The sequence below is a fragment of the Ammospiza caudacuta genome, chromosome 6, assembly GCF_027887145.1.
Source record: "Ammospiza caudacuta isolate bAmmCau1 chromosome 6, bAmmCau1.pri, whole genome shotgun sequence".
Classification (NCBI taxonomy): domain Eukaryota; kingdom Metazoa; phylum Chordata; class Aves; order Passeriformes; family Passerellidae; genus Ammospiza; species Ammospiza caudacuta.
The window spans coordinates 22,535,566-22,596,513 of NC_080598.1; the positions used below are offsets into that span (position 1 = coordinate 22,535,566).

Consider the following 60,948-nt stretch of genomic DNA (forward strand, 5'->3'; position numbering starts at 1 on the left):
CCAGTAGCTTCTTGTTGCCCAGGAAGTAAGCAAATTCCAGATCTCAGGTATTTAACTGTACTGACAAGCTCAAAAGGGATGCTCTGCTGCATTTCTTCAGCTGAAGATTTGCTTCAGGATTTCTCTGTTCCTATGTAATAAGGTTTTCCCAAAAGAAAGGAGAAGTTACATATTTCTCACAAAGAAATCCCCCAAACAAAACCATAACAAACCCAAAAAACAAACCCCCAAACCCAACAGTTTTTCCAGAGTTGTACATCTGCTTGGACTAAATTTTCTGGGCAGCATTATGCCCTATAGCCAGGCTAAATTTGGACTGCTGGCTACCTGAGACTGGCACAAGCTGACCATGTTTGTTTGGGAAAGCAGGACATTTTTTTGTGTCATTTTTTTGCTGGAATGCACATGTGTGTTCTAGGCTGCCATGCAGGCAGGCTGATGGCACGAGGAATGGCCAAACTCACATGTCACATACAAACAGCTCATGAACTGGTTTTGGGATTTATCACATGAAATGATGTAATGTTATCAATTATTTTTCTTGTGTAGATCTGTCTTTTCCTTTTGAATTAGGTACTAGCACCTCCATGCACGTGCTCTATATGTGCCTAATCTTAGCCCAATTTTTCAGGGCAGCAACCAAGAGAGTCTTTCCAAAGCAGAATACCCCCCACCCTTGCTGAACACATGCAGAAGTATTGAAAAGACTGAGATGAATAACAAGTAATATTTTAGTATCTTGAAAACAACCTTTTCATATTTAGGTGTCAGAAGGGCTGGAATTAGAAACTTCAGACCATGGAGAGACTAGGAATTTAGGTAACTCCTAGTTACTCCTAGTTTAATCCATAGGACGTGAGTTTTACAAGTACCTTAGCAATTGGAGAACAAGATATACTTAGTAAGTTTAAAACATTCATTAACTGTGTGCCAGCATTTTGAAATCCCACTAAACTTTATTCATGGATTTTGATGCCAAAACATTTATAAATGTACAGGATTTTACAGAACTATTTCAATTTCCACTTTAGACAATAAGGTATATAGGAGATTGCTTTTTAATTGCTTTTAAAGTAATTTCTTTTAAAAAAAGTAGCAATTTACTAAAGAAAATGTGTTTTATCCATTATTTCAAAGCTGCTAGCTTCATAATAAAAAGATTCCCTATGTGTAAAGGAAAGATTTTTACTTTAACTTTGTCCCATCAGATAGTCTAGACCTGTAGGAAAAGCCTGTTGGAACCTGTTGCTAAAAATTTGGCTGGTTGAGGAAAGGATAGCCAGCCATCTCTAAGTCAAAAGGCAAAAAAAGGGCAAAGTCCTGAAAACCTCTTAGTGTGACCTTCTTGTGCCTGTGGCTGGAGAGACTTGTCTGTACTTTTCCATTGTTTGTGCTAACGGAGGTTAAATTAATGAGAAACTTCTTTCAAGTGGGAAGATCGACAAACTGGTAATCTGATATAGGACTATTCCTTCCAGATTTGGCAAGGGAAACTGGAATCAGGGCATTTCTGGCTGTTGTTAAAGGTGAGAAGCGCTGGCTTTGGTGATCCCTGACCAGCCCCTCATGCCATGGCACAGGAACCACTGTTCCAATTCTCCAGCTCCAAAGAGAAGCCAGTGCGTGGAGACACCACGGGAAATCTCCGAGGCACACAAGAGACAAACCTTTTGCTTATCTGCAGAGGCCTTGGGGTTTTCACCAGGGGTTTCATGAAGAGACAAACAAAACCACACACTGCAATGAACATCTGTCCCTCAGGAACTGAGACCTTGTCTGAACCTCAAAGATCTCATACCTTTTCATCCTGTTTCTCTGCTTTCTGCATTGGGAATAGGAGGAAAAATTCCTTCTGTACCTTATGCCATCAACAGAATAAAGAATCAGCCTTAGTCCTCAGTATCACTCACTTCTGGCACTGGAATTATTCACTACTTTTTGCTAATTTATTATTCTTCTTGGAGCAGCTTGTGCAGAGTAGAATGGGCTGTGGGAAACTGAACAGCCTCGAATTACCTTCTGCATGATGTTATCCTCCAGCAGTGAGCAAAAACATTGCAGAAAGCTTCACTGCAGAGCAGGCATTTTACTTGCTCTTAACTGAACCACACAAAGAGAAAATGGTGAGATAGGAACAAATAAGCAAAATATTTTTGGGAAATATCTAGGCTGTTACAGATGCTTTACCAGGGTTTAGAAACTCTAGTGCTTTTATGTTCACTTGGTTTGCAATAATGAAGATATTTTAAAATGCAGGATGAAAAGCTTATAACAAACAGTGCATTTCTGAGAGAACTCAGGAGAGATTACACAATTTTTCCTACAAGCACACTAAGTATAACTTTTGACTAGACTAGTGTAAGAAGAGAAGGTTTAGTGGCTCTTTAAAACTCAAGTGTGCCTGCTTAGTCAGTCCCAGCTCTCCTTCCACTCCCCCTTCTTCTGCTGCTGGGTAACTTTTGTTGCAATATGGGTGTGACTTTTGATGGAGCTTCCCCCTCCCAGTTATGTCATTACTTCAGTTCCTTTGAATCAGAATAAAAAGTGCAGCAAACTTCAGACTCATTGACTGCAGGCTTAACAAGCGTCAGGGCTGTTCTTCTTTCTGCAGCTTCCAAGGATCTCTGGATTTTGCAAAACAGTTCCAAGAAAACAATGGCCAACTTCTCCTTATGGACAGTTTTTGGATTATGTTTGCTGAAGCTCTGTCTAGCAGAAACAGGTAAGATTTTATGAATGAAAATGCTTATGATTGTTAAGTTAATGCTTCAGACAGCAAGTGTGCTTCTGCTAGACAGCGAACAGCTTTCTTGCAACTTTTATTTTTCAAGTGTTATCAGAGATGTTTCAGACGTGTAATCTCATTTGTGCTGCTTTGTACAATCACGGAAGGCTGTGTATTGCTTGTAAAGGGCAATTCCAAATCTGTAAAAAGTGAATTGCAGAACATTAAAGAATGAAGTTTAAACAGGAACAGAAGTACATTAGGGAATTCAGAATGGCTCTGGTGAAGCTCAGTTTGACAATGTGACTGCTGTTCCAAACGCAGTTTGCTCTCCCTGCTCCCCTCCGGACTGCAGCAAAAAGGGGGTGGAAGGAAGGGGGTGAGCCCCCCCAGCTTACAGCTGCACTCTGGAGTTTACATCAGCTGAACCAACAGCTGAAACAAACTGCATTTGGGCACAGCCTTGCTGAACAGGAGAAAAAACTGCAGGGATCTCTGCTGAAATTTGGAGAGTTTTTATGCCCAGCATGCTTCCTTCTGACTTTTCTAAGGTCTCTCTGGGGCTGACTGATGAGCTTTTGGAACAAAGGGGGTTAGAAGTGACAAAGTTCAGTTGTGTATCACTTACCTTCCTGCAGCTTGGTTATCTGCTTCAAATATTTGTATTTAAGAATCTAAGGTTAATACAGTGGAAAAAAAGTAATTTATGTCCGAAGTGAATAAAAAAAGCTTTTGAAACTTTACATGGTGGAGGCTCAACCATGTTTTAGGGGAATGATCATACTTTCAGCAGACTCACTGTGACTGCAACTGCCCCGAGGCATTTTGTGGTTAGGAATAACAGTTGTGCTTCTATATTGTTTTTGTACTCATCAGTCCCAGAGTCTAACAAAATGCATTTTTCATGGCCATTGTCACCCAAGGGCTGTGTGTATAGTAAATATGTGTCTCATTTGCTTGAGCAGCAGGGGATACTTCTGTTAATGGTTGCAGCTCTGCCAGGCTGGGAATGGGTGTGTCAGGGGGAACAAGTTCCCAGTGCTTCTGTGATAGCTGAAGCAGTCTCGTAGCTTTTCTGTCTAAAATCCTGTGCCCGTTGTACCAAAATGCTCTTGCTAAGATCAGGTACATAGACAAAGCCTTAAGAGAAAGGACAGGGCTACTGCAGGCAAGTAAGGTATGTCTAAGATGTGTTAAATCCTTGGCAGTCCACGTCTGTGCACTGTATAAATATTATAACTGCTCGACTGATTTTGACTCCTGTGAGCTGCCTGGGGTGTCCTAAAGGGCAGGGTCTGCCCTGCCTCTGGGAGTGATGTGTTTTCACAGTGAGACAGAAAGCCCCATTATTGAGCCCTCGGCATGGTTACCAAAAGTGTGTCAAACTTCACATATGCCCTCCAGGGAAGTTTCTTTACTGGCTTAGTAAGGTATTAGAATATAGCTACAGTATATTTGAGTTGGTGTACAGTACATTCCAGCATGACTTTGTAGTCAGTAATGATTTCAAAACAGCAGTTGATGCTGTTTTCTATTTTTAACGGGTGATTTTGCTATGTATCATAGACTGATGGCTATTGCTGTTGGGAAACTCCTGAACTGGAATTTTAATTCTTTTAGTACAGAATTTTATGGAATAAAAGAGGACCTGGAATTACTCTTAATCTGATTTCAGAAGGAAAAATGAGATACAGAGAAAGCTGAAAAACTTACTCATCCTGATTTCTGTGGTGTTGTGTCTATACTGTCACTGATACGTTTCTCACTCTTGGTGTTGACATCACTTGTCTAAGGAGTCTGGATCCTGGAGGATATAGATGCTGTCATCTTGGTTAATGATGTTTTCAGAGGAGATTTTCCCATGCAAGCATCATGTATTTGTAGAAATATTTTTCTCAAAGTTTTCCTTGATTAACACAAAGCAAGTCCTAGAATTTTGACCCCCAAATTTGGAAGAAACTGGAAGAGAAGTAGTAGTGGTAAGGATGAAATGGAAGGAGGCAGAATGAGTCTGTCTGTGGGAGGAAGGAGCTTGCGTGTTAGCTCTGGAGAGGTTGCCAGAGCCCATTCCCAAGGTAAGGCTCTGAGACAGGGCTCCTGCAGCTCCTGAGCAGTCACAAAGGAAGAGACCTGCCTGGCCCTTGGTTTGCATATCTATCCTGTAAATTTGTAAATAAAGCAGTTTGAAGAAGCTCTTTGTGCTAGATTATTTTCACTCAGTCCTTACGGTGTGTATCTTGGCAGTTTCCCAAAGCTGCAAAGTAACTAGACTTTATTAAGAGTTCACTTGAACTTTCCATCATTGTTTAGTGGAAGGGTTCTGGAGCTGTCCTGGAAACATTGGCACACACAGAGCTAAGAAAGCATGGCAGGGGATTGTTTTGCAGTCTTTGGAGAAATGCTTGAAGATTCTTTAGGTACTGGTGTTCTCCACAATGAAGAGCCATTACCTTGAAAATAGGAAGTCAGAGAAAGGCTTAATGAGGACAGATAGCATTGTACAATTGAGGAAGAACTTTTTAAAGTAAATGCTTTTAAAACCACTGGTAGCCTTAGCCAAGGTTAAACAAAATGTTCATCCATATGTGATGTATCTTTCATTCCTGAAGAGTTCCCATGACTTTTATAGGCTTGAATTGAAGATAGCGGGAATATTGCAGTTATTCATCTATCCCCTGAACAGGCATGAGGTTTGACTGTATCAAGAACGTGCCAGGAGTCGGAGACATCACGACATGCTGATAGACAGATAAACACCAGAGAGAATCATGAGCTCATTACTCCTAAAATACCTGTTGAAAAGATGTGATAATATTTGATAGTACTAGTTCTGAATTTAGTTGACTGGTAGTAAAACACATTGTACAGAAGCAGAGATAAACCAACGTAGAGTTCCTTTATAAGAAGAGGGTAAATCAGTTAAGGAATTTAAAAGTTTTTGATGTTCCAAATGCTGTCAAAAGGCTTCTCCATCTGCTTTCTGGTCTTCTTGCATCACATTTTTGTTCCAGAACTAAGGGGTGAGTGTTTGAAAATACAGTCAATATGGAAGACGATAATTCTCCCCTTCATATATCACTGTTTGGTCTTTTATTTTAAAGAGAATACTATGTGAGAGAGCAAGTGAAGGAGTTCTGCAAAACTCGCCTATAAAGTTGGGTTTTCCAGGACCAAGGCTAAATGTACACAGTTATTTGTGAAATATAAGTTCACAGAGAGGATAATTGTGAAACAAACATGACCCATCACAGTAATCTTGGAAAACAATGCAACATTGCATTGGAACAATTAATGGTGTCCCAAACACACCATATTTTAGAATCAGCTGGCATCTGGGAGCATGATGATTCAACTTGTCAGCATTAAGTTGAATTCTTAAAATAGAGAAATGGAAGCTTCCAACTTGCTAGAAAGCAGAACACATCCACAGTCTAGTTTGTCCTTTGCCTTTACCTGTCAGGGTTTCTGTGTGATAAACCTGGTGGTTTGGACCATTCTCTGTGTGTTATCCACGATATCTGTGGGCGGGAAGCCAGTTTGGTGTAGCTGCTGGTCATTTTCCAGGAGTCCATCATCTCTTAACAGACAGCCATCTCTCCCTCCCAGAGAGGCAATAATAATTTCAAAGCTATCAGACACTGTAATCATCAGTGGCCATGCTGTGTGCTGCTAATAGCAGTGGCAGAGAGGGCTGTGTCGGTGCTGTGTGTTTATCATTTCCTCCCCCAGGGCTCAGCAGCAATATCAGTAGCAGCTGGCTGTGATTTCCCTCCCCTGCCGCGGCTGCGGAGCTGCCCCCGCCCAAGGACGGCAGAGCAGCTCATGCTATGAATGAGTCTGCAGGCAGAAATGTGAAGTGGCAGCTGAGGAAAAGAGGGGTTTTCCTTGGAGAATCTTTCCAGTCAGAAAGTTCAGCTAATTGCAATTTGAAGTTCAAACCTCCGTGACTGTTTCCTGCCTAACGAAACCTGCAGTCATTTTTTGAGTCTGTGCTTTCAATTAGGAACATAATTGAACTTTCTTTTGTAAGCAATGGCTTTGGGACTTTCCAGTTCCTCTACGCTGGCAACTTTATATAATGCAGCTGTCTTATTTTGGTACAATAACCTTCAATTCTCATATTGTGAAACCCCAAACAAGAAAAAAAAACAAAAACCCTAAAAGGAGTTGGAGAATTATCTACAATTTTATCCGTTAAAAACATGAAAGCATAAGCAGGGCATGCTAATTCAAAGTAAAAATTGCAGAGAAGACCCGAATTCTATTTACATTTGGAGTTTGAAATATACTTTGCTTCACTTTTTTTTTTCTCTTTTCTATTGATGATTGATATAGTTTAGTAGCTGGAAACTCTTAAGAGACTGTGTTGTGTCTTAAAAAAAAAAAAGAAAAAATGCCAGACATGCAGCAGCTGTGTTAAAACTTCATCTCTCTGCTAATGATACTGTTCCAAAAGCAGTGTAAGAGGGTTGTAAAAGAGATTGCCAGGGTACATACTGTCAGCTGCCTAGGAAAAGGGCATTAGGCTGCAATCCTCAACTTCAGAATTAATGTTTTACCAAATACCTGCTTTCATAAATGAGATGCTGCCTCTGACAGAACGTGTAATAGTAAAAAAAAAACCTGCCATGGCATAGCTTTTGTTAATTATGTATGTCTCACAGTGACAGCATGTTAGCAAAACAGGTTCTCAGAAGTACATTTCCCTAGGGGGCTTTTTTATTGTTATTTTTGTTAATGGATAGGTGTCTGTAAAGAAGCAGGGTGTGGTGTGTGTGGGTAGCTGTAATGAATAGTTCCTTGCAGGTTTCCCATAGAGAAGTGAGAGGTTAGCTGGAGCTCAGTGGACGTTTTGTGGGCACCCAGACCCCCGTGAGCAGATGTGGGGCAGTGCCCAGGCAGCAAGCAGGCTGCTGGCCAAAAAGCTGGGGTGTAAAAGCTGAGCAGCACCTGGAGCTGGCAGCCTCTCCTTGGGAGCACGGCTTGGGAGGTGTATCAGCGAGGGATGGATGGTGCGTGCCAGGGCAGCGAGGCTGCGGCTGCGTGCAGGCCGAGCTCTGAGCCCACATGCCCACACACACCGGGCCGAACAGGCTGCCTGTGCTCCTCCTGCAGCGTGCAAATGCAGCAGCTCAGCCGAGCAGCAGGGCTGGCTCTCATGGCAGCTTTACCTGCTCTTTGTCATCGGCCAGCTCGCATCTCTGAGACAGTGTCCCTGTCTCGGACTGAGGAGGTGAGGGAGTGACACAGCATGTCACTGCTAAGGACAGCCAGGTCTTCCCAGCTCCGTCCTGGTGCTCTGGATAAAGCTTCTGCGCAAGGAAGATGGAGTAGTTAACCAGGCAGGTTCAAGGGAAAGTAGTGTTTGCCAATTATAAGGAAACATGATCCATTCATAATAGAGACACTGAGGGTGCGGCCTGAACGCATCTTTCACTCACTTCCTTATTTTTCCTCCTCCTGCTTGATTAGGTGTCCTTCATTATTTACACATCCTTTCCCTTTTCCCTCATTTACACAGGTGTGTAAATGTAGAAAAAAAAGCTTCTTTTGCTAATGAGTCTTCATATTTATGAATGTAGGGCTTTGTTCTCTGTTCCTGTATGTTGTTTATATATGAATTTGACATATAGGAACCCTTAGAATATGGAAGTGAAATAATACGTATTTTATTTTAATCAATTTCACCAGTAGCAGTGCTGTAAAAATCAGATAAAACTATATTGCTCTGACAGTTTTATCCTGTTTACTTGTGTGTTTGCTATCTATATATGCACTAAGGATTGGCAGCTTTTTAGAGTTCAATAGCAATTGTTTCCTGTTAGACAACAGCAAATGCAAAGTAGAGTTTCCTTAAAGAATTCTTATTCCGTGCTTATCTTTTTATGATTAGTGATGTTTGAAGCTGTTTGCCAAGTGAGAGCTGACTTACATCTTTTGCCCTGCTGTCAGAATGAACACTTCTTTAGGTTCGAGAACTTGAAAATTTATTTAATACTTAGCTGAAGTTTAATTTAAATTTAAAACTTAATTTAAAACTTGACTAAATTTAGTCAAGTTTTGCTCGTGTTTGAAGCAATACTTCCTAGTGATAAATATCAACTGTCCTATTGAGATTTTGGAGGTATTCCTACTTAAACTTGATGCTCTGGCAAGGCTGTAGGGCTGGAGTGTGCAGTGACTTTGGAAGCTTGGTATTAACAAAATACCACACTTCCATTGCACTAGTCAGAGTAAACTTTGTCTTGTGAGGAGCACAGTTTCTCCTAGCACAGAAAATAAAAATGTCCTCCTTGAGACTGGGTATTGAGCTCTAAACTTTTAAACTCCTCTTTTCCACAGTGTAACCAAATTATTTTATAGCCTACTGAGAAGAGATACTTGGTGGTTCCAGTTCACCACTGAGTGGGCACAGCTAAGGTTTTAGAGAAGCATTTATCCCCTTGACAATTCTTGTATTAAAACCAGTAACGGCCAGACATTTTGAGCATGTGAGACACATTCCCATGGTGACTGCCTAGAGAAAAGTTTCTTTCCTGCATTTATGGCTTGCCTCAGTAAAACCCTGGATCCATTTGCTCCCTGTTGTGGTATAAAATATTACAGAGCGCTTCTAAGAGTGTCTGTGATGAATTTTGTGTCTGGTGATATTTCTACAAGATCAGTTCTATTCACTATCTATCTTTTTTTTCTCCTTTTATTCTTATGGCTTAATTTCCTGGATGCTTTTTAGGTGGGAAGAGATTACAGTAGTTTTGTTTTATTTTCTCAACATACTCTTGACCTGCCAAGTCTCACACATAATCCAGTAGTGATATTGTTTGTGCTCACACTGGACAGAGAATAGCAATATCTGTTTTTTTTTTAAACAGCGAAGCTGGGGCAATCTTAGAGCATCATGGAAGAGTAAGATCAGCACAGTTTTTCAGGTGATTTTCAAGGGCATCTCTAGGCATATACACTAGACAGTGTTATTTGTCTCTGTGGGTTTATGTGGATTAGAAAAAGCCCAGTTGTCCAGTTTTCCAGGAGGAGACATATTCTGTGAGTAGGAGATTGTTAAGACCAATGACTAAATATGAATTTGCTTTCTGGTAATGCTTTGATGGGAGCTTATTTTAATTTAGGTAGTACATATAACAGGTATTTGCGTTTCTTTCTGGAGCTGGAGATAATTTTTCTTCTTCTTTTATATTTCGTAACAACTCCTATTACTTATATATATGCCAGTGGGGACCCTAACTATTGTACATTAGTGCAGTATAAATAATATATTGCTTAAAGAATAGTGCAAGACTGGTAAGATGTTTCTACAGTGCCCTTAAAGAACAGTAGAATTTCTATCCAAAATTTTTGCAAATGAATAAACTCTTTAATTAACTTCTCTTGCTGAGAAAAGGAGGAAAAACTTAAAAAAGCTCTCTATGCCTGACTAGGATACCCTTCAAAATAAAATATAAACAGTGTTATTTGCTTCAATTTCTTCTGTGTTATCACAAGCCCCTTAAAACATAGCCACAGCACTGAAAGTCTTGGGCGCAGCAAGGTTTTTATTCATTAATAACCTACAAAAGTATTTATTGATAACGTTTACTTAATACACATCCACATCTTCAAAGCTCAAGGTAGACATTAGTCACAAAAATAAGTGGTCTCTCCTCAGTATGTCCTACAGTACCTTAAACATTCAAACATTTCAACACCAGCACATGTCTGAGATGTATTCCATATCACTTCGGAAGTAGATGGTGTCTCTGTTGAAATTTAGTTCTTTTTTTTTCCTTCCATTGTGCAGAGTTTACGTAAATATTACAACATTTGGTCAAGAGGGAGTTACCTTATCTGGTGGATTCCATCAACACCTTCAGCAGAGCTGGAGTCAGGCTGGATGTATGTAAATTACCCTAGAACTTCGAATTTGAAGTCTAGGTATAGTGGTATTTAACAGAGAAATAATATTCCCAACTAATGAGAAAGAAGTGAACTGACAAACATGCTGCCTGCAGAAAATACTGATTTGTGATTTTTGTAGCCCATGGGAAGTCAGTGTTTTTATCCCTACCTCACAGGCAGGACAACAGAGAGACAGAAATATAGCTGTAAATAGAACATCTTCTCCAAAGCCCCAGCCCCTTGTCCCATCAACAAGATCAGTGCCTCTCTTGCCTCAGTTTCAGAAAGCAGCTATCATTTCACATACAGGGCGATTTCAGATGAAAGAAGCATTATGATTAATTGTAAGAAAAACGTTCTTGTGCAAATATTATTTTACTGGATAGGAAGTGAACAAGAACACAGAGGACCAGAGCATTCTCTGAAAACTGTTACTGTAAAAATAGGAAACTCTCTTCAGTTACTGTTTGGCAATCCATCACTGAGTCTGGTTGTGCAATCCTTCCTTCTGCCAAGCAGTATGTGTGAGAAAATACCCCTTATGAGTAAGAGTAAGTGTTTTCCTAATTTTTCAATCACCCATACTGATGCCTTAAGTTTTAGCTTTCATGTTTTGCAGATTCTGTACTGCATTACTGTATAACTCTGAACTTCATATGAAGTGTTAGCAAGTTCTTCTGACAGTTTTGTCAGACAAAATAATCTGTTTTCCAAGGAGAGCCAAGGACACCATTACAGCTTCAGGCCCCAAAAGCATAAATAGCAGTGAACTGAGGAGAGCAGTGAACTGAGAGTCTGGAAGGATGGAACTTCATAACCTGAAGCAGTAATTGAACAATTAACTCCAATATGTAAATGGACCAAAACCTATAGAAGTGCAAAAACTCATGACCCATTGTCTGTCTTGGGTGTAGCCACAGAAGGGCTCTTGTAGTGCCCAAGGTGTATCCTTTGAAGGCCTTTTAATAAATACCTACTTTATTCCTTTAAATACCTTATTCCTTTAACACTGTCTAGCCTCTACTCTAGGTAGCCTCTAAAGGCATCAATACAACCCCTTTTTTGTAGACCTACACTGAATTTCTTAATAGTATAAGTCTTCTGTCTGACTTTATTACTCATAGTGGTCAGGTCATGCCATTTTATCAACACAGTCACAATCACATCAGTGTTGACTCACAGGAATGGCAAGGCAATGTATTGACACCTTTTTTCCACCCCTGATGTGATACAAATATATCCACAGTGATAGTCATGGCAACATGACTAATTGAAATTTATCTTTTACTTTTTAACTTACTGGTTTTGGTATCTTGAATTGATTTCTATATTGGGAAATAACCCGATGTCTCCCACCCATCCAGAGAAAGTAGTTCTATGAGTCAGGTCATTCAGCAGTTTGTTATAGCAAGGTGTTTCTAAGACATGTTTTTGGGCTGTTCAGGGAAGACAAGAGGATCTATGCACAGTGATTGGTAGCAAATCACCTGGAAAAGTTGTTTCTCACTGCATCACCTACTTCTGCTGTTCCTAAGACATCACAGAACCACAGTATGGCTTGGGTTGGAAGGGACTTTAGGGATTACCTCGTTCCAGCCCCTGCCATGGACAGAGATGCCACCCTCTAAATGAGGTTGCTCAGGGCTCCATCTAAACTTGTCTTGAATGCTCCCAGGGGTGGAGCTTCTCTGGGCAACCTGTTCCAGTGCCTCCTACCCTCTCAATAAGGAACTTGTTCCTAACATCAAATCTGAATCTTTTCTCTTTTATTTTAAAACTGTTCCCCCTTGTTCTATTGCCATCTGCCTGTACAAAAATTCTCCCTCTTTTTAAAAAAACCCTTTTAAGTACTGCAAGGCCATAGTGAAGCCTCCTCAGTGCCTTCTCTTCTCTAGGTTGAAGAGTCCCAGCTCTCTCAGCCTCTCTTTGTAGCAGATGTGCTCCAGCCCTCCAGTCATTTTAATGACTCTATCTGGACTTGCTCTGAAAGGTCCATGTCCTTATGCTGGGGACTCCAGAGCTGGATGCAGCACTCCAGGTGGAGTTTTACAAGGGCAGAGTAGAGGGAAAGAATCACTTCTTTGCCCTGCTGGCCACGTTCCCTTGGATGCAGCTCAGGATGCTGTTGGCTTTTTGGGCTGGGAGCATACACAGATGGCTCGTGTCCAGCTTTTCATCCATGACAAATCCCAAGTTTTTCTCATCAGGACTGCTCTCAATGAGTTTTTCTCCTAGCCTGTACTCTTAGGGAAACAATGATGCTTCACTGTTTGAGGGTGATTCCATGCATGCAAAAGTGTATTGCCTTTATGTATCTCCACTGCCTAAATATATGTAGGATTTAATGTAGTATTTGAAGTCACAGAATATCAAGGCCCCACTGCCAGTGCTTCTTTCCCATTCTTCCCTCAAGCAAGAAAATCTTCACTGCCTGCCATGAATTGTTAAATTTAAATAAACTTTTTTTTTAATAGGAAAAAATATCACTATTCCCACCATATTTGTGATAGCAATAGCATTGTGTACATCTTAATGCTTATTGCAAACTCTGGTTATTAAATGTGCCTTTTTATGAAACCAGTTCAAAAAGATTCATAACTAAGACTATAAGAATTATTAAAGAAATTTAACTGCTCATGTAGCTTAGTGTATGAATAACCTGCATACATCTTAGTAAAGTTACTTGATAGTCAGAATTTTCAGTATAAATCTCAAGATTCTTGAATCCCTAGTAAATGCATGGGTAGACCCACAAAGACTCCATTAAATGGAAATATTTCGCCACCAAAAATTCCAGGAGAAGTTGCCTGCTGGCCTAGGCAATCTGGTTACAGACTACGGGATCCCTGTCATGCTTGTATTAGGGGAAAAACAAGGGGAGTAGTGGATGTGAAAATATTCTGTTCCATCATCAGAAGCTTGCATAAGAACTTTCCCTTTGACTTCTACGGATCATTCCTACACTGTGGGGCATATTCTGAGCAGCCTTCCTTTCTTTGGTATGTCTATCAGAGTAATGTTATCTTTGTTTTAACTGGCTGGCTTTCAGAGGTTTTGAAAAGATTCCCGAGGTTCCTTTCTTTGATTGGACAAGTGACAGAGCAGTGAATAGGAGTAAGGTCCTCTGGGCTCCAGACTGGGGATCTGCCCGCTGAGTCTCTGTGTGTGTGTCAACTGCTTTTATCCCAAATAACTAAATCGGTCTAACAGTGAAAATCAGACTCCGGCTATTATTCTCCAGCTTTGTTTCATGTGTTTCTTCACCTGGGTTGCATGGAACTGATCCCAACTGATTCTCCTCACAGCCCTTGTTACTCATCCTTTGGGGTTAGACTGCTCACTGTACAGCCTGGAGCTCTCCTGGTATCGGCAATGTTGATTATGTTTTCATCATTTCGAGGGGGCATATCAGATAACTAATTGCAGACTATGATATCACTGCCTGCAACTTTTCCCCCGAGGTGCTGTGCAGCTGTACCACATCCTGCTGGAGTCTGAAAACTTTTAGCTCCCTATTGGGTGAGACTATTACAAAAAGACTAATATTAATGTCAGCAGCAAGGAGGTTTATCATAAGTGATGACACCGTATCGGCTCACTCAGGATGTTTACCAGAGCAACAGTTGCCACGCAGATAAAGTATGATTGGAAGATGCATTAGCAGATTCTTTTCTTCCTACAGCAACTGCTGAGGACTGAGGCATATTTCTTGTACTTACTTGCATTTTGAGTAACTCTGGGAAGGCTTGATTTATTAATAGCACTACCCCCACACCCATTGTTTTAAAGCAGTAGCCAGGAGAGCTGTCAGTTAAGAGACTGGAGATTTTTGTCCATCATCAGACAGATACAGAGACAGTGACTGCATGATCCGTAGGCAGATTCATTAGGAGCAACAATTTAGAAGAAAGTCAGCAGCTTGAGCTTTGTCTCGCATCCCATTTCTGGTGTGCACTTCCAGAAGACAGAAATGCAAGGAATACTTGCTAATTTTTGTTGGAGAAAGGAGAACCTCCCACAGCACTGTATGCACTCTGGCCCCTGTGCATACGTCCAGCTGCATTTCTTTTTCACTGCAGAGATCTGCCTCAGCCCACTTGGACCTCAAGGTTAGCATGGCTGTCTCATGGCTTTTCATGCAGTTAGCCGCACACAGGAAAGTGAGAAAGCTACACTCTTATTTGCTTTTCTAGAGTGAATTACTAGGTATCCAAATATAACTGGGTAGTAGGAACAGCTTGGGCACAACTTCAAAGAAAGTTCTGACTTTGCGCCTTTGGATCTATGGAGAGTCATCTTCACTTTCTTGTCACCACACCCAGCTACTAAGAATACGTTGTCTCTATTTATAGCAGGAATGACTTGCAAACATGCAGGTAAATCCCTTTTAAACTGTTTTCCTGGACATTGCTGTCTTTAAAAAGCCAGGTGTGCAGAGAATTTTTCCCTCCCTGAATATCACATAACTATTATGGATATAATTATGTGGCGTTTTTCTGTCCCATTACAATTTTCAAGGCTTAGAACATTTTTCTATGCCAAACTGAAATGAAAATATGACATTTTAAAGGATCCCTGAGGAAAACTTTTGTCTGGGTTCCTTAAACCATCTACATGTATTGCAGCCATGTAAACATTTAAACCTAACTTTCTTAAGTGATTTTATTTTATTTTGTGCAAATGAATTATTTTAATTTCAGAATTAAGGGTAATTTCATACTGGAAAACAAATTCCTTATTTTGCTTTATTTAAGTATCCACAAGGGATAATTTGAAAACTAAAAATAAGGTTTATTGCCACTAAATCTAGAAATGTATTTCCTATAAATCATTGTAGGTTTCACAGCTTGGCAATACTCCAAGGAAAGTATTTCATCGAATAACTCCCAAGAATCTGTGAAGACTTTCACTGTCACTATTTGGAGAATCCTGGCTTATGGTGCAAGTGGTCTATTTCTAGATTTGTTTCTTTGCTTTCTTTGGAGAGTACTGGTTGGCAGAACCAGAATATCGTAACTGGAGGAACACAAAACCAGCCACACTTAATGATGATATGTATGGCTTGATCCTTGGCACTTTTGTGTTGGGATGGTAAAGGACTGCTGGCTTCATTCACATGGATCTTGCAAATTTGACTTCTGAATTTTGATCAGTGTGTAGTCATCCCAGTTTTGAGTCCTATTTTCCCAGCACAGTTTTCCTTTCCTCATCAAGCCCCGAGGGATTCAAGTATAGGTGTGTTTTAATGATGTCGACACGTGTCTATTAGTGAGTGTGGCTGGGATTAATGAATCATTTCACATAACCTAGCAAACAGCTATCCAGTGGTTTTCATCACTGCCTTGGGCTTCAGTCCAACTTCTGACATAAAGGTAAAAGCCTCTGTATCCTGTTACAGTTGCCTGGGCTGCAAGTTGCTTGAGTGAACTTTTTTACTAATAGATTGAAAAAAAGGTAGAATACTCAGCAAATAATGCTTTCCAGGCCCATGTGTGTTGTAGTATATTAAGTAATCACTGAATAATAGTTTTTGTACATTTTAAGTTCTCACAGATGTCAAAATGGCAGTAATCAGACTTACGTAATATATACATTGACAAAATGTTTTGGATCCTGAAATGTTTTATGAATCCATCCCATATGAAATTTTGTATTCAGAGGCCATTTCCTCGAGTCAGATATAAAATATGCATTCTTATTTATCCATTCTTATTTAGCCATCTAATTGTTTCTTTCTTGAGAAACAATTAGAAAACCAGGCATAACTAGAGATAGGTCTGAACTGAGAGACAAGATCTGAATTGTCCATATCTCCTCAGATTTTAGGACTCATGTGGCCCAGTTCATAGATTTGCTTGAAGAGGAATAGTAATGACTAGGATTTTCTTTTAAATATATTTTAATCTGTTTCCAGTATGTTACTTTTTGCTGCTTCATTGCTAGCATGCATTTAAAGCAGGTGATAATATTCATAATGCAGGTATCAGTGCTAAGCTGGTGGTGGTTCCTGTTCAGAAGTGTCAGTACAAAATTCAATAATCTGTGATTATAAGGAAACAATTACACATGTACATCTGCCTAGAGCTAGAAATCAGTTTAATAAATATAGAACATAGTTCTTACAGTAAATGTAAATCCTATATCTATTAAAACAAAGAGAATGAAAGCTATATGCGCTGTCAAACCTCTAGTTCTGTCCCTTTTGTCAGCCCCAGTTTAGCACATCCTGGTGAGCTATCAGTCATCTTGAACCACAAACTGAAAAGGAAAATCCCCACCAAAACATCCCCCTAACATTTCCTGGTTGCCATGCAGTTCAGCGTGCGGTTTTACCAAGAAGTCTGTTAGCATGTACGAGTCTTACACTGCTTTTGCTCCAGCGGGCAGGCTGTTTGCACATCCTCCACTTGCCTTGCTTTGATGTATCTCTGCAGCTGCTAAAAGATCTGCTGCTTTTTTGTTTTCTTTCCCTCCAATAAAAGACAGTTTGAGAATGAAACCCCCAGGTGGTGTCTTGAAAACAATGAAAACTGGGGAGTAGAGCATGAGGTGTCCATACAGTATACCAAAAATCTTCATGGAAAATTAATTCCAGTGGGAAGACTTAGCATGAATCATTGTTACTCATTATACATAAGGGTTGCAGAATCAGGGTGGAAGTGGAAATTGCACCTGGTTTCTTACAGTGACAGTTTCTAACAAGCCTCTCCTATTAATTATCAGGGTGTAACTCACACTTCTCTGACAGGACAATGCTCTTTAGTCTGTGTGAGGCGATTCCACCCCACCAGTGGGCTCTAGCTAGCAGATTGTCTGGGGAACCAAAGTTAGTGATTTGGCTGACAAGTATTGATTGAACCTGGTTTAGATGTGTGAATGAGGATAGCAGAGAAAGTTTTGCATGCAGCTGCTTGAGAGAGGGCGCCAGAAATCCCAGCAAGGATGGGGAGAAATGTAGAAGTTAATGCTTTCCATGCTTATAAAGCTCAGCACAGACAGAAGCACTTCATGGCTTTGGGTTGTGTCACCCAATCTCATGGTCTGGGTGAGATTGATGATTATGACTATTCAGATATTTTTCGTACCATTTGCCTTCTTCAAGGGCTATTATTAAACAGCTCTAGCAAATCATGTGAATGAAGGAAAAAAGGGAGGATTGTGTCCTGTCAGTCCCCAAAGCCAGACAGTTCTAGGAGGAGGAAGGAGGGAAAGTTAGCGTGCTGTTGGTGATTTCACTGTGAGTCCACTCTGAGTCAGCCCCTTTGAAGATTCAAAAATGTTAAAAGGATCAGCAATAGTCAGTCATGTTAAATGAGTTTTACATTGCCTTGGCTCTTGGAACACAATAAAAATCCATCTTTTGCATAAGTGTGTTAGAGCCAGCTAAGTAACATCAATATAAAATTAATGGATTTGGCCTTCTTGCCCTATGGGAAAAGGTGAAATATGTGTTTTGATTTAAATTTTAGTCATGTTTCTTACTTAATTCAAAATTACTCTGTAAGCCTCAGGATGGGAAAAAAATGAAGGTATTCATTTAGTTTAGATCCCATCATTTGTTTTTGATGTGGTATTTATTGGTGTGATTAGAATTTTTTTTTGTTAATTCAGTTAAGGGTCCCTCTCCATTGTGTGAACGTTAAAATCTGAGACTATACAGTAAAAATGCTGTGTTCCCTGATAGCTCATTTTTAAAATGTGGTAATTACTGCCTTCAAAGAGTAGATGCTGAATTTACACAATTTGCTTAGACTGTGAAATTCTGTGTGAGTTTTGAGTACTGCTTTGGTCCTTTTTCCATACTCAGCTCTTCATGAACAGAGTGTCTCTGCTACAGCAGTGGTACTTTTGGAATAGTAGGCGTAGAAGATATCATCAAAGTGAAGACAGAGATGCTGTCTCAGCATTACTGTAGGACGCAGTGCCAACGAATTGGATGGCCTCAAACCCAGTTTTGAGAACTGGATTGCCACATTTTTGCCTGGGGTTTCCTGGACACCCACGTGATCTCCCATGCTGCGCAGGCAAGGCTTCCTGGGAGCGTGGCTGGGCGTTCTCCTGCAGCTGGGCAGCACACGTGCAGCCAGCCCGGTACCCCCAGCAGCGTCCTGGCGTGCAGGGTCCGCTCAGGCTCAGCATTTCCATGGAAAACGTACACACGTGCAGGCATGCAGCCCACGTGTCGTTCCATTAAGCCTATCTGTGTGAGCAAGCCTACTTTTTTGAGCAGCAGAACTCTAAGTAATTGACTCTCTAAGCAGAATTCTGAGTATGATTGAATCTCAGAGTGGTAATAGAGCAAAAATTGTTATGTTTAAAACCAGGAGTGGGCTGAGGTTTGATGATAGCTAAATCAACTCTCTCTAAACAAAAAAGCAAGCTTCACTTTATAATTCAGTGAATCTAGGATTAACTGCAAACAAATGGAACCCAAAGCAAGTGTATGTGGTATCTGCTTTCACACTGAAAGCTTTTTAGAAATTAGCCTAAAATTATCAGAAAAGATGTTGATGCTCCAAGAAAATTTATCTCCAAAATCACTGAGCTTGTTACGTTAAAGTAATCAAGTACAGCTTTGTGATCTTATCCCCATATTTAACATTAAGTCCTGTGCCTCACAGAATGTGTTTTAGGAAGAGAGAATGAAGAAGGGAAAAGTAAAGAGAAACCTTTTTTCTTGTCTAGGTAATTTAATAGCTGCTTAATACAGCTACTGCCTGGACAACGTCCAGGACACTATCAGGCTTTGAATATGAAATATTTGGAGCCAAAGCAGAAGTCACTGGCATGGCAGATGTGAGAGCAGCTCCATCCTAGCAGTAGTCAAGGAGTGGCAGAAGGGCCATATGTTTTTTAATGACATGTGACAACAAAATATTAAAAATACAGAGAACTGTAATTAACAAGACTGTTAAACAGCTCTGAAATACTAATTGATTTTGTCTAAATTAATATTTTTTTGTCAACCAATACTGTGGAAGGTGGAATTGTTGGAAAAGAGGTTTTTTTTCTGTTCATTTTGTGGGAAGGCTATCCAAGTAACAATAATGATTAATTCTGTTGCTTATGGTGCAAGCATTCAAGATTGGATGCACAGCTTTTGAGCTTCTTTGGACAAGCAAGCATCAATACTGTCTATGCTGTGAATAGTGGTTGGCCTCTCATGCATCACCCAGCCTGCATCTTATCTCTTGCATTTTATCTCCTTCAGTGTTTCCTGTGAGCTATGGAAAGGAAAGTTCCTTGAGGTTTACACTGAGTAGATACCTTGTACACAGAATAGCATCAATTTATGAATGGACAAAAGTAATTAAAGAAAGAGTGCATGCCTTGGATATTGTCATTTGCTTTCACATTTATGCTGTAGAACAAAACAAAACAAAATAATCAAGCAAAAATCACATTAGGAAAGTTGCTCATTATTTATAATGTGTCAATGCAAATGTACATGAATTGCATCTCGTGTCTTTTAGAAAAACAGTTTTCCTATATCATCTGTTTTTTTCAAATAGACGGTAAGGACACACCCTTTTAATATTGGAGAAGACTAGTCTATTTTTCCCTTGCTTTCACATGGAACTTCCATTAAAATTAAGATAAAAATGAGTCATGCTCCTCTTTGCACTGGAAATAATAGCTACTCCTATGAAGTGTGCTTTGCAGTTTGTCATTCTAGTCTGGAGTTGCCACTGCTTTTTTTCTCTTGAGGGAAAGGTGAGACAGAAGCAAAATTAATTCAAATTGCTTTGACGTGTCCTGTTGTTTCCTCATTTCTCTCTACGCACATGATTATTCTTATTTGTATTGATATTTTTATTATTAACCCTTTCTTCTGCACATTAGTGTTAATGGCACATTAGTTGTCCTAGATACCCTACAAAAACATGTTGTATTCCTGTTTTTGGGAAGGCTGAAGATTTGGCTCATGCCTCAGCCCAAAGAAGGAAAGTATGAAAAAGGTGATTGAAAGTGGCACTGCTTTTTTGAATGAGTTGGTAGCTGTTACTTGTTGTGGGTTTGCTTTCAAGCATTATACTTGAAAAAAATAATTTCCAGGTTTCAGTGAAGCATTACGTATACATTTTTAACATCTTTTTTCTTTTCTTTTGCTAACAGAATTCAATGTAAGTTGCAGATATGGAGGAGTTTTTCATGTTGAAAAAAATGGTCGCTACAGTCTCACACGATCTGAAGCAGTTGAACTCTGCAGAGCTCTCAACAGTACCTTGGCAACACTAGAGCAGCTGAAGAAAGCTCATGAGCTTGGATTTGAAACTTGCAGGTAAAGAAACTTGAAGACATAGTATATCATGACACCACTAGTGTAGTAATTACATTTGACTTACTGTAGATGCTATGATTGGCTAAATAAGTTATATTCTATAATGAAAAAAAAGTCTTTGTGCATGTGTATGTTTGCTCTGAGCCCAGTAATAAGTAAGTCCTTGATGCCATTGTTTTTTGCCATTTATTTTTTTAAAGAAATCACAACCTCACACAGATAAAATATAAAGGCAACAAAAGACTGACAGTATAATCAGCTAGTTAGGAAGATGTTCATATCCTAGTGTGTTACTGAACAATTGGTAAGATAAGTATGTGGGAAGTAAGGACCTAATTTGAGGTCAAAGGCTGAGGATGGTGAATGCAGTGAATGGAACTCAGTCCTGCCAAGGAACAGTAAAGAGCAGCAGATGGTACTGTGAGGGGTCAACTCTTGACATCCCACTGAAAAAATGGCCACAGTACTAGTGCATTCTTGTAATCTGTGAATGGAGATGTTTCACATGACAGCTACAGTAGTTATTAAAAATCCCAAAACCACATTGTCAAGTGACCTGCTGTAATCAATGATGTATAGGACAACAAATGTGGATGATACAGACTCCCCAGTTTCTCAAAAAGTAACTAGACCAAGAGACTAGAAGTTACAGAGAACTTTTAATTAAAAAAAATTAAGTGAATAAAAGTATGTGAGGCTAAACAATTGCAATCTTCTCAGTGTTTCCTTATAGCAGAGGTGCTTCATCCCTCTGATCAACTTCATGACACTCCTCTGAACTCCAATAGATGCATGTCCTTCTTGTGCTGGGGACCCCAGAGCTGAACACAGCCCTTCAGGTGGGGTCTCAGAGCAGAGAGGGGGAATCTCCCCCTTGACCTGCTGCCCACACTGCTTGGGACACAGCCCAGGATGAGTTTGGCTCTCTGGGCTGCAAGCAGGCACTGCTGGCTCGTGCCCAGCCTCTCATCCAGCAGTACCCCCAGGTTTTTCTGGCCAGGCTGCTCCCGGTGTGTTTATACCCCAGCTGGTATTGGTGCACTGCTTCCACTGCCTGTGCATTTCCATCCTGTGCCTCAGTCCCAAAACAGCTGTGCTGGTCCCTTGGCTTGGTTTCCTGATTTCTTACACTGGTATCAAGAGCTCTTGCACTTTATTGGAAGGAATCCTTGAAGACCATCTCTTTTCTTGTCCCTGAGGGCAGGTTCCCAGGATGGCCTATTGACTACCTCCTTGAAGTGCTGGAAGTTTACTTCCCTAAAATTCAGGGGTTTGACTTCGCTCTTCTCCTTGCCCATTTCTCTCAGGACTTCAGACTCCATGATCACTGCAGGCTGCATGATCACTGCAGCCCAGGAGATTCATGGTGGCACACCATTATGGAGTTTAAGTAAATGTCAGCAAATTTTCAACTTTATTGCAGTCTAACTTAAACAGCAAGCATGGAGAAATTGAATTTATCTTCTAACTGGCACAGAAAAATTCAGTGGACATGTCTCCAAAATTTTAAGACTTTCACTCTGGTACCATGAGAAATAGTACTGACATCAATGCTGCTTGCAACTATTTCCTGTTCTGGCATGTTCATTTCACAAGTATTGTGGTGGTGGACTATGTGAACAGAGAACTCTTAGGGGATTCTTCCATTAGAAGTGGAAATGTAATTTCAAATTGTACCATGTAAAGACAAGAAAGAGTTCTTTACTCTGAGGGGAAGTCCCTCATAATGCAGTAGGCATGATCTTTTCAGACATTAGCACATGAACATACACAGCATTCTGAATTGCCCAGCACTACACAATATTTAAAGATCAAATCCTAAATAATGCGTAGGGGTAGAGATTTCTATGCAAGCAATTAGGAGTATTCTAAACTATGAAAAGCATTTTCTAAAGCTAAAATATGAAGGCAATTGAAAGAAGAAGAAGGATTTTTTTTTCCCCCAGGGGGAAGCTGTAATTTTTAATTAATGTTACAATTCCCAATTCACATTTTACCAGAGGACGGATTTGGACATGCAAGCCATGTAGATAGGATTTCTTCCTCCCTTCCTTCTGGCCAACCCTCCCACCCTATTGCATTCATTTGTTGATCCTGTGCTATAAGTAATCCTTGTCAGTAAGCTTTAGCTCTTATTAAACGTGAGTAGGAGAGGGAAAATATGCTGTATATAACCATCCAAATGTGTGTGAATAAGATGAATCAACAGAGCCTAACACAAGTAGGTCAATATTGGTTTGTAAAGTGTCAGCGTTGTAAGCTTAGTTGGGAGTGTGAGTAAAGCAATTTATAATTCCACCTACAAGAGTTTCAGAATTGCAGGTATCTGCACATTAGACATGAAACTGAAATGATGTTCCTAGATAAAAAATTGCAAAGCTGTGACATTTGCTCCTCCTTGATAAATCATTCCTCTCAAGAAGTAAAGCAAAACCCAAACCAAACTTCAGTTCTTGTTACCATTCTGTCACATCTCCAGTTAAATACATTGGAATCAATCAGGTGTTACAGGATTGCAAAACAGTAACAATGTATTGTACCTTATGTAATCACAGTCTTCACTGAATTATGTGAGCTCTGTGCACAATAATCACACTGTTCAACTGAAAGATACAATAAGAATTTGTGGATGAATGATTTTTGTATTTGAATATTTTACTAGGCCGTCAGTTTTTGCAGATAATAATGTGGATTGCAATCATTCTTTAAACTTGCTCAAGTACCATAAATTTAGCCCTCAACATTTCTGTGTGAAATGTTTGGGTGCGTTATGTCAAGGCAATGAAAATGTGAATCCCTAAAGAATGGGAATTTAGTGTCAGGTAATACAAACTCACACTGAACAAAAAGTGCACTCACCTCCCTCACTTTCACTCCCTTGCTCTGGAGCTGATCACCCTATCTAGCCAATAAGATGCATATTTAATTTAAATGTGTTTAGGTCTAGAAATTAAACACAAAATGATGTTGACTGATGGGAGACTGATGTAGCTGCATGTGACAAAGGAATATTCAAATGAAAAAGGAACACAAAAGCAAAACAGTATGAATAAATGCATGAACCTTTAAATAATAATGGTTTCTTTGTAGCTTCTTAATGTTTGAGGTGACGTCTGCTATAGTAAGTCATATGGTTTATTTACCTCTGTTGTTCACAGGTATGGTTTCGTGGTGGGGTATGTTGTTATCCCACGGATCAATCCCTATCATCTTTGTGCAGCAAATAACACTGGCATTTACAAACTTTCAGCAAATACAACTGCTCGGTATGATGCATACTGTTACAATGCAACAGGTAAGCAGATGATTTTATGATGCATTTTAGAAACAGATTAACTAAAAATAACGTATGTAATCTCCGATTTAAGGTACTGGGATGAGGGTTTATATAATAAACATAGCCTGGTTTTCAGCTGAGAAGAAATACATTTTGTCAGCCTCTAGAAGTGAATCTGTCATGTCAGCAATGACCATTTTGTTTTCAGGGTGTTTGGAACTAAATTACTTTTCTGGCCTTGGGACAAACTTTGCAGCTTCAGAACAGTTCATCATAATGGCTTAGTGAAGTGAACCAGTGCAGCAGTGATTCTGAAAGACACAACTGCTGTCAGCCTGGCACTCAGCTCTTCTGTTCATGCAGACATGAGCTTTACAGCCAGGAGCAGTTTTTGTGTTTTTGGGGGTGGCTGCCACCTGCAGCAGCTCCGAGGTCCATCCCAGGCCCATGAACAGAGCTGCTGCTCTCCTGTTGGCAGATTCATTCAGTATTTGCTCAGGCAAATCTCCATCTAGACATGAGGCAGCTGGACAGCAACGTGTGTCAGCAGCAGACTGCTTTCATCTAAGCTTTTGGACTTTTTAATAGTTGGAGATATTATAGCAAATTATTAGGAAAGTGTATATAGTCTGTGACAGATGCTGAAAACACTGTTTGAAAATAAAATCTAAACTTCCAGGATCTTGAATTTCAGTAGATTGTGACATTTGTAGTGGAAGCAGAGAGTTCTTACGGAAAGTTGTAGGAAAAGTTCATCGATGATTTGAATGCAGTGATAATTTTTTATTTTGTTCTTGGTAGTGATATAATTAAAAATCTCTGCGCTGGTGTAGTATCATGTGAATTGCTATTGTCTGTCACTCACAGAGGACTACAATGGTGATGTCCATCCCCTCCAGATCTTTATAACTCCTCCCAAGTATTATTCCCAATCAGCAGTATGAGCAGGTAGCTCATACACCATCCCCAGGTGGGGCACTTCAGCCCACAGGGGCCGGCAGTGCTCACCAGAGCGGGGCACGCGCTGCCTCTGCTGAGCCCTCCAGGGAGGGACGGGGTCTTGCCAGATAAAAACATTAGAGTTGCCACTGCCACAATGGCAGTGGGTCTGACTGCATTGAAACTGTGTCATAAGGCTGTTTTAACTGGCACTGATTGCAGACATTTTCTGGAATGGTTATGGAAATGGGGAATCTCATTGTTAGCTGACGGAACAATCTCAAAGTGCCCCACCTGGGAAGGTGGCACATCAGTGAATAACATTTGTTTGGAAATTTGCTTCCAGTCCTCCTCATCTGAAGCTGATGCTTTGTCATTATGTACAATTGATTTAGGTATACATGTGATTTTTTAATCCATTTTTTTAAATTAATACTTTCTATTTTCCTTCTTTCACAGAAACAGAGGAAAAAACATGTGAGCCAGTTGTAAAAATAGATACTTCCTTACTCAGCAACCAGGATGAAATAGGTACTGTACTGATTAGAAAGACATGCACTTGCTCAGTTTTTAGTAGCTGGTTATCTTATTTTTACATAAACAATCACTAATATTAAAAAAGCCAAGCCGAACGTAAGAAAAAGAAGTTAAGAGATGTTCAGTAGAAATTAAAGCAACTAGTCACTTGTCTTCCCCTAAAGCCTATGGAGTTTGGCTTATTTCAGGACACTAAACATTTTTTGTATAGGTATTTGACATTTTTTGGTACCTCAGAGCTGCTAACATCCCTTTGAGATAAAGGAATTTGCTTAAGACTGCATCCTTCATACATCTGATTTGAGCTGTTTGTTAGAAAAGCTGCTGGAAGCTGAAAAAAGGCTCATAATAAATTATTTCTTCCAACTCTAAGATCTGATTGACTTTACACATGGCAAGACGTTATGTTAAAATCAAGCTGTTTGATAAAAATAAGTGATGCAATTCAGGCCTACAAATGCAAAAAACATATAAATTAGCATATATGCATTAGACATATTTTAGTGATGTATTATCCAGGTTAGATAGGAGGCCAAAACCAGGTGAACTGGTATTAATCCATAGGCACTATTCTTTATTATGGCTGTGTGCCTCCTTGACACGAATTCCGTTTAATTCCATTTCCGCAGTCATTGACAACGCGGACGGCTCCAGCTTCAACGCGGACGGCACACGTCACACCGCTGGAGAGTCCTCCACCTCAGGGGTGGATGATGAAAATGCAGGTAGTGGATCAACTCATGAGACAACTGCCATGGATGCCTCCATCAGCAGGTCCAGCCCCTCGTATTATGGAAGTCCTACTCCAGTCTCACAGCTCCCAGGTCATTCTTCTGGAGGAGGTGAAAAAGAATTTCCTGGAATCTATGGTAAGGACAATAGGTTGAGACTAATTTCATGGGGCCCTGTCAAATACAAATGCCATATTCTTTTCTACTTACTTTATTTAATCTTTGATGTTGCTTGTGTGACTGAAATTATCAGAGGTCTGAAAGACTCGCTCCCATTGAACGTTAGGGATACAGATATAAGTCATCCTCTAAGAACAGTAAAGCTTACTGTGTGACTACAGGCTTTTTATCAAATCACTAATAAATTACCAGTGAAGGATACCAGTATTTTGCATTGCTATCCTCAATACATACTGAAATTAATTAAAAAAAAAAAAAGCAAGAACATTAGGATTATAAAATTACTTTTCATTGGTGGTGTACTCACGGCATGTTATGCTTGTTTTGACATGTAGCTAGGACCATTAAAGGTAAATCCTAAGACTGTCTAGCTAAGGAACTAGGATCAGAAACATTCCCCACATTCCCCAAGGTGTGTGCAGTGTATTTCTGTTGGTTGCGGTTACAACTGTTACCATCTCTGCTTGCATGCATAGTCTAGATTTTTGGACTAAACCTCGGAATATGTCTCAGCAGAGGGGAATATGAATAACCTCACTCATTGCTCTAGAGTCCCTGTCCTCATGTCATACAGCTACAATGAGATCTTGTAGCACATAAACAGATCATTGCCAGAATGTTCATTGTCACTGTAATACATTCTCCTCTTCAAACGATCTGTTTGGGTGATATCCTTACTGTGTTAGTGAGATAAGCTTGTGTGGGGTCTGCATCTTTCTTCTCTCTTGGACCAGTACATGAAGGAATGGAGCTTGCAGGGTGGAATAGTTGAAGTACTTGTGAGTACTGTATTGTAACTGAGCTTATGAAATAGTAATGATTTATCCATCACCATACAGGTGATGAATTTCCATCTGTATCACCTGATACCTTTTTTGGGACAACGGCTGGTGATTTCCATGACGAAGATGATGGGCAGTATCCTGCAAGTACTAGTAAGATTTATATTTCATAATAACAACATTACACAGAGATCACATTAAAATTGCTTTCTTCTTCCAGAAGGGCATTCTGGTAAGTGGTGAAGTATACAACACCTCAGAAATTGGAAAGACATTGAAATAGACTGCTTTCTAGACTGGTTAAGTGGGTAATGACCTTCACTCTCTGAGACAAGGGGAGCAAAATCATTTACAGTATGTTTGCTGCAATGCTTCTACCTGAGCTCGGAAAGGCTGCAGTTTTGGGTTTCTGACAGCTGGTTTATCACTTTATGAGGAATCACAAATTAGTACAACCTATTATTGCTTGAAGTCAATTTATTTCTGAGGTAAAAAAGGATATTTTTGTAGATTCGTGATGTTATTCTAATATATTTGTAGTTGTGAATGTATGTATGTTCCATGTCAAAAACCATGGCCTTGCTAACCAAGGCAGTGCTTTACATGGTAGTTGCAACTACCAAGCCATTTGTGCACTGCAAAAACTAATTTCACCCTTGCTGTTGACAACATTCCTAAGAAAAACCTGGGGTCTGTGGTTACTCCACAATCTTTGAGGACCCAAAAGAACAGTAGCCATCTTCTGTTCTTTGTCCTTACATAGCTTTACTGAGTTGGAAAAACTGCTTACGATGTTTTTATCAAATATGTAGTGTGCAGCAGCTACAATAAATAAAAAGCTTTTGAAGTCCTCTTCCACATTTTAAAGTGGAAATAACATACATATGTTCACACTAGTTCTTATGGTTAGAGTGATAAAGATCTTTGCCTCAGAAAATATAGTGAACCTAAAGGGAGAACATTTTAATTATACAGAGGAAATCTACAGAGGCTTGTTGTAGTAAAGATCAAACTGATAGAAGGGAAAGTTCCTTCCCACTGGCTCTTTTTTTTCTCCATCGGGGGAATCCATGTTCCTTGATTGCCTGTTGGTTGCTGATAGTTGGTCAAATGGTCTAAGTGACTTTGAGAAATAGTGCCCTCATCACTTTATTTAGAGGAAGAATGACTGTATGAATTTCAGTTAGCAAAAGCTTTGCTTAAAGACATAAATTATTAAACCCAAACATATTTTCTCAGAAGATGTGAAGATTAGTAATGCCTTATAAGTATGCAGATAGAAAAAGAAATATTAGGTTGATTTTACCCCCAACCTTGAAAAAAAGTAGAGAATTTTCTGGTGCTTGTTTCCAGTGAAAGCTTTTGTTACAAAATGTTGCCTGTAAGGGGCAGAGGTTTCAGAAAATCGCACCTGTAATAGTGGGGAGTTTGGTTGGCTCTGGTGGTGACTTTTCCTTCCTATATGTTTGCTTTGTGTGCACATGTGACTTAATCTTTCCTTGTGCTGGTGTTTCTGTACCCACTGAAAAAACCTGTGCATTGTTTCTGTACAGGAAAGCTTTCTGTTTTCATTTTAATACTTGATTACCAAATGTATTGTTCCTAGATATGTATGTCCCTTCCTCTTGCTAGCAGCTCTCTCTCATGGGCAAGATTGTTTTACAGAGGGAAAACTGGAGATATTTAACATCTGAAAAGATCAAAGAAGGTATAGAGCAATGTGATAAAATGCGTCAATAATGATAAATGTGTATCACAGAAGTGATAGCATTGGCATGTTTGTTTATAGGGGTAGGAATGATAAACTGGTTCTCTGGAGGAAAAAAAAAATTATGAAAGTAATGCTCCTGGGCTTTTCTGATAGCTTTGGGTGTTACCCAGCAAGATCACTTTAACACAGAAGTGTTTAACTCATTTAGTTTAATTTTACTGCATTATAAATGAATCAGTAACCTAGCACTCCTTTTAGAAAGACGTAAAGTATAAACTGTGCATCTCTCTAAGAAGTTATCAAATATTCAGTAGCACAGGAAAAAATGACATGGAGAGCAGTCCTAAAAAGAAGGAATAAAGCCATGACCCAATATCTGTTACTTAGTTTGTATAGCAGTGCAGGCTCAGTGGAATATCCTGGTCACAATTTAATTTCCCAGAGAAAAAACCCACAGACAGGGAAGCAGAAAATTAAGAAATCAGTAAAGAAAATTATTTGTCATATATTTTCAGATAGATGGCTGGAAATCTATGTATCTAACTCTGTAGTATGCCAAAGTGAGAAACAAAATTGGTGGCTCTCCACTGTACTAAATTAATTTGTAAAGTTAAAGTTTTTTTAAAAGATATATAGCTTAATCTAAAGAATTCTGTGCTATGGTTTGAAATGAGCAATTTGCAAAGCTTCTTGTTCTTCAGATGATACACATTCATTCTTTCTCTGGATTTGGACATCACTTGTGCTGTGCTCCATCAAGTTAATGGGCCAGATTAATACAACATCAGCACTTTACCATTGACTTTCTCTCCTTGCCCAGACACGTTTTACTCTTTGTTATTAACAAATTATAATTCACCTCTAGGTGTGCCATGATCAGATGTAGAACTCTTACTGATTAATGAGCTACCTACATGAACAATAACTCTGACTGATTTTTTTTCATCCATATATGATAGACACATTTATACCTATTTGCATAGAAATACCTAGGTGGATGCACAGTGGAAGAAAAGGCTGTAGATTCCTGTAATTATTCAAAGGAGAAACATTTTTTCATTCAGAAATATCTATCACAAACCTGTAGAACTGAATACTTGATATGCTGTGTTCTGAGGAAATGTTGTGGATTTCTAATGTGATAGGAGTAAAGCTGCGCCTCTCTCCCCGTGATGTTCTAATGCCTGCCTGGAAAGGGGTTCTGGTGTAAAATTAGCTGCCAGCATCAGGACAAGGGGAATGCATGAGCTTTTTGAATATCCTCAGTTCTGAACTCAGGTTCTTGGCAGCATTGGCTTTGTAGATACTTCTTCCAACTTTTGTATGTGATTTTTTGTCATCTTGGTGGATGTTCCTCATTCTGGGCTCTATTTCAAGGACTATCTGCTCTCTCGTGCTGTCAGAGCCTGTGAAGAATTCACTAACCTTAAGGAACATGGAGGGGTGAAAAGCCCCATGGGGCTTTTTGGTGGCTGCTCTCAAGGGAGCATGTTCTTTCCTGGGACTGCCCAAAGTGCTTGCATCTGGCTGGGCATTGGAGGAATGTAATGACACCGTGGGTTCATACATTCGCCCTGCTCTCACATCCATCTGTGGGCATGAGCGTGCTCAAGGTGCTGCTGCTGGTGGATGGGACTGTGCTGGAGGAAAACTTGCTTCTCAAGAAATAACCACCAGATCTTGGTTAAATGAGCCATGTCCTAACAGCTCCAGGGCCTCATCATGACAGCCTGGAGAAAACCACCACCCAAGCTTGGTGGAATCCGTTCCCAGACAACTGGTGGTGGTCGAATCCTGGAGAGAAGACGCAAGAACCCACGCCAGCAACCAGGGGTAAAGAATGCCATGCTCAGAGGCTGCTTGGATTAGGGGCTGAATTACCAGGGAGCAGGGCAGCAAGGTGCACAAACTCTAGGTGGAAGGAGGGATGAATGGTGACATTTCTCTCTGCTGTTCCTTGCACAGTGCTTGAAGCAGGGAAAAGCAAAGTCCTGGGCTCTCTGTCACAGAGTGTGGACGTGGAGCAATGGAGCACTTGTGCACACTGTCCATGTGCCATGGAGGCATTCTGCCTGTTTGAAAGGGATGAGTATGGGACCATGCCATTATGTACAGCATGTACCTGGGTCTGTCTTTCTTCCTGTTTGGAAGCAGTTTAGGAGCAAAGTGTTCCAATGAGAAGGACTTGTAGGGGAGAGGAAGGAAAGGATTTCAAGCCAGTATGCTCTGCTCTACCTGCTATGAGTGTGAACATGGAAGGTTCCCAAAATGTATGTAAGAGCTCTAGAGGAGCAGCTTGAGCAGGGCCATGGCAGAGGGGAGAACCCCCTGTGAGTGGCAAGGCGAGGAGCAGCTGTGGCCCCTGGGAAGCACAGGGCTGTAAATTCTCCTCTGTGATTGTAAGGCTGTGAGTAGAGGAGGCAGGAAAGCTGAAGTGCCACCAGCAGAAGGCCTTGTGGGTTCGGGCTTCATGGCAGATTTAACATCATCACAGCAGGTGTGACCTCCAGTGGCAGTGATTCAGATGATGAAGACTCTTCTGAGGAGATTGTGTATCCCACCATGTTTCCAGGCTGGGGCAGGAGTGTGGCCAAGGATGAGACTGCTCCAAGTACAAGTAAGGAACTTCTGTTCTCTTTCATTGGTTTGTTCTTTCTCCTGTTCTGCCTGGTGCTCCTCCTTCTTAGCCACATATGTATTGTTTGAAAATTGGATGATCTCATCAGATCTTTTTAAAATCCATCAACCATGTCACAAAAAACTCTATTTAGAACATTTGGGCTCTATATAGCTAAAAGCACTACCCTCTATTGATTCTTGAACTGTTGTCTTCATTCTCATTTGACTTGTGGATTTTCCTTGTGACTTCTTGGGAGTCAAGGACTGATTTAATTTAGAGGGAAGTTCCAACCTCCTAGATGTCTCAAAATTATCTTTCATAGCCTGCCAACAATTAGTTGGCTTGCCTAGCATGATGCATTAAAAGACTGTAGATTCCTGTCAGTTTTTTAAGCAGAAAACTCTATCCATCTGTAAATTCAAGGCATAAATCTAGGTATCCTGCTATTTGATATACTGTGTTGTGAGAATAGGCTGTGCATTGGTAACAGGATACAAGTAAAGCTGCTCCTATCTCTCCATGCTGTACTGGTGCCTACTCTGAAAGGTGTTTCTGGTGTGCATTTAGCTGTCAGCATCTGGTCAAGGGTAATGCATGTGTCTTTTGAGAGGAATGGCCTCGGTTCTGTGCTCAGATCCTTGGCAGGATTGGCTTCATGGGCTTGTCAGTAGAAGACCATTTTGCTTCTCTGGGTGAGCTTATCTCTGGGTATCCCTTTTGCCTATCATGGATACTTCTTCCATCTTTTGTATGTGATTTTTTGTCATCGTGGGGGATGTTCCTCATTCTGGGCTCTATTTCAAGGACTATCTGCTCTCTCATGCTGTCAGAGCTTTTGAGGAATTCATTAATCTTATGAAATGTGAAGGGGTGAAAAGCCCCATGGGGCTTTTTGGTGGCTGCTCTCAAGGGAGCATGTTCTTTCCTGGGACTGCCCAAAGTGCTTGCATCTGGCTGGGCATTGGAGGAATGTAATGACACCGTGGGTTCATACATTCGCCCTGCTCTCACATCCATCTGTGGGCATGAGTGTGCTCAAGGTGCTGCTGCTGGTGGACTGGACTGTACTGGAGGAAAACTTGCTTCTCAAGAAATAACCACCAGATCTTGGTTAAATGAGCCATGTCCTAACAGCTCCAGGGCCTCATCATGACAGCCTGGAGAAAACCACCACCCAAGCCTGGTGGAATCCGTTCCCAGACAACTGGTGGTGGTCGAATCCTGGAGAGAAGACGCAAGAACCCACGCCAGCAACCAGGGGTAAAGAATGCCATGCTCAGAGGCTGCTTGGATTAGGGGCTGAATTACCAGGGAGCAGGGCAGCAAGGTGCACAAACTCTAGGTGGAAGGAGGGATGAATGGGTGACGTTTCTCTCTGCTGTTCCTTGCGCGGTGCTAGAAGTAGGGAAAAGCAAAGTCCTGGGCTCCCTGTCACAGAGTGTGGATGTGGAGCAATGGAGCACTTGTGCACACTGTCCATGTGCCATGGAGGCATTCTGCCTGTTTGAAAGGGATGAGTATGGGACCATGCCATTATGTACAGCATGTACCTGGGTCTGTCTTTCTTCCTGTTTGGAAGCAGTTTAGGAACAAAGTGTTCCAATGAGAAGGACTTGTAGGGGAGAGGAAGGAAAGGATTTCAAGCCAGTATGCTCTGCTCTACCTGCTATGACTGTGAACATGGAAGGTTCCCAAAATGTATGTAAGAGCTCTAGAGGAGCAGCTTGAGCAGGGCCATGGCAGAGGGGAGAACCCCCTGTGAGTGGCAAGGCGAGGAGCAGCTGTGGCCCCTGGGAAGCACAGGGCTGTAAATTCTCCTCTGTGATTGTAAGGCTGTGAGTAGAGGAGGCAGGAAAGCTGAAGTGCCACCAGCAGAAGGCCTTGTGGGTTCGGGCTTCATGGCAGATTTAACATCATCACAGCAGGTGTGACCTCCAGTGGCAGTGATTCAGATGATGAAGACTCTTCTGAGGAGATTGTGTATCCCACCATGTTTCCAGGCTGGGGCAGGAGTGTGGCCAAGGATGAGACTGCTCCAAGTACGAGTAAGGAACTTCTGTTCTCTTTCATTGGTTTGTTCTTTCTCCTGTTCTGCCTGGTGCTCCTCCTTCTTAGCCACATATGTATTGTTTGAAAATTGGATGATCTCATCAGATCTTTTTAAAATCCATCAACCATGTCACAAAAAACTCTATTTAGAACATTTGGGCTCTATATAGCTAAAAGCACTACCCTCTATTGATTCTTGAACTGTTGTCTTCATTCTCATTTGACTTGTGGATTTTCCTTGTGACTTCTTGGGAGTCAAGGACTGATTTAATTTAGAGGGAAGTTCCAACCTCCTAGATGTCTCAAAATTATCTTTCATAGCCTGCCAACAATTAGTTGGCTTGCCTAGCATGATGCATTAAAAGACTGTAGATTCCTGTCAGTTTTTTAAGCAGAAAACTCTATCCATCTGTAAATTCAAGGCATAAATCTAGGTATCCTGCTATTTGATATACTGTGTTGTGAGAATAGGCTGTGCATTGGTAACAGGATACAAGTAAAGCTGCTCCTATCTCTCCATGCTGTACTGGTGCCTACTCTGAAAGGTGTTTCTGGTGTGCATTTAGCTGTCAGCATCTGGTCAAGGGTAATGCATGTGTCTTTTGAGAGGAATGGCCTCGGTTCTGTGCTCAGATCCTTGGCAGGATTGGCTTCATGGGCTTGTCAGTAGAAGACCATTTTGCTTCTCTGGGTGAGCTTATCTCTGGGTATCCCTTTTGCCTATCATGGATACTTCTTCCATCTTTTGTATGTGATTTTTTGTCATCGTGGGGGATGTTCCTCATTCTGGGCTCTATTTCAAGGACTATCTGCTCTCTCATGCTGTCAGAGCTTTTGAGGAATTCATTAATCTTATGAAATGTGAAGGGGTGAAAAGCCCCATGGGGCTTTTTGGTGGCTGCTCTCAAGGGAGCATGTTCTTTCCTGGGACTGCCCAAAGTGCTTGCATCTGGCTGGGCATTGGAGGAATGTAATGACACCGTGGGTTCATACATTCGCCCTGCTCTCACATCCATCTGTGGGCATGAGCGTGCTCAAGGTGCTGCTGCTGGTGGATGGGACTGTACTGGAGGAAAACTTGCTTCTCAAGAAATAACCACCAGATCTTGGTTAAATGAGCCATGTCCTAACAGCTCCAGGGCCTCATCATGACAGCCTGGAGAAAACCACCACCCAAGCCTGGTGGAATCCGTTCCCAGACAACTGGTGGTGGTCGAATCCTGGAGAGAAGACGCAAGAACCCACGCCAGCAACCAGGGGTAAAGAATGCCATGCTCAGAGGCTGCTTGGATTAGGGGCTGAATTACCAGGGAGCAGGGCAGCAAGGTGCACAAACTCTAGGTGGAAGGAGGGATGAATGGGTGACGTTTCTCTCTGCTGTTCCTTGCGCGGTGCTAGAAGTAGGGAAAAGCAAAGTCCTGGGCTCCCTGTCACAGAGTGTGGATGTGGAGCAATGGAGCACTTGTGCACACTGTCCATGTGCCATGGAGGCATTCTGCCTGTTTGAAAGGGATGAGTATGGGACCATGCCATTATGTACAGCATGTACCTGGGTCTGTCTTTCTTCCTGTTTGGAAGCAGTTTAGGAACAAAGTGTTCCAATGAGAAGGACTTGTAGGGGAGAGGAAGGAAAGGATTTCAAGCCAGTATGCTCTGCTCTACCTGCTATGAGTGTGAACATGGAAGGTTCCCAAAATGTATGTAAGAGCTCTAGAGGAGCAGCTTGAGCAGGGCCATGGCAGAGGGGAGAACCCCCTGTGAGTGGCAAGGCGAGGAGCAGCTGTGGCCCCTGGGAAGCACAGGGCTGTAAATTCTCCTCTGTGATTGTAAGGCTGTGAGTAGAGGAGGCAGGAAAGCTGAAGTGCCACCAGCAGAAGGCCTTGTGGGTTCGGGCTTCATGGCAGATTTAACATCATCACAGCAGGTGTGACCTCCAGTGGCAGTGATTCAGATGATGAAGACTCTTCTGAGGAGATTGTGTATCCCACCATGTTTCCAGGCTGGGGCAGGAGTGTGGCCAAGGATGAGACTGCTCCAAGTACGAGTAAGGAACTTCTGTTCTCTTTCATTGGTTTGTTCTTTCTCCTGTTCTGCCTGGTGCTCCTCCTTCTTAGCCACATATGTATTGTTTGAAAATTGGATGATCTCATCAGATCTTTTTAAAATCCATCAACCATGTCACAAAAAACTCTATTTAGAACATTTGGGCTCTATATAGCTAAAAGCACTACCCTCTATTGATTCTTGAACTGTTGTCTTCATTCTCATTTGACTTGTGGATTTTCCTTGTGACTTCTTGGGAGTCAAGGACTGATTTAATTTAGAGGGAAGTTCCAACCTCCTAGATGTCTCAAAATTATCTTTCATAGCCTGCCAACAATTAGTTGGCTTGCCTAGCATGATGCATTAAAAGACTGTAGATTCCTGTCAGTTTTTTAAGCAGAAAACTCTATCCATCTGTAAATTCAAGGCATAAATCTAGGTATCCTGCTATTTGATATACTGTGTTGTGAGAATAGGCTGTGCATTGGTAACAGGATACAAGTAAAGCTGCTCCTATCTCTCCATGCTGTACTGGTGCCTACTCTGAAAGGTGTTTCTGGTGTGCATTTAGCTGTCAGCATCTGGTCAAGGGTAATGCATGTGTCTTTTGAGAGGAATGGCCTCGGTTCTGTGCTCAGATCCTTGGCAGGATTGGCTTCATGGGCTTGTCAGTAGAAGACCATTTTGCTTCTCTGGGTGAGCTTATCTCTGGGTATCCCTTTTGCCTATCATGGATACTTCTTCCATCTTTTGTATGTGATTTTTTGTCATCGTGGGGGATGTTCCTCATTCTGGGCTCTATTTCAAGGACTATCTGCTCTCTCATGCTGTCAGAGCTTTTGAGGAATTCATTAATCTTATGAAATGTGAAGGGGTGAAAAGCCCCATGGGGCTTTTTGGTGGCTGCTCTCAAGGGAGCATGTTCTTTCCTGGGACTGCCCAAAGTGCTTGCATCTGGCTGGGCATTGGAGGAATGTAATGACACCGTGGGTTCATACATTCGCCCTGCTCTCACATCCATCTGTGGGCATGAGTGTGCTCAAGGTGCTGCTGCTGGTGGACTGGACTGTACTGGAGGAAAACTTGCTTCTCAAGAAATAACCACCAGATCTTGGTTAAATGAGCCATGTCCTAACAGCTCCAGGGCCTCATCATGACAGCCTGGAGAAAACCACCACCCAAGCCTGGTGGAATCCGTTCCCAGACAACTGGTGGTGGTCGAATCCTGGAGAGAAGACGCAAGAACCCACGCCAGCAACCAGGGGTAAAGAATGCCATGCTCAGAGGCTGCTTGGATTAGGGGCTGAATTACCAGGGAGCAGGGCAGCAAGGTGCACAAACTCTAGGTGGAAGGAGGGATGAATGGTGACATTTCTCTCTGCTGTTCCTTGCACAGTGCTTGAAGCAGGGAAAAGCAAAGTCCTGGGCTCCCTGTCACAGAGTGTGGACGTGGAGCAATGGAGCACTTGTGCACACTGTCCATGTGCCATGGAGGCATTCTGCCTGTTTGAAAGGGATGAGTATGGGACCATGCCATTATGTACAGCATGTACCTGGGTCTGTCTTTCTTCCTGTTTGGAAGCAGTTTAGGAGCAAAGTGTTCCAATGAGAAGGACTTGTAGGGGAGAGGAAGGAAAGGATTTCAAGCCAGTATGCTCTGCTCTACCTGCTATGAGTGTGAACATGGAAGGTTCCCAAAATGTATGTAAGAGCTCTAGAGGAGCAGCTTGAGCAGGGCCATGGCAGAGGGGAGAACCCCCTGTGAGTGGCAAGGCGAGGAGCAGCTGTGGCCCCTGGGAAGCACAGGGCTGTAAATTCTCCTCTGTGATTGTAAGGCTGTGAGTAGAGGAGGCAGGAAAGCTGAAGTGCCACCAGCAGAAGGCCTTGTGGGTTCGGGCTTCATGGCAGATTTAACATCATCACAGCAGGTGTGACCTCCAGTGGCAGTGATTCAGATGATGAAGACTCTTCTGAGGAGATTGTGTATCCCACCATGTTTCCAGGCTGGGGCAGGAGTGTGACCAAGTACGAGACTGCTCCAAGTACGAGTAAGGAACTTCTGTTCTCTTTCAATGGTTTGTTCTTTCTCCTTACCCATCTGGTGCTCCATCTCCTTAGCTACACATATATTGTTTGAAAATTGAATGAACTCATCAGCTTTTTTTCAGAGGCATCTCCCATGTCACAAAAAAGCCAAATTTAGAATGTTTGGGCTCCACATAGCTAAAACCACCACCTTCTATTGATTCTTGAACTGTTGTCTTCCTTCTCATTTGACTTGTGGATTTTCCTTGTGACTTCTTGGGAGTCAAGGATTGATTTCATTTGGAGGGAATTTCCAGCCTCCTACAAGTGACACAATTATTTCTCTTAGTCCGCCAACAATTAGTTGGCTTCCGTAGCATGGTGGATGAAAAGACTGTAGATTCCTGTCAGTTTTTTAAGCAGAAAACTCTATCCATCTGTAAATTCAAGGCATAAATCTAGGTATCCTGCTATTTGATATACTGTGTTGTGAGAATAGGCTGTGCATTGGTAACAGGATACAAGTAAAGCTGCTCCTATCTCTCCATGCTGTACTGGTGCCTACTCTGAAAGGTGTTTCTGGTGTGCATTTAGCTGTCAGCATCTGGTCAAGGGTAATGCATGTGTCTTTTGAGAGGAATGGCCTCGGTTCTGTGCTCAGATCCTTGGCAGGATTGGCTTCATGGGCTTGTCAGTAGAAGACCATTTTGCTTCTCTGGGTGAGCTTATCTCTGGGTATCCCTTTTGCCTATCATGGATACTTCTTCCATCTTTTGTATGTGATTTTTTGTCATCGTGGGGGATGTTCCTCATTCTGGGCTCTATTTCAAGGACTATCTGCTCTCTCGTGCTGTCAGAGCCTGTGAAGAATTCACTAACCTTAAGGAACATGGAGGGGTGAAAAGCCCCATGGGGCTTTTTGGTGGCTGCTCTCAAGGGAGCATGTTCTTTCCTGGGACTGCCCAAAGTGCTTGCATCTGGCTGGGCATTGGAGGAATGTAATGACACCGTGGGTTCATACATTCGCCCTGCTCTCACATCCATCTGTGGGCATGAGTGTGCTCAAGGTGCTGCTGCTGGTGGATGGGACTGTACTGGAGGAAAACTTGCTTCTCAAGAAATAACCACCAGATCTTGGTTAAATGAGCCATGTCCTAACAGCTCCAGGGCCTCATCATGACAGCCTGGAGAAAACCACCACCCAAGCCTGGTGGAATCCGTTCCCAGACAACTGGTGGTGGTCGAATCCTGGAGAGAAGACGCAAGAACCCACGCCAGCAACCAGGGGTAAAGAATGCCATGCTCAGAGGCTGCTTGGATTAGGGGCTGAATTACCAGGGAGCAGGGCAGCAAGGTGCACAAACTCTAGGTGGAAGGAGGGATGAATGGTGACATTTCTCTCTGCTGTTCCTTGCACAGTGCTTGAAGCAGGGAAAAGCAAAGTCCTGGGCTCTCTGTCACAGAGTGTGGACGTGGAGCAATGGAGCACTTGTGCACACTGTCCATGTGCCATGGAGGCATTCTGCCTGTTTGAAAGGGATGAGTATGGGACCATGCCATTATGTACAGCATGTACCTGGGTCTGTCTTTCTTCCTGTTTGGAAGCAGTTTAGGAGCAGAGTGTTCCAATGAGAAGGACTTGTAGGGGAGAGGAAGGAAAGGATTTCAAGCCAGTATGCTCTGCTCTACCTGCTATGAGTGTGAACATGGAAGGTTCCCAAAATGTATGTAAGAGCTCTAGAGGAGCAGCTTGAGCAGGGCCATGGCAGAGGGGAGAACCCCCTGTGAGTGGCAAGGCGAGGAGCAGCTGTGGCCCCTGGGAAGCACAGGGCTGTAAATTCTCCTCTGTGATTGTAAGGCTGTGAGTAGAGGAGGCAGGAAAGCTGAAGTGCCACCAGCAGAAGGCCTTGTGGGTTCGGGCTTCATGGCAGATTTAACATCATCACAGCAGGTGTGACCTCCAGTGGCAGTGATTCAGATGATGAAGACTCTTCTGAGGAGATTGTGTATCCCACCATGTTTCCAGGCTGGGGCAGGAGTGTGGCCAAGGATGAGACTGCTCCAAGTACGAGTAATGAGCTTCTGTTCTCTTTGGATTGTTTCTTTCTTGATTTTCTTGTCTTACCTGATTCTCCTACTACTTTGTCATGCATTTATGTTTTGAAAATTGGATGTTCTTCTCATCAGCTGTTCCCTTCAGATATACCTCTTTTGTGACTGGAAATTTATCTCCGGTCGTTAGCATAAAATAATGTCCGTTTTTTATACTACTTAAAGACATTACTTAAAATGAGTGTCTCAGTTACGTGTTTATTCAAATGTTTGTATTTACTCATGATTATGAAGACAAAAAATTTTATTTTTCCTTCTACTAGTTTATTTTAAGTTTTAAAGTAGTTCTATTTCTTGGTATATATAACCTACATCTATTCAATAGCAGACTTCCTCTCTATTGAGGATGCTGAGGTACAATCTGAAAAGGCCAAACTCCAAGTCCCTTTTTCATTAGGAACTGTCAACAATACAGTCTTGTATTTGCTACCTTTTACACACATTCAGTCTTCTGACATCATCTCATTTGTTTTGTGACCTCAGATGTCTAGGCATCATCCAGTGTTACAATGGAGATATTTTAATACATAGCTTTATTTTCCTTGTATGAATAGTCCCACAGTGACCATCTGAGAACTCTTTAATTCACAATCCATCCATAGGTGAAATATTTTTTGTCTGAAAACCAGAAAACCACCATATATGAAGATTAAAGCTAAATGCTATGTGTCACTGAAGTGCACAAACTGCTACTTGGCTTTTTGACCTGGGAATGGCCCCAGCCCTGGGGGTTTTTAGCATAGATGTTGCTGTTAAATACTATAGTCTAATGCTCATACTTGTACAAAGATATTAACCTGTTCTATTTCTGTAGTTTTATTTAATTTAAGTACATCTTAATGTGTCTGTTGTCTATGCTCTTATTTAATCAGCAGTCACTGTTCATAAGCCTTTTATTTTTTTGAAGATAGTGCAGTATTTGCATTTTTTCAGCAGTAGTTTCCATTTTTAGTAGAAAATGCTAATTAGGAATTCATCTTGCTTTGGGACTTCTTATGTTTCTTCCTATGCTTTGGGTAGTGTTGGTGTTTATTTATCTTTGAGAATCTGCATTGGTGACTTGTCCCACCGGTGTACTGCATTCCATACCTTTGACATGGTGTCTGCATGATCCATGGGTGAAAGTCTATTCAGTCTCTGGTCACAGACTCTTGTAGAAGTTCTTGTTTATTTCTTTTTAATTGTATTATAACTTTCTTGACTAATATTGGCTTCCTGGTGCTTGTCAAAGTGCTCTCATTTTTTTGCTCAGTCATGGGTATTCTAACATGGTACTTCTTGAGTACTTCTTGAATACTTAGCATGCATGTTTTATGTGTATTGAGATACCTACCATATTCCTTAAGTCCAGCATTATTCTTAAAACATGAGTTTAAATTTCTACAACCGCTCTAATGGTTTTGCAGTTCTTCTACTGTACATATTTCTTCTGCTGCTTGTTTTTCCCATATTTCTTGGGAGTCTTTGCATCTCTCAAATGCAAAGAAAAGAGCAACTGGTTTGTTGTGAAGGGATTTGATAAGAAGAGTAAAGAGACTACAGCTAGGCTATGCAAGAAGTTCCATTTTCCATCACCTTTATGGCACACACAGACAGCAGATTTAGAGCACAGTCAGCATTGAATCCTCCATTCTCCCAACAGCTGTAGACTCACAACATGTAACACTTCTGGAAATCACCACACAAGGCCATTGGAACCCCACCTTTACAGATGAAGAGGAGCAGGATTCTAGCTCTGGTAGCAGGGGTAAAGCATTTCAGATAATACTCAGATTTCTGATATAATTCAGTGAAATATGACACTTGTGGTGCAGTTGTTTGTAATTCCCACACCATTAGTGGGAATTACAGTTCATCAGTTCACAGTAATACTTTTACATTATTTGTACTAGAGACCTCAAAGGTGGCATCTGTAACATTAATCTGTTGATTCAAGTCTATCTTATATATACAAAGTTCATTTCTTGCCACTTCTCCTCACATCTCTGGTATTTTAAAATTTGCACTGCCAGTAGTGTGCAATAAAACTGAGCAGTCTGTAACTTCTGGTGAGAAAAAAATTCCTTTTTTTACTTCAAAATTTCTATTGTAAAATCTGTAGACAAAAGACAAAAAAGGGAGCTAGTGTTTTCAATACATAAATTGTCCTGCAAAGGATAATACACTACTGCCAGATGAACTGGAGGTGAACATTTTGCTACCAGTGTTAGTGCCAGTAGCCAACCGAGATACCAAAATGTTCAGTTCTGTACCCAAAAGCTACAGAGTGCATCCTCTAGCTATTTTTCTGTGTCTGTCTGGTTCTGAGATTGTTTTGAACAGCAGTTGTTTATGCAATTGGCATTAGAACAGATTCTATAATCACACAGAAATGGTTTTTGTGATAACTTTCTTTTAGTGGTGAAGTATTGTTAGATCAGTTGTATTCGTACATTGATTAATATTACCTCTTTTTTTTTGTAAGACAATGTATTTGTGTTTGATTTAATTTAAAAATAATGAACTACATTTGCATGAGCGCTGTCTTTACAAATATTTCATTGCCTGAACGTGAAGATAAATATTCCTCCAGTTTTTTTCTTCTTGGGAAGTAGCATCATTTCTCTCTCTGGTAATTTATGACACGTATGACACATCCAGCTCATTCTTTGCATGCTCTTGATTAAGGACCTTAGCTTTACTTTTATATACCATTCATGGAAATGTTTGATACTTAAGGCAAATATATTTCCAGCTGACTTCTTATGCTTATGTTAGGTTTATTGATGTATCTTTTCCAAATCTTTGTTAGAACATCTCTTATGGTGGTGGTACTTCAGCTGACTGCATCTTCTGCTGTGTAAACAACAGCAAGTTAAAGAGCAAGCAATGAATTAGTTTCATTGGTGAGAGCTTTAATTATTATTGAGTTCAAAATAAGTATGCTTATCTACTTATATGAACTTGCTTATTTAATTCATCCAGTCTCAGAAGAAATTACAATTTCTTTAGGGCCAGCTTTGTAATTATGCAATTGAGATAACTCAAAAGAAAAGGTTCATCAGGGTTTTACTTTAAAAACACAGAATACAAACAAACTCAACAGTTAAGTTTATAATAATAAATATGAAATATTTAAGCTGTTGTTTCTATGAGCTCTTCTGGTTCTTGGATATGTCTTATCTTCCACTGGTCATTGGGATCCTTTCTAGTGTACTTAAATCTTCTGCTACTCCTGGTGATGCTTTTGTGTGATCGGGTTTCCAGAAGACTTCTGTTTTCTTTCATCTTTCATTTCACATGAAATGCAACAACAAGAAAAAGCCAAAATGCAAAAGCCAAACACCCTTGTTATGTAGACTGTGATGATAAGGATAATATGTTGAGTATTTTGATCATCATTGATTCAATCACAATCTTACCAGCACTAGTTACAAGTGAAAATGAAAAGCATCAAGGACCAACCAAACATCCACTATCACACAGCCTTCATTCTGGAGGGATCAGTCAAGAACAAAATCCTGCAAATACCACTGGCAATATTGAACAACATGAATTTACTACTGCAGGTGAAAATTATTTTGGAGAGGAAACTTCTACAGGTAATATTGCAGGTCACATTTTAGTAAATTTTCAGGGTTTTATAAAGATTTAGTTTTAGGATGTTTTACTCACATTTTTGCATTCTGAGGCCATAACACAGGTTCTGTGAATAAACCCCAGCAATTTTGATATTATATTATTATTTTTTTAATTAGTCTGTTCTTCAGACTTTTCCTTGATGTTTCTCTTCTATTTGTCTTGTATGTCAAGACCTTTAGTAGGTCAATTTTGTAACTGTCTCCTACGTTTTGTGTTGTGTGTCATGCAGTCACAAGCTTTCAACAAGCTGTCTGCCAGGGTTTTGTCTGCAGGAAACAGAGAAGGCTTAAGTGGAAAAATAATAATGTGCACTGCATTTTTCACTCCTCTGGCAACTGTGTTCACTCTCCTGCTGCAAGTCATTCTTGGCCCTGGGATTTTTTTTCCAGTTTTTTTTAATGACAGTTATATTTTAAAAAAATTATCAAAAATGTTTACTCGTCCCACTTTTGAGCTATAGCAATATGAAGGGAAGAAAACAAAGCGATGTAGAATAAGAGAGAGGCTTCTCTCTTTCATTGGTTGAATAAATTGAAGCATAAAAGATAAAATCATACTGTAAAGGTGGTAATTGAAAATTGATATATTTTAATTTCTGTTCCTGTGAGTGTACCAAACTTACAAATTAATGACAGATGTGCTGTACTAAGCACTGCCAACAGTGAATGCACCACAGTCATCATCTGCCTTTGTGGATTATCAAATGCAGGTCTCTGATAATCTGTTATCCTACATTACTACACCAATACATAATGGCCTAAATGCAATTAAAATTGTAACACACTGTGGCAAATTTCCTGCTTTTTTGCCCCCCTTATTGGGTTGAAGGGGTTAAGAAGGTTTATGCTTTTTTACACAATTTGGGTACTCTTTTGCTTTGATTGTGTAATAAAATCTACAGTTTGGTTGACATGGATGGTTTTTCTAAATAACTACAAGATCAGATATTCTCCAGCTGTATGCTGTCTTATTCATTGTGTGCACCATTCACAGATCTGAACCATGACCTAGCATTACCCTTTGTCACACCTCTTCGTGTGTTTTCCTGGAGATGCTGCAACTAATGAAACAGTGAAACTTTGAGTAGAAGAAATTGGATATAGTCAACACACTCAAATTATGTGATTAAAATCTTACTGATGGGTCATATCCTTGTATGTTTATGTCTGAGGTTTTAAATTCTGCATCAGTGAATTTTGGTTTAATATTCAACAATACAAACTTGACAGCAAGATTCAGATAAATACTTTTGAAAAATAACACAACTTGATTCTGAAAAGCATATGATCATTTTGAGGAAGGATTTGGTCCTACTGATGACAGTTGGCAGCTTTTCTAAATATAAACCAGGATGAGAAGCAAATCTACTTTACTTCTCTTTGCCATTAAATGTAGTAGTTATGTGAGCAAGACCTGTCATAGAGACAAGAACTGAAGAGGAGAATAATGTGAGAAATGTATCTTTATATGCTGAGTTCATAATTGCTTCACCATCATCATAACAGCTATGGTCCCCAGCCATGGGGCCAAACAGAACGACTCAGCACGAGAGCCACTGGTGTTTCCAGGCTGGAATGAGGGAGAGAATTATGCCACAGAGCCTGCTGGAATGGATAGAGTTACTCCTTCCAGAGAGAGCAATCATGAAAGAGAGTCTTCCACCACAGGTACTAGTAATAATGTCTGTTATGTATGCTGCATCACTTCTGTCTCTCAGATGGCCTCTCCTGGAAAGATACTGCATGAACTTGTAGAAGGAGTAATTACTGATCTCCTAAAATAATCTCATAAACTGTAGAGTGATTAATTTTCTCTGTGCCCTGTCTGGATGGTGGTGAAACAGATTTCAGTTTTAGCTCAATATAAAACATTTGATCTTTACTTGCCACCACCACTTCGAGGGCTTTTCATTCCTTACTGGAGCATGGCTGTGCAATTGCATCCAGCTCATTACATAAGTTACATTATTTGGTGCTGCCAGACTGTCTTTATCCTAAAGTTGAATCCATACTTACGCATATTTGTACCTCGAGGTTAATCCATTCCATTTGTGAATATTCACCTGGTGAAAGAGTGTTCTTTTCATAGAGTTTACTGAAATCTTTATCCCTCTGGTTCATTCATACAATGATGAGAGGCTGGAATCTATAAAATTGTCAAGACACAGCAATCCATTCTCATATAACACAGTATTTATAACATCAAAATAGTGTTCTAAAAACATGGGTAATCTCTTCTTCTGGAGGTCTCTCCTCTCCATCTGCCACTGGAGATGGAGAGGAGAGACCATCTCAAATCTGTATATTTTGCCAACATCTCACTCCAACATGCTGAGCTTAAATGTGGAGCTTAGGGGTCTCTCAGAAGCCAGTGACAGCGTGGAAGAAGAAGCAGAGGCCTTCATGTCTTCTTGACTGTCAGTATTTCAGTACTGATGCCTGTAATGTGAAACACACTGTTAGAGCAAGTGACAGTGCCAAGGAAGCTGAGACTCTGTAGGTAGCCTGGGATGCGAGTCAGGGAATCCTTCTGACTTCTGCCTCTGTGTCTTTCCCTGGGTCCACTGCCCTCAGGAGTCTTTTTAATTAAGTAAAAAAGCAGGCAAGAACAGCAAATGGATACGTCTCACCAAAACTGTGAGAGAGCAGTGGTGATGTACACAAGGTCTCTTCTCTGCCCTTTTTGTGGATAGAAAAGGGTAACAGTGCTTTGAGGGGAACAGGAGGCTTGGATGGGATGGAAATGGGAAGGCCACAGCAGCACACACGTGGAATTCACAGCTATTAAATAACCTGTGCTTAAATCATCTGTTATTAAACCATCATAGCAGCTGTTGCCTCTCCTGATGATGCCCACCACAAAGAGCCAACTCAACCACTTCTGCCTCGGGATTATGAACCAGAAATGAGCACTGAAGGCATCACAAATCCCACAGATGCCCCCGGGGATGAAGTTCTCCACAGGACCACAGCCACTATGAACAAAGCTGGTAATGACTCTCCTCCAATGGGTTCCCATAAAAATAATGGATTGTACTCATTTCTCATGTCTGGTGTGAAATGAGACATTATTTCTTCTGAAACTGACTTCTTTCCTTGTCTTTCTCATCTTCGAAGTGTGCATTCTTGTTGTGAATTTACATTGCAAATGTTTTTATTATTTTGTTGCATGTGAATATCCCAACAAGAATTCCTGTCTGCTTAAGGATATTTTTTTTCCTGTGTGCCCTGTTTCTTGTGCCCCCCTGACTTTACTTGGGTGTATTTTTAACTGTGAAAACAGTTGCTTTTTGGAGGTGGCTGGTAGTGCAAATGCTTGTTCTTCATGTCTGGTCATTCCTGGTCTTAATTTTTCAGCATATTCTCTTAATACTGTAAAATTGGAAATAATTTATTGGAGTTTGTTTATGTAGTTCTGCAAGGTTCTAACTTAAATTCCCAAACTATGCATGTTATCCATTTAAAATTATTCTCATTCAAAATACTTCTTTTTTATTTAATACAATAAGATTTTTTTTATCACACTGATAAAAAAATGCATCTTTTCTTCCTGCATTTTATAAAAAAGATGTTCTAAGGAAAAATTAGCTGTTATCGTTTTGCTTTTCTACCTCTAAATCCATTTTTATCTGGACTATTTAATCCTCAACATTTAGGATTTGACAGAGAGCTATGAAAACTACAAATTGTGTAGATTAAAAATATAGTTTGTAGATGAAAAAGTTTGTGTTCACTATCATCTGCTCACGTTTTCTAAATATGAATGAGATTCTGTAAAGTTTCCCAGTTCACTGTTTTCAAACTTTATGAGGTTTGACAGGTCAGTTGCAAATATGAAAACCCAAGTATGATTTTGCAATTTTTTCAGATGTTATTAATTAAGTAATTCTAATCTCATTCCTCTGTGTAACAAGAGGAATTCTTATACTCATTCTGAAAATAATATTGCTGTTTTCTCACTTCTAAACAGTGTTCACTAGATATTTTCAAAACCAGTATTTTAGGCTGCATTGTGAATATTAATGAAGGAAGAGGCAAACCAAAAAGAATGTGTCATATGCAGAGGATATTCCTTGCTTGTGGCTTTGTTTTGTTTTGTTTTTCTTCTCACTGTAGAGTCTACATAGGCAAATAAATTACAAAGCTAGAGATTACTAAAAATAAAGAGGGAGTACTATGTAAGGTGCATTTTTAAAATGTTTTTGAAGTTAACTTGGCCATCATCACAACAGTCACAGCCTCCACTGACATTCTGGCACCAGAAGATATAACCCAGGAAGCGTGGGCACCTCACCTTGTGGTGACATCTGCTTCCTCTCCTGAGGGTGCCCACCACAAAGAGCCAACTCAAACACCTCTGCCTTCAGATGATGAACCAGGACAGGGCACTGAGGGCATCACAAATCCCATGGATACGCACAGAGATGAAGGCCTCCACAGAACTACCTCCAGTGTGACCACAGCTGGTAATGACTATTTTCTGATGGGTATCAGCAAGAATAATGGATCATTCTCATTTCTCATGTCTGGTGTGAAATGAGACATTATCTCTGCTGAAGATGATTCCTTTCACTATCTTTCTCATCCTGGGGATCTTCATTCTCAGCGTGGACTTGCAGTGAAAAATCTGGCATAGGATCTGTGAACAAGGCCTGAGGGACTCCTTGCTCCTTCTTGCTGGTGTACTTGGTGGTTTCTGATCTTTGCTGAAGCATGTTTTCGGGTGATCTCCCAAATGTTCTGTGAGACATGCACTTTGGTGGTTCTGAATCCCCAACCTGATCTTCCTTTCTTGTGCATCAGTGGGATTAGCTGGATATGCTTTGGCACCATGGCTGGTGTGGTGGAGGTGCTCTGGCAGGCTAATCAGATGACTTGATCCTGCAACTCAGCAGCAGCACCATCACTGGGCAGTGGTGTCCCAGTGGTGAGGGCAGTGCATTCATTAAAGAATTACATCCCTTAAATTCTGCCATCAGTTTCTTACTTCTCTTCCCCTGTGTATTGCCAGGCAAAACCGACAGAGGTGAGGCCACTCACTCCTGAGTTATAGGGTCAGGTTGTTGCTGCTGTCATCTCTTCTTCTAAAGGTCTCCCCTTTCCCTCTGTCACTGGGATCTGTGTATGTCACCAGCATCCTGCTCCAACATGCTGAGCATAGATGTGGAGCTTCAGGGTCTCTCAGAAGCCAGTGACAGTGTGGAAGAAGAAGGAGAGGCCTTCATGTCTTCTCCCCTCTTTCTGTGCTTTGCATGAGGAAGGTGAAGGTGCTTTCTGGCTTGCTGTGGCCCAGGAAATTATGTAGGTGGTGGTTTTTGTGAGTGCTCCCTGATCATGCCACCATCATGGCAGTCATAGAGTCCGTGGATGATGCTGACCAAGAGAAAGCAACCAAGGAGCCACTGGCACCTGGCACTGCACCTGGAAGGGAAGGTGAACCAGCAAACACCACAGATGGTTTCCATGTCCATGGGATACCTGGAGTTTTTTCAGACATTGAGGACCGTTTCATTCCCTTGCAGACTCCTCTTACTACCAGTAAGAACAGTGAATTATAACCATTTTCATTTATCCATCAGTAAGTTGTTGTTGTGGACAATGGTTATTGTCCAAAAATGTGTACTAGGCATAATTGTAAATGGTTGTCATATTATGATTTCCTTTTTAGGTTTTGTTATTGGTTTTAACATGCTGATAAGATGTCATGAATGGTATCTCTTTCTAGCAAAAGCATTATGTAAAGGCTGTAAATAGTATTTTGCCAATAAGCTTTTCTTATATTCTGTTATCAGCATGTGGTAAGACAACTATTGAAATGAAGAAATGCAAACTTTCTGCTCATGCCCATATATTTGTGATAGCATTTTGTCTTTCTTTTTTTTGCTGGGCACAAATGACAGCTATGTAACCCTTAAGTATCTGTCACTTTCCCCCCATTTGTAACCTTTTAAATTAGCTGAATAAGTACAAAAGAAAGGTAATTCTCTGTGACACCATTTTTTTCCTAGCTATATGTGCTGTTGGTATCTTTCCAGTGATTAGTTGTAGCTGTTACTGGGCTGTAACTGACATTTCTTTTGTGAACAGCCTTGTTTTTCAAAGAGTTATTCTTCTGATGAAGTTACTGCAGTTAGCAGTGTTAGCCTGTTATACTACATACAGCCTTTGGTAATTTTTTTGGATGCTAATAACATGGGAAATGAAGGGAATTTTCCCTATTCCCAAATGTAGTTTCCTCACAAATAACCATCCTAAAAGTAAGGGTTTTTTCCCAATTCAGCTAATCCAAACACTGTTTTCATGCACTTTCTTGGAAGTTAGTGGAACCATTCCAGAGCAGTTTTGCCAATGCTCTGTGGACATTCATTGCATATAAACAAGATTATGTACCTATATCCTTACAGTATTATACAGAAAACACTTGAAAACTAATTCCTTTAATAATTCATTAGTACTAATTAATATATTGTGAGGTAGAACTTGGGCTAATTATTTTTCCAAGAATTTTGTATAAAGCAGTAAATTCAACTCTAACAAAATTGCCTGGTTATAGTATTTTGATGTAGGCATAGGACTATAAATGCAAAATATGTATTTGTCAGAATTTTAACAATGAAATCTGTTTTAAATAATGTCTTCCTACTAAAACACATTTCTTTCATTTCACAGGCCCTATTCACTTAAATTAATTTAAGCTCCCTTCCTAATTTTGTGTGTAGACATTACACACTATGAAAAAATGTTTGCTTCCTTTCTGTTTTAATCACATAAAACCTGTAAGAAGAGGTTTGAATCTTTTACAGTGGGAATATCTTTTTCAGTGGGAGTATTGTCAGTACCTTGGCAAAAAGCTCAGAAGGCCATTTTCTCAAAACTCTTCCTTTTTTCATTTACCTTCTCTTGTTGCATTTTAAGAACACAGTTGATGGGAGTTACTAAGACATTACCATTGTTATCAAAAAGCTTATTGAGGGGTTCATTCATTTGTAATGTTGCCCAGTGTAGGTGAAATGGAATGGAAAAGATTCATGAATGTATTATTAAAGGCCTTCTCTGATCAAATGAATTGTTTGATGTACTGTACCACTTTTGGTTTTTTTCTACAGCAATGTTTAGGCTGTGGTCAGACCACACCAAGTGTCCAAGTGTCCACAGCATAACAAGTCAGTCCAGTGAAGGGACACAAAAAATAACCGTCCATAAAGAAAGAAAATCTGGTGTGTTACCAAAATTAAATGTAGAGGGCTTTTGAGGTTCCCTCCCTGCCACTTGCAAGCACCTCCCCAGAGCCAGAACAGCAGGGAACGTGGCTGACCCTTGCTGCTGCTTCTCAATGCTCAGGGGAGCAGCAAATGTAGCAGGTTTCTAAGCACACAACTTCTAATAAATGTCTGAATGCCTTTATAAGGGGTTTTGTGGAGAAAAAGCTCAAAAATCTGCTGAGATGTAGTGTAGACAAGTTAGTAGGTCCCTCTTGGTCAGCTTTCTATGCTGCTAGATCAAGGTTCTTCATTGTTGAATTTGTGCTCTGGCCTTTGTTGAGAGATAGCACCAAACAACACACCAGTCAATAAGTTTCTTGTTAACAAAAATAATAAAAATATCTGGAAAATTCATGAGCTGCTTGCTGGCTGTGCTTCACAGAGGGAATAAAACATGCTTCTCAATTTTGCATTTGCCAGCTGTTACTAGGAAATGAGATCAGAAATATTGGACAGAAATTAGTTGTAATGTGTGATAAAGAAAAAGAACTTTACAGCTGATTAAAGTTAGTGTTTAATTTCTTGGAGTCTGGAAGAATTCAGAGAGGTGGAGATCTGTCATATATTTTTTGTAGTGATAATGAAATTACTGTATCTATAGTCTGCTGATAATTGTAGACTTGGGATACCCTTATGGCAATAGCATGGGCCAGGAATGTAATTGCCTAAAAGTTTAAGCAGTATGGCCAGCTTAGAAAATATAAGAGACTGATTAAAGGTCTAATACCATCTTGGAACCAAATTACACAACTTATTAAAAAGGACAAGAGGATCCACATCTAAGTTTGCAGAGAACACTTTTTTCTATTAGGAAAAGAATACTTTTAATTTTTAGAGTCCCACTCTAGCTGCCAAAGTCACAAGCATTCAAAGGATTATTGTTCAATTTTATGACAACATTAGAGTATTAGGGGTTCACTTTTATCCTGTGTCAGAATAGAATTGAAACATATGAGGGAGACAAGTGGGGAAAGCCATGAGTTTTGCTTCTCAAAATACTAAAGCTAGCCGTAGTTCAAATAAGTGTCATGCTTATAGTCTGTGTGATAATTTTCAGTACAAACACTCATTAACTGCTTCAGCATGGACTTTCCAGAGTATGATTTTTACACTGTTTAAGTTGCAGTCTTCATACATTGCTGTTAAATATCCATCAAGCATTTTTGGCCTAATGGCTGGGGTTTTTTTGTTCTTTAGGCTCTACCTCTAGTGTGTATGATAACCAAGGACCACACAAGGGACATGATGAATCCATGACTTCCCCTGGAGGGACTGCCACAACAAAAATAGATTCAGAACCAAGGTCGGCCCGTGTACCAGGTGGGTTTTGGAAGTCAAATGTTTTAAAAATCCAAGGACAGACTTGTCTTCATATGAACTGAAGTAAGAGATGAAAATGAAGGTCAAATGCTTTGCTCAAGCTTTGTTCTGGATCAGATCATATTCAGCATTTCACAAGTAGTCTGTGAAATGTATATTGTAACTCATATAGTTTTTCAGCAATATTAAGATAAGAGAAACCATACATTTGGGGAGTGGGATTAAGATTCAATTAACTTTTATAAACTGAAATTAAATCAAGCAAAACTTGGTAAAGTTATATGCATAGCATCATATCCATGAGAATGTTCAGCTAAAACAAGCTCTCCAGAAGAGAGTGTGCAGACTAAAATAGAATAAAAAGAAGCCAACACCGTGATACAGCTGCAAAAGAATGTGAATCTATTCTGGGACTTATTAGTGGTAAAGTAATTTTTAAAACAGAGAAAGTAATTATTCCACTGTACTTAGGCCTAGCAAGTTCAGAGGTGAAACTCTGTGTTCAGTTCAAGGCATTGCATTAGTCACAGGAAAAAAATGGACAAGAGCACACAGAAAATTTTGGGAAGGTAACCTTTGAAGCCCCTTTTGAAGAACTCATCATTTGCAGGAAAACTGAAGGGAGATATAAGAAAAGCATGCTATGAAAAGAATGCCTATCAGTTTTTCACCATGGAGTACTAATAATTAACTAATTAGAAGAGGTAATTTGTTGCAAATTAAATGTATGAGTCTTGTTAAACTAGGAACGGTTGTTTCAAACAAAGAAAATACAGGACATAACTCTTGGGAGAGGACCCCCATCTGTAATGGTAGCAGAGCTATAATGGTAGTAGAAAGTAGGCTACTGGGAAGGTTGTGAAACCTGATTTACTAAAATGTGCTAAAACTCATCCTGCTTCTGTGCCTGAGACTGTAGGTGTGTCATGCTGAGCTTTTTCTTTTGCCATTGGAGTAAATCAGTGAAACAGCTCCTCTTCACTATGCCCACCAAAGTGCTTCCAGGTGATAGCAGTAATGGGGTATTTAATCTGAGCTGGCCTGTCTATAGCTGAGTGATGAAAATGTGTTTGATTTGCATGGAAAGACTTTGTACACCAAACAAACATTCATGGAAGCTAGGAAAAGAGTGTGACAGCTTATGGAAAGTAGAAGAGATTGTGTTTCTGCAGTTCTGTGAGATGGCAAAACCACATGAGATACATTCATACTCTCTCTTGCCCTCCCTCATCTGTCCCTGCAGACTGGCTGATCATTGTTGTTGCTCTGGTGGTGCTTGCATTGATCCTGGCAGTGTGCATTGCTGTCAACAGTCGCAGAAGGTAAGGCCACCCCTTTACATTTCCAAAACACGCTGCCTCACTCCTCTCTTCCTTTGGAGAGTCTCCAAAGCTTTCTCAAAGAGCAGAGTAGCAAACCACAGGAAAGAGCATCCTCTGCAAAGCTCTGTGGCTTGAGGTGTGGGGACGCAGGTCACCATGTCCTGCACAGGTCACACATCAGCCTGCACACTCACCTGGAACCACTCCCATGAAGTCAGCAGCGACATGAACTGTTTAGTCTGGGAAAGGGAAACTAAATGTACAGAGATCACAGAAAAATGATTAGCCTCTCTCTATTTGTTATCAATGGGAAAATTGTGTTCACAGAGGGTGGAAGTTGGGAGATGAACACACAGTAACAACCACAGGATGAGCCAGGAATAATTCTCCACCATTAAAGCATTGTCTGTGTGCACTGTGAAGGGCTGTCCTAGACAGTCACAGCGATTCTGTGAAAACCTGCTATTCTGTTTCTTCTGAACAAGAGCCACTATCACAGCTGGCAGTCACAAGCATATATGCTAACATTGCTCTCTGAGCTCTCAGGAGCTTTATGTACTCCATTTTACAGATGAGGGAGCTGAGGAGTAAAAAGTAATGCAATGATCTGTGCAAAGTTAGCTGAGAAATTGGAAAAACCCTAGCCTAAAGGATGGGCTATAATATTCTTAACTCTTTTCTCTGGGGCCTGTTTTGAGGTTACTTGCCAATTGACTTCAACAGCTTTTTGCTACTTGAATGTTAAAATTGAGCTTTTTAACAGAGTAACTATTTGCTACTTGAATGTTGGATTTTAACTCCTTTTTTATCATAATGACCATATAACATGTGGAGATTTTTGTGCAGGAAGCAGTGAGCACATTTTTTCCTAGTCTGTTGGTTTCAGAGCACTCTGAGCTGCTCTTTTAAGAGGCTGTGGAGCTCCATAGCTCTTTGCTGGTGTCTTTTGGCATTTTATGACTGCAGAGCAGGAAATCATTCCCAAGGGTGTATGTAGCATTAGCAGAGTGAACTGAGCTACTTCAGATAAAATAACCCTCATCTGTGAGTCAGTAGACATGAAAAAAATGCTATTTCAAGAGCATCTTAGTAAAATTGAACAGCCAAATCAGTCCTTCAGGAGTAAATATGCTTCATTTAAGAAGAAAGGACTTAGAAGTCCAACTTCACAGACACACTGTCCCTCCTAGGCATGCTGTGCTCTGCATATTCACTTTGCACAAGTGGGATGTCCAGCACTGTGTAGCCAGGGAGTCATCTAAACAGTAAATCTGACAGCAGTGTAAGTAGTGCTGTTTTACTATGCTGAAGGATACCCAGCCCATGATAACCAGTGTGCATCGGCTTTGGACTGGCGACTCTTTAAAATTTAGACTGTGGGTTAGTGTGTTTTAATTCAGAGCTACATATAAGGTTTATTGGGCAGTCCTGCAGCGAGTGTAACTTGAAAATCACAGTACCTCTTTCCTACCTGAACATCCCAAGGAACTCTGCTGCTGACAACAGCAAGAGTAATTCTCCATATTTCCTTACTGTTGGTTGGCTTCTAAGCTTGGCCTGCTAATACAAAGGAAAAAACAGTTGTCTTGTTTAATGAGGTGAGAGCTTGATCCAGATTTTCTGCTTGCTTAAGAATTTGTGCATTTCAAAGCTGTGGTCCCAAGCCTGGATTTCGAAGTTGTCTTCATAGTGGGGCTATTTACAAAGTTCAAAAATGTGGATAAATTCAAATGACATAAAAAAAATTTCTAGTCTTCAGTAATGAATGTTATTGCTATATGTAGTAACAGTAAATAGAAATTAGATAAGTGAGCTCCTAATAAATTTTATGCATATAATGTTGGATGTTTTCAAAAATAAAATATGCAATATGGAGAAACTTTACACTTTGTATGGTGTAAGTCTGCACTGGCAGACACAATTTTAGTTTCCAATCACCTTTTCCTAAATACTGACCTTCAGTTTTTTATTATTTTTTTGTACTCTATTTATAATATTTAATTTTCATTTCTTTCTAGATGTGGGCAGAAGAAAAAGCTAGTGATTAACAATGGCAAAGGGGCAGTGGAGGACAGGAAGACAAGTGAATTAAATGGAGATATCAGCAAATCACAAGAAATGGTGCACTTGGTTCATAAAGAACAGTCAAATGACCGAACACAAGCATGTGATGAATTCCTGACTGTGAATGAAACACAAAATCATCATGAGTGTGACATGAAGACTGGAGTGTAATGGTACCACACTGCCAAGCAGATCAGGGCTGGGGAAACCAAAATCATGTGGAACTTGAACAGGAATTCACAGATGCACTGTGCTACTGATGTCTTTTGAACATAAGCATAAGTTCTGTTTCTTTTAAATCACTTTGCAATGACGCCTGAGTTTAAAAATTGACATGTGCTTTCTGAAATACACCCCCAAGAGTTGCATAATGCTTTCAGTTCCCAGTCCCTTCACAGAGGACTCTCACTGTGTCCTGGATGTTAGGAGGCATACAAGTTTACATCATTATTCCCCAGATGGAAGGTCTTCACTGTGTGAAGCTAAAGAAGTATCCAGTCACTCCATCTTACAGATATTTAAAGTATAAAACTTGCCATGGTAGAGAAATAAGTGAGGAAAAATGTCAAGAGTAAAAAAATCGAGTTTAAACCCAAAAGGCATCTTCTACAATGTCTGCAACAGCAGAATCCTTCAGAAATGCCTTCCAGCCAGGAATGGCTGTGGGTACATTCAGAATCTGCAGTATAAACAAAAAGTGACATTTTATAATTATGTGTGGCTTGGTCTGCAACGAAGGAAACCCAGAAGGACAAAATTTATTTATCTCTATTTTTAAATATCTATGGACATACAGCAAGTCTTCTCGGGAGGGGTAATAAAGGCATGAAAACATGAGCTGAAATATAATAAACTTCTATTCTTTATTATCCTAGGAACCTGTACAGTTATCCTTCAGTTTTTGAGGTGTTCACTGCTCTTCTCCCCACCTCATTCATTGGTCCAAGTTTGTGCATGTGTTTAATGAGCCTGTTAGTTAAGATAATGAATAAAACAAAATGACCCCAGCTCAATCACATATGCACAAATCAAGCAATTGAGATCACTAGGGAAGCTGACAGTACTTTATTCCTGAAAATAGGTCTCTGTATTCTGCTCCATTTTGGTAAGGAGATGCTGAGCCTATTAATTTTTTTCCTCTATAACTATTACATTATACGAGATTGCTTATATTTTAAAAGCTGCTTTTCTATGATCTCACTCATTTCCTCTGAATTCTATTTCATCTACATTTTTTCCATCAGCTTTTTAAAAACACCAAAAAGAAACATTGCTTGCTTTTTGGTACCAGAAGTTCAAATTCTACAGAAAAGATCAAAGGAAAGGAAACTCTTCCCAGCCATGTAATATAGTAGAGTAGTTGAGCTGCATTGTTACATGCTTTCATTATGTCCTTTTGTGTCTGTAAAGTATTTGTATTAAGCTATGATGCTGTGCATTATATTGATAAGAATTGTCAGGAAAACAATTATTTACTACCAGTGGTCTGTGCCATTTTTAGAAAACTTATTGGAATGGAGGGAGAATTGTAACTTCCAATTGGACTCCCCCCAGGAAATGCAGGGAAAAATGCTGGTCTGTGCCAGCTGTGGGATGTGGATGGTCTGTAGCAGGGCTGTTCAGGAGTTGTGTTCACTGACCATAGCCCCTGTCTTTGAAACTGCTCTGCTAAAGTGCGTTGTATTATGTTCTCCATCTGAAGCAGTTTGGAGGGTGAATATTCAGCTGGCTAAATACTGACTTCAGCTAGCACTGATCTTTACTGGAACATAAAGAACAAGACTGTTGATTATATTTCTGAGTCACAGCCCTCCAGCAGTTTCCCATGTTCTTCATGGAAATGCTCAAGTGCCCTGGTATCTGCTGGCAGATCTGCTCAGGGCAATTTACACCTGGGCAAAAAGTCCCAAGAGAAAGTGATGTTTTAAAATACACATAAGATGTTTTTTGGCTTTATGCACATCAGATATTTCATCTGTGAACAATGCATCGATTCTTGTTTAATGTTTTTAAGCACACTTTTCTATTTGTCATTAGAAATCAGAGTGATCTGCTGAAGGCTGTGTTTAAACTGCTGTTAGGTACTCATTCCACTAAGTATGGAGATCCAGAGTAAGAATTAAAAATTGTTAAATCCTAACTGGGAATAGGTCTCAGTGAGAAGGACGTATTTCACTGTCTTGGAGGCTAAACTTCTCTTAAAAAAACCAAAGAGTCTGTGGCATGTTATTCATCTCCCTGTTTAGATGTTAAATGAAGAAATCCGTAAACTTCTTGGTAATTTATTTTATAGTCAGTAGCTATAAAAGCACAGGCAACACTGGTTGGGTTCTTTGTATATTTTTAAAGGAGAGATGCTCAAGAGGCAATGCCATTATTTTATATATGCTGATTCTTTTTAGGTTATGTCCTGTGACTTATGTGTAATTGTTTCATTATAGTTTCGAAACTAGACAGCCATTTCATATGTGTAAAACAGTACATATTTTTATTAATCTTGCTTTTATTATGAGGAGTTGTTTGTTGTGTGTATGTATTTTTATATAGAGCACTTGATATATTTGCATATTTATTTAACAGATTAATCAGAATTAAAGAAAATGCCATCTCTAAATTGTAACTAGAAATAGTATTGCTGAAAACACATCGGACTTTAAAATAAGCTTCCAAAATAAACCAGATTCCACGCTGAGGATGAAATGTAAGTCCAGCTGTTAGTGGGAGAGAAGCCTTCAGCTGGATAGTCATGTTGAGTGCTGTGACCATTTTTTCTGCTTGCAAATTCCAAGCCGGGCTGAGGTGAATGCTGTGTGACCTTGTCTGCTCTGCTGGCCTCCCCCCGGCTCCACGGGTGCTCCGGGCGTTAGTGATGAGCTCAGCTTTACCCCAGAAGCAGACAACAGCTACAGCAACTTGGTTCAGCTAAAGATCAACCCAGTAAGATCTTGGCGACCATGCCTGGCTCGCTGAACCAGCACTTGAAGAGTGCAGCACCCAGCAAGACCCAGGTGCTGACAGACAAATCAGCTGTGACTGACAGATCTCTGTGTCTTGGTCTGTCCCTGCTTGGTGCCCAGGAAGAATGAGGATCTCCCCTAAAAATGCTAAGGAGCCTGTGATCAGCTTCTGTTATGCCTTTGTCTTGAAAAGTGTCACGTAAATGTGATCCAGACCAGTGGAATACTGTCTAAAGCAGCAAGCATATTTAAGAGAGTCTCTGTATGTTTTATGGGAATGTAATGTTTTCATGAAGCAATGCAGGCTGATTGTTTCATCTGTATTTTCTTGAAGTTCTGAAAAGGAATATTTGATTAAAGCAGAGAAAGGATGTGCAGCTGTCATGTCTACCTTTGTGGATGTGAAACCCTTTCCACAATACCAATTCCAAAGTTGTAATTTTGTGGTTTTTCATAGGATAGGGATGTTTTTTTTGTGTCCCTTGTCAATAACATCAACCTCTGTACTAATTAGTTTGAAGCATTTTGCCTGGAATATTTTTAGGAGACAACTGCCAAGTGTCTCTTTAGCACATATCATTCTGGTTAGGGCTGGTCCTAATTATTCTTTCTGCAGATGAAGGAAATAAATCCTCTGACAACTGTGTTCTGCCTCCACATACAAAGACCCCAGGGTATTTTGTAAGCCAGCAGTTAATGGGTTTATTTTAAGCTATATTAGGCCATTAGACAATAATTATTTCTTAAGCTTTATTAAACAGTTCAAGGGTCTAATGCCTCTGAGTCTCTGCAAGAGCTGTGATTGGTAAAATACCTGCCCTTTTGGTAACCACAGGCTCTGACTACTCCTTCTCTGTGCAGAGGGAAAGGACAAAAGGTGCAGGAAAAGGGCTGTTCCCTGGGGTGTGGTTCCAGCTGTGGGGGAGTGGGTGACAAAATTCCTGTTCCTTAAGGGTGGAAAAAATTGTGCAGAGGTGTTTTGGGCATGAATCTGGGGTGTTCAGGACAGAGGGAGAGCACAATTTCTGGGAAAGGGTGTAAAGGGAGAGTGAAATTTCTGTACTGCAACTGGGAAAGTACCTTCAACAGCCCCAGCACTCTGGCACTCGAATATTTCACAATTCTAAGTAGGAAAAAAGAGCCTTTTCCTGTGGACCTCCCCCACCTCCAAGTCATCCTCTACATCTACCGCCTCATTTGCAAACTGATTTTGAATTTTCCCCTGGTAGCCTGTTTCTCACTGTTGCTATGCCCTATGCCCTGCTGCATGGCATCCCCATGCTGGGGGCAAGCAGCTGTGGCAATGAGGAGAGGCAAATTTTGGCAAGATGAGTAACAGTGTGTTCTGTTAGTGTGTTTTGTCGTCTCTTTCTCACCCCTTTGGAGTAAGGTTAGTAAAGGCAAGATTTCAAAAACATTTCTGTGAGGGACTGATTTGATTTTTATTTATGCCTTAACATGTATTACACATGAGGTGAAAAATTACTGGAGGGACTGGGCAGGTGCTGAGAGCCCTGACACATGCCAGGATGCCTGAGAAAATTGCCTGGGAAATGGAGCTCTGGGAGCAGCCTTGGCAGGTAAAAGCAGTTACTCTCTCCATCCCCCTTTTTCTTTCTCTGGTCTCTTTTTTTGTCCCACTCTGGTCAGAACCATATCCTTTATCCCAATTTAACCCAATGGTTCTTGGGTATTTGCTGCTTTTGGGCATTATTTTCACCCAAGAAATCTATCAAAAGGAATCCCCCCTGACTCCTCTTACAGTGGGATGGGACAATTCTGCTCCTTGCTTATCTTCCTGTTCTGAAAGTGCAGGACTGATACAGATCTTCACATTGGCCAAGTGAGCTGCTGCATAGGGGTGTTTAAAAGTTAAAACTCTAGAATTGAATCCACCATCAAAGCAGCTCTCCTGACCTCATGGCAGTTGATTATTGTCAAAGTGAAGGTAAAGCAGGGGTAGTGAAAGCTTTAGCTATGCTTGAAACACAGCCTTTCAATTTTGTCTGAATGGTTCCAGCAACCAATAGAAAGGTTTTGTCTGAGTGGCAACTTCAAGGAGTCTCAGACTTTTTATTTAAAAAGTTTTATTGAAAGGAATTTATTTATTCCTACTCTACAGGAAAAAGTGTTTTGGATGAAAAAGTGCCACAAAAAGGTGTGCTCTGAATACTGATGTGAATGTCTTTAGTTTTTCTTTAAAAGAAAATTTCAAAAATTATGAAGTTTTGGATCAAACCAAGTCCACAAAATATGTCAAAAAAGAAGATTACTTTTTTTCTGAGAAACAGATGTAGTTTCAGCTAGTTTAATTATTCCAGATAGAAGATACAGCTGTATAAATATCCTTGTTTGTTTGTTTGTTTGGGGATTTTTGTTTGTTTGTTTTTCCTTTTTTGTTTGGTTTTTTTGGGGGTTGTATCTTGGTCTTATTTGGGTTGGTTGGGTTTGGGGTTTTGGGGTTTTTTTTGTGGGTTTTTTTTTTGGGTGGGGGAAG

At 40.5% G+C, this 60,948-nt stretch overlaps 1 protein-coding gene across 1 annotated transcript; it reads left to right on the top strand.

Annotated features, from left to right (window-relative positions):
• Positions 1–2,541: 2,541 nt before the first annotated feature.
• Positions 2,542–59,135, top strand: CD44 (CD44 molecule (Indian blood group)). Its single transcript, XM_058806528.1, has 21 exons — positions 2,542–2,722; positions 20,735–20,900; positions 24,059–24,195; positions 25,576–25,647; positions 26,283–26,522; positions 27,404–27,499; positions 30,765–30,890; positions 31,552–31,674; positions 33,600–33,602; positions 34,860–34,985; positions 35,651–35,770; positions 36,908–37,033; positions 41,549–41,653; positions 43,311–43,487; positions 45,033–45,194; positions 46,355–46,516; positions 47,759–47,992; positions 48,879–49,064; positions 51,986–52,108; positions 53,352–53,430; positions 55,449–59,135. The coding sequence occupies exons 1-21, from the start codon at positions 2,656–2,658 to the stop codon at positions 55,663–55,665; spliced, it is 2,847 nt and encodes a 948-aa protein (XP_058662511.1). The 5' UTR covers positions 2,542–2,655; the 3' UTR covers positions 55,666–59,135.
• The last annotated feature ends 1,813 nt before the right edge of the window (positions 59,136–60,948 follow it).

What these genes read in the sequence shown, in the direction of transcription:
- CD44 (XM_058806528.1), top strand. Translation starts at nt 2,656, where the DNA reads ATGGCCAACTTCTCCTTATGGACAGTTTTTGGATTATGTTTGCTGAAG. An exon ending in TTCTAGCTCTGGTAGCAGGG is followed by an intron (nt 41,654 to 43,310) that starts GTAAAGCATTTC and finishes CAATCTTACCAG; the next exon opens with CACTAGTTACAAGTGAAAAT. An exon ending in AAGGTCGGCCCGTGTACCAG is followed by an intron (nt 52,109 to 53,351) that starts GTGGGTTTTGGA and finishes CTGTCCCTGCAG; the next exon opens with ACTGGCTGATCATTGTTGTT.